The 52941-nt window shown below is 40.8% G+C and overlaps 2 protein-coding genes across 3 annotated transcripts; one reads left to right on the top strand and one right to left on the bottom strand.

The window, feature by feature from the left end:
- Positions 1-21886: 21886 nt before the first annotated feature.
- exd1 (exonuclease 3'-5' domain containing 1) lies at positions 21887-29051 on the bottom strand. Its single transcript, XM_042501489.2, has 11 exons — positions 28785-29051; positions 28248-28316; positions 28114-28147; positions 27947-28023; positions 27744-27817; positions 26667-26753; positions 26460-26564; positions 26290-26370; positions 25396-25539; positions 25115-25306; positions 21887-22945 (listed from the first exon to the last, which is right to left on the bottom strand). Exons 1-11 carry the CDS (start codon positions 28912-28914, stop codon positions 22235-22237), a joined length of 1704 nt encoding a protein of 567 aa, XP_042357423.2. The 5' UTR covers positions 28915-29051; the 3' UTR covers positions 21887-22234.
- A 5272-nt stretch (positions 29052-34323) lies between these two features.
- LOC121953242 (RAS guanyl-releasing protein 1-like) lies at positions 34324-52567 on the top strand. 2 transcript variants are annotated; one of them, XM_088087481.1, is made up of 17 exons: positions 34324-34557; positions 35047-35294; positions 40549-40656; positions 42544-42604; positions 42693-42824; positions 43489-43642; positions 43817-43990; positions 44828-44944; positions 45024-45299; positions 45683-45763; positions 46620-46724; positions 46891-47000; positions 47498-47642; positions 47761-47797; positions 48204-48335; positions 50681-51006; positions 51110-52567. In XM_088087481.1, the coding sequence occupies exons 1-17, from the start codon at positions 34421-34423 to the stop codon at positions 51242-51244; spliced, it is 2478 nt and encodes an 825-aa protein (XP_087943607.1). In that variant the 5' UTR covers positions 34324-34420; the 3' UTR covers positions 51245-52567. The 2 variants fall into 2 exon arrangements, with proteins under 2 accessions (XP_087943607.1, XP_087943608.1); XM_088087482.1 differs by having other exon boundaries at positions 34326-34557; positions 35119-35294.
- Positions 52568-52941: the final 374 nt, after the last annotated feature.

Genomic DNA, 52941 nt, shown 5'->3' with positions numbered 1-52941 from the left:
AAAGTCCATACATATTGTTTTCAGCAGTGGCTTCCAAGCTAATGTTACTCGTATGATCAGTGTTTAGTCAGTCAAATGCATGACTTACAAACAAAAACAAACATATATTCAGAAATAAATTAATTTAAGCATTATCGCTTTACAACATTTTAGCAGTATATAGCTTACATACAATTTTTTTTTTTTTGCTATAATGTAAAAGATTTTATTAACTCAAAATATTAAGCATTTATACAAAGATGAGGATTTGCTTAACTTACTGTGATAATCACACCAGTGCAAGGACTGTATAATTTTTCCACTAAATAAGTAAAAACCTACCGACTTGTATTCATGTTGATGATAAGAGCAGAAATCGGAAATAACCTGGACACAATTTAAGTATCTGAATCAATATGCGAAAAATTATTAACAATACAAGGCACAAAAAGTTGTCCAAAGCTGGAGATACACTGTACAATTTGATCCAGTGTCAGACCTTTTTTTTGAGCTGCACAACTTTGGAGTCAAATTAAATTTCTGAAATCGCCTAAATTGCCTTGCAGTGTACGAGGGGAGTGAAGACTAATCACGGACTGATCAACTAGTCTTGAAGGCTGTTAGACGTTCAGACACATATTTGACATGCCAGAAATTTTGGTCAGCTGTCTTCAGGCATCGTGCAGATAAGAGAAGTGCCACAATTCCATTCCCAGGGTCGGTTCAGTTTTTTTTCCTCATTCAATCAGTGGTGCAGTGTATACCAAGCTACTTTACTGGTGCTGCTAACTTTCTAACTTGTGTGTGCATGTGAGAGAGAGAAAGAGCGAGACCGGGAAACCAAACTTGGACTGACGTTTTTTGCAGAACTTTTCTTTTAAACTCTTTTAAGCTCTCTCTACATTATTGTGAACTGTACCTCCACTGGCAAACAAGTGTCTACCTGCCTGAGCTTTCAAACTAATCTTTATTAAAAAATTCAATTGCCAGAATGGTCTGGAGGGGATGGTTTTATTTTCTATTCTGTGCGTACAGTGTGAACACTCGGACTGTTGATGAAGATCGGACCCTAGAGTGTAAGCACATAAACCGTGAGCTTTGGCTTTACATCGCAGATGATTTACTTGTACAATGTGAGTTCAAATGGGCTCAGATAGTACATGGTGTATGTATGCCCAGCTTAACTGTCAATCAAACTGCAAGTGAGTCTTAAAGTCTGCAGCTAACGGGAATAGTATCAACAGGCCAATACCCTAACAGCTAATGATTTTATTTTGTAGGGTTGCAATAAGAAGCTAAAGCTAGAATCTGATATTGCAGTGTGGGATGGATCATAAGGAGTTTGTTTGATGAGGACTTCAGTTTTGAATGTGCAACTTTCACAGTTTACGTTCAAGGTATATTTTAAGATTTGTTTTTTCATTTGTTGACATGCCATCATTTTGGAAGTGGAACTTTGCTTTCCCTGGTTATGCTGGTGACAAGTGTCCACTGGTCACTTTGTGTTACCCGCTCCGCTAACAGCCGTTACCCTCCGCCCTCCACCTCCCGCCCTCTCACCCTCGCCCCATCCTCGGCCTTACCCCGAGCCTGGGAGCGGAATTCTGGGAACATTTTTCCATGTGAAATGCCGAGGTCCAGTCGAGGGGTGTGACGCCAGTGCATTGTTCCAGCGGCAAAAAAAGGAACCGCTTGTGATGAGGCCAATTCCTGTTGGTTCCAAAAAAACAGGCACTTTCTCACACCGACTTCCTTCCTCATTGGACAGCACAAAACAATCCCACACCAACCAGCAAAGCGAAAAAGAAAAAGAGAAGGAGAAAGATCAGCAGGAGAGGTGAGCTTGGGATTTTTTTTTTTTTTTTAGTTGGTGCAGGTTGTATGTGTTGCTGGAAACAGATCGTCTCTGCAATCTCCAGTTTTCACCTGAATGCCCCTTTAAAAAGTAGAAGTCTTTATCTGCATACACAGACCCCTGCAAAACACACTTGCACTGTATGCTAGCCTAGTGACAGCAAGCTGCTCTTATCTTTACTGCCTGTATGATCGTCATCACTTCAATGAATCTCAAAGCTTTTTATTGACCCCTGAATGTTTGCTTTCGGCTCCAGACTGAAAACAACAGGCAGTGATTGTGGGTTGATCTTAAACGTTGCTATCATGTTATGAATTATCTTTTTAGGAAACCTTTAGCGGCCAATTGAGAAAACAGAAAAAAGGATTGAGTGAGGAGGGCAGCGAAGGCTCAACTGATTGAGAGAGCAGGACTCAGGAAGCACCTGCCTGTGCGGAGGGCTGAGCATTTATCTGACCCCGCTCACATCAGGTGGTTTCCTTGTTTACGTTATCTCCCTTCAGCTCCCTGTGGCCCAGCCACTATTGGCTACTCTGGACCACTCCTTTTTTCCACCACATTCATTGATCTTAAGAGGGCCTGCCACTTCCCTGTTTCTCCTTTCCCACCAGAACGGTCCTCTACCTGATGCTTTGTCATATGATATTCGAGTTGTTCTGATCAGCCCCTGATACTGTACAGAATCTACTGTGTCTCACATGATGCTCAATATTAACTCTAGGTGCTATACACTAGATGTCTTTTTATGCTACATAAAAGTCATTGACTTAAGATGCCATTTAATGTCACAAATGTATGTTTTTTCCACAATATCAAGGTTGTTCTATTGACTGTTATGTGTGAGTGTCTCAGGGTGACATACAGATGTTTTTTTGACACTAGTGCTATTCATGTAATTTTTCAAGTCATTTTCTAGTACTGTACATTGGTGCCATGTGTATATATGTAGATATTTATATTTATCTTTATATACATTTTTGCACTTTCATCTTTTTCACTTGTCATCACATGCCCTATCTACATTTTGTTAAGTTGTTATCTATTAATATTTTTGTCTTTATGTATTTATGAATGGGAGCCTACTGAGTACCAGGTGACCTGTCAGGTGACCTGGTGTAGTAAGTATTAGTATGATGAAGAGCATGTAGCTCGAAATGTCACCATGGTTGTACTTATATTAAATATTCGTGGAAGCATAATATAGTGATGCAGACTTTGTTTTTCTTTTTCTTTTCTTTTGTATAATCTCTTGTCCAGTAACTAGCCTTCTTGTTGTCTGAATGTGTGCGCTTTTGTCAACTTTTTTTTAGCGGAGAAACCTACATGACAAAAGGAGGGATCGCTTTAATAAGCTAAAAACTCAAAGCTCTGCTCGACCTCTCACCTCTGTCCTCACAACACAAACATGGCAGCCTTGAAGACCACCTTCCTTTTCCTCCTCGTGCCTATACTTGGGCTCAGTGGAAACAAGCAGCCTCATCAATTAGCCTGACTGATAACCTTGATCCTGCTGTCCTCCCTGTCACATGTATTGCTCAACCTTAACCCAGCTGGCAAGATTTAAACACTGATCTGCCTTAGGGGGAGGTCGGGGTTTTTAAATGTTTTCATGCACCGGTTTCTGGTAGTTCATTATTCCAGGAATACTGTTGAGACAGCGCTTTTCCTCTCAACGCAGCAGCATTTTTAATAGTAAAGTTATTGAGTTGTACTGCCGCTGAATGTTTCCTTTCCCCCTGTTGATATAATTACGGTGAAATTGCTGCTTGGCATTCGGGGTAATGACTGCAGGTGGGCCAGGCACAGGTGCTGCCTGTAATTACAGTGCACATAAGATCCAGAAATGATTATCTGGGCTAAATACGTGTAATCAACCTCTGCAGATGCACATCTTAACTGTTTTATGAAATGTTTATTCTCACCAGGAGGCATGGCTGAGCATTGTGTGTGTGTGTGTGTGTGTGTGTGTGTGTGTGTGTGTGTGTGTGTGTGTGTGTGTGTGTGTGTGTGTGTCAGAGACAGACAGAGTGTGTATATGCACCAGTGTGGCAGTGCTTGGTTGCAGGGGTCGTACCCGTGGTGCTTCATCATGTTGTTGGAATCTATTTTTTCTGGCAAGACTTTAGGTGGACTTACGTCACAGACTCTGATGGGCAGCCAAGTGACTCACTGAAGCAATATCAATAATTTCATCTCTCAATCAGCTGAGTTATGACTCAAGAGGACATGCACAATTTTTGCACAAGGCTTAAGTAGTCATTCTGAAGCAAACCCGTCTTGATGGTACTTTTCCTCCGCCCTCCTTCTCTCTGCGCGGCCTTTCAGTGGCCCTGCTTTCCTTACTATCTTGTTATCTCAGCAAGTGTTTCCTAAGAGCACCTCACTCTTCTCTGGTACATGTGGTAGAGCTTGCGGCGTGTTACGTCCACAGGGTATTGTTCTCCTGCAGTTTGACCATCATAAATTAGCTGGAAACGATTTGTCAGATGTGAGAAGGGGGAAAGCCAGGAAAAGGAAAAAAACAACAACAAAATCAGGGGCCCTGACGTGGCCCCAGCACTGAACCGTACACTGAACAGATATGTTAATGGTCTCTGTAATTGCTCCAGTTCAGGCTATTTAAAAAGAAATATTATCCAGACCGCTTAACTGGCAGTTAACAGGAAGACATTTTCTAATTTTACGGTTTACTCTAACTGCTTGACTCTGTGTCAACTCCATAGCATTCCCATATTTATCACTTTATGTAACAAGGGAGAGAGATTGTTATACAGTATGTATGTATGGATGATAAACTGTATAAAACAATGGATGTAGCTACTGTGACATAACCCGTTGGTTTTGGATTCTCGAGTTCAGCATTTCAGCTGTTGCCATCTTGGTTTTTTGAAGCCAGACGTGACCATATTTGGACGGAAGGATAGAGCTGTGCAGGAGCGAGGGGTGGATCTTACTCAAATGCCCCTTTCCCACTGCACAAAAAACCCACTAAGACCCTCTCACATCTTGCTTTTGTATTTACTGCGAAATGTAACAATCAGCATTCACATTCGCGTCACATGACTCTGCAGTCGTCATGGGTGTTTGTCAGCTCTAATCAGCACTAATGCAAATACAACACCTGGGTGAAAGCTGTAATTTTGGCCCCTTTAGTGGTGAGATGCATTGACATGTCATCATAAAATAAAGTCTATCTCTACCCAAGCAACGCTTAAAAATCGTTCCAAAATGGTCTACAAAGAGTTTAAAAGAAAAAGTAGGAGACATAAAGATAAGTAACCACCGTAACATTTTCACTGGCCTCCATGCTGCTTTCTACTGTTTACTAACTTTTTTTCGGCCTGTCTGTAACGTTGAACATGACACACCAGTAAAAGAAACGCACACAGAAAGGCATACTTGTCAACTGCATAGCTCTGATCTACTGGCATTGAGAAAAAAAGTCTATAACCTTTTTTTAGCGTCTTTACTCGTGTTGAAATAATCCATGTACACGTGAAACTTTTGGTGGGAAATTGATAATAAACTGTAGCGACATCTCACAGACAGCCTGACAATCAAGCAGCCTTGCCCTTAAAAATGCAGAACATTAAGCCTTACAAAATGTCAACAGGTGAGTTATAAAAATGTAAAAAATAACCCTTTACAGTTGTCATGAATGTTGAAATTAGCTAGAGCCCAACCTGTTTTTGGCATCAAGCTGTAAACATTTTTAACATACCCATGTTAAAAATTTTCCATGGGGACTGACTCACCTCTAGAGCCAGCCTCAAGTGGCCATTAAAGGAAGGGAAGTTTTCGCTTGCACTTTCATTTTGGCTTCATTTGTCAGCCCTGGAGGTTTCCGCTTGGTTCGGACTACAGTTCATGGACTAAATTGTACATTTAATCAAAGTAAATGGACAAAATTTGCTCAATAATGCAACAGGAACTCTGCCAGTTTCAGGGCTGCTACAAAGGAAATGTAAGAAATGTACATGTGTGACAACCACTTCCATGTTGACCAAATGAAGAGTGTGTTTATTTGAAATTGCTGGGGGAAACACCCCTGTTTATTCCGCAGACGGATTCCTACTCACCATCAACATGACCCTCTTTAATGAGGGAATTCCTGAACATCAGAGGATGTCTCACGCACATCCTGGCCCTTAATCAGCTCTCATGCTCTTACCTATATCATCAAGGTCCCACAGCAGTGACCTAGGACAGCTGACACATCCTTCTATTCCCTGGGCCTCCCGGAAGGAACACATGGTCTGTCCATGCAGGGAGCAAGCTAAATCCTTACCAAATGCCCTTCCCGGGTAAACTTGAACCGCCTCAGTATGGCTGCGGCAGAGAATTTTTGAGCTACTTTAACTATGCCTTTCTGGCTTTGCCGTGATTTTATGTCAAGATCAACTCTGTACCAACCCCTCCGGGACTCCTACTGTCACAACCAATGTTCCCATGGATGGGAATGACCCCCGGGATGCAGAGATTGACAGCGAGCAGAGTGGGACCAGGAATTAAAGGTCTCTGAAGAGTCAAGAGGCTTGTCAGAGGAGTAAAAAATAAAAACATGCTGTAAAGTGGGTCCACAACATCAGCATGCCCTTAGCTGTGACATGGGAACCCCCCCACCCCAAACTATGCCTGTAGTCATTCCCCCCTGGACAGCAAGGGCAGGTCATGCATGAGGCCCTGTGTGCAGCTGGATCGCTCCCTGCTACCTCATGCCAGGCTGATGTATGCTGGGAACCAACTAAGTTAAGCACACAAGCTTGAGATCAGCCTCCGATACACACGGAACCTCACACGGCTTCTGATATAAAGCCAAATAAGAAACCCTTTTACAAATCTGCTTTGATAAGGAAATGTTGCAAGGCGAGGGGAAAAAGGGACCCTGGCAGTCATCAGGAGCGTGAAAAATGACCGCGATTCCGTACGAAAACAACTTCCCCCACTGTAAAATAACAGTAATCCTGCAAGTGTAGGGGAAATCAGAAGGAAGTTCCTCCCTTATAAGAGAGTGGATTGTTCTCCGGCTTTGATTGTTTATGCAAAGCTAAGCATGTTTGCTTTTAAATTATGTCACAATGTATCACAGGAGTGCTTCCAGTTTTGCACAGGAACAAATACTGCATGCCTAATTTTGAATGAGTGTGCATTTGTTTAGCTCTGCATCTCTTGATTTCCTTATTTGCAAAAATGAACCCTTGGGGATGTGAAAATCACTTCAAATTGAAGCTCATCACCAGAATAATTGACATACTGTATTATTGGATCCAGTACTTTTTTGGCTCTTTTCTAAACAACATTTGATATTTTCTTGGCAGTGTGTTACTTTTTTTTGTTTTGTTACAGATATACACATGGTAAATTTGCACATATTATTCTCCCACTCTACCCCTCGGCATACTTGAATTAACTTCGACCAGTTTTTACACTTGTTGATAATCTGTCATATATAGATATTCCATAGATAAAATGTTTCTCATTTTTACAGAATATGTTAAGTTTTTTTTTTCTATTTATCTATTTGTAAACTCTTATTTCCAGTAAGATCTTGATAAGAGTTTGGCTAGCAGTCTAGAGCACACACTATTTACCCTTATGTCCTCAGTTTGACACCTCATTCCAATGATACCTGTCACTCTCTATTGTCAAGAAAAAGCAAAAAATAAAAAATGCCATAAAAAATGCTCATCTTGATCTGGAAGTCCCCATATTTCTTCTCCACATTGTATTAAAAATAGTCCAGAAAAACTCAGCTCTTACCTTTAGAGCTGAAATGTCGCCTTTAAGTCGTGATAGCAGAAGATGGCCCCACTCCTGCCAGGTCTGTTTTGTCCCATCATCAATCTCCTTAAAAACTGTTACCATGGCACCCAGTATTCTGCAGAGGAAGATGAGGACAACATTATAATGTTTTCTGTGATGCTGTATTACACTACAAGGCCAAAAATTTTGTTGGGTCTCTTTTCATCTTTTGCTGCTGGTGTGGCTATTGAAGAAACAAACAGATAAGCTTAAGAGGTGCCCAGATATCAGAAGCATGCAGGTGCAAAATCTTTGCCTGATAGCAGACAAAATTTTAATGTCATCACACTTCATTTCAGGAGGATTTGAGTTGCCCTAATCAATCACTTGAGACTTAAGTATTTGCCACCTTTATGTAGAGCCATGCCAAGATTCATGCTTTAAAATTAAACATCAGTGGTTTGCAGAAATGTACAATTCCTCATGTGATTAGGTTGAGAAGCTACAGAAAAACTGCTCATACGAAATTACATCAGCGGTTCTCAATTCCTCTCTAGACTGCATGTGCCAAAATATCTAATATTTCCTTTTAAATGTTGTCAGAAATTCAGTTGTCTGTTTGTGGTGGCCACTCACATCCTCTGAACAGGTCATTATGTTTAGTCGCCAGCCACACCATCATTAGCGGCCATAAAACTCCATCCTATTGGCTATGCTCCCCAGATATTTTATGGATCTAAAAAGCAGTTACAAAATTGTCCTGGCAATGTTCTGGTGTTTTCCAGCATGTTCAGCCTATCAGCGGTATTGATTAGCTCCAGCTACTACAAATCTCTTCCCAAGTTTAGCTGACCCCTGAGCTGACCCTGACTCTTGCAATTTGACCTGACATGACAACGTTTTTACATCCAATCAGAGGATTTAATTTAATTTGCACAATTTAAACATCCTTTATCATATATTCTCTGACTGGCAGCTCTGTTGTTCAGAATAGAATTTAATAGAATAGAATAGACTGCCCATGCATCACGATCTCATCCCAAATTGTCACATATTGCCGCTTTGCAGCGGACTTCCACGTCTACATATTAAGTTATAACTATCTTTCTGCGTCTGCTATTTACGGTCTTGGATGCTTACACAGTGATGAACACAGTCACCTGGTAGGATTACGCTGCACATGGTTATGTTTAGACAACAACAGCACATGGCAGCCAACACCGGGACGCCAACAAACGCACATGCTGGCACAGATGATTAGGATTAGGCAACAAAGCCATGGATGGTTGGGATTAAGGCACGAGGTAAGGTGCAGAAAAAAATCCATCACATTCAGACAGGAAGCAAACACCAGACCCCCGCATGAAAGTCCGAAGTTTGTTGGACATATCCACTGCCCCTCCAACTTGCCCTTGTGCTCCTTTTATTATGTTGTTACCAGCAGAGTTTCAACCTGATGCCATTCTGCAGCGTATCATGTAGACGCGTCAGGTTCTCAAGTGATGCCACCCATTGGTGTACTCGGCCGCCATGGCAGGTGCCATCATCCAGTCAGCGTATAATAACATTGTGACCGTTTCTGTCTGGATGCGTGCTCTAACGTTGCTGTCCAGCAACGTATCATACTGACGCGAAAGGTGGCTTTTGCCATTGGGATTGTAGGCTGAAAGCACTGTCAAAGCGGTGGTATCTGATGTGTTTATAATGAGAATGGGTTGGCCCATGAGTTATGGTAAAATGGCCAACTATTTACAAAGTGTTTCCCCCTCAGAACCCACTATTTACAGACATGATAGTAAATTGGCTCTCTGCAAGACAAAGATAAAGCATGTTTCTTTTTTTCTTGCTTAACCGGCTCTGAGTCAAACGGTCTAAGTCAAATGATTATCAAAGTAGCATTAGTGGCTTTTAATTTCCAAAACACAGACAGTAGTTATGGGACAAACAGATAAGCATCTGGGCCACATTCAAGCTGGTTCCTGTGGGAAAGAGTGGCTCCTTATTCTATGCTGCTGGTAAACCTATCAGGGCACAAAGGAGAATAGGCCTCTCTGTAGACAACGTGGCTACTTCTCAGACAATAAGGCAGGGGACAATGTAGGAATCCTGCTGGAGGACCCACCTTGCTTGCTGGCTAAGCTGAATTGAAGATGCACGTGAAATGCTGATCACAAGCATTTCAGGGGGGCAGTGCATTTAGGCATACATTTATCTTAACTGTTTAGCACGAAAAAACCAAAAAGTAAAAGACTCAAGAAAAGGAAACCACAAATTTATGATGATATGTCACCATTAAAACCCGCTGACCGAAACTTGGGATCCCTGCTGTCGTTTTGCCTGCTACACAATGAAATTTGGACATTGTGTCATTTCCCTTCCTAATCTACACCCATTTCCGCCCCCATATGGGTGTCATCCCCTGGTGTAACTCATAGAATCGCAGGGGTTTGTCACTGTCAGACATCACAATGCTCATTGTTCTAATGGCTGCCTTAAGTTGACGTCCTGTGAATAATGCATGAAAGTCTGATGTGCGACTGTTAATCTTAGTTGAGGAATATGTTCAGTTAGTCACAATATTGTGATGAAGTGTGTGTTTGCTGTGTGAATATGTGTGTGCGTTTGTGCAGGACAAAGTATGTGTCATGTCACTATGACCCACTCATACCGTGTCCTGCTTTCCCACAGTCGTGTGTCGCCTCACAGCTGACGAAGCTACCTGCTACTAAGACCCCCACCTCCGCTCAACCCTCCCTCTTCAGATTAAAGTAAAACCTGGAAACCATTTTGCTTCTCGTTTTCCTCTGGAGCCCTCATAATGACGGGAAAGTGCCCTGAGCCCTGTTGCCACCAGGAGCAAATGCGCGGGCTTGATGGGAAACTGTAAGCTTCTGCAAAAATGTCTCCTTTTAGGGCTCTGTGGGCTCAGCTACACCCACACTCTGCAACCATAAATTTCAAAAGATGAAATAGCATGTGGCTCTTATCTTTATTTACACAATATAAAGTTTTTTTCTACATAAGGGAGAATGAAAAAAGTGACCTCTGGAGTCTAAAAAGCCCTAACTTCTCACGGAGGAAGTCAACTGGAACTAGTTCTATAAATCCATTTAAAAAAAAAATAAAAGGAGTTTCACCGTCTTGTTAAATGTTGCCCCATGCACATACTCCCAATGTCAGACAGCTGACTGAGTCACAAAACCCCTGTTTTCACAAGCAAAAACACACATTTCAGTGTAGAGGTGCACGTTTATCATGTGCAAATGAAGATACTTTAAGAGTCATTGACTTGAGTCAAATAAACGTTTAGATTTAAATGAACAGCATGTTATATTTAGGGGGATTTAGTGTCAGCTAGCAGTGAGGTTTGCAGATTTCAACCAGCTGAAACTTTTCCTAGCTGGACTTTCTTCAGTGTTCACTGATCAGTAAAAATACTGAATAAAACAGTTTCATCACATCACAGAGGGAATGCTAACTACTGTGGCTGACATGTATAATATTTAGATTTAGTATTTAATTTCAAGAAATAGATGTAGATGTGGTGTATAGATTTACAATTAGATTTAGATTTAAATGTAATATTTAGATCTAACATTGGTTTTTATTTATTTTTCAATAAACACACACAGTTCACAAATATTGCTATAAATCTGGTAAAAAAAAAAAAAAAAGAAAAGAAGTGACTTAAAAAATGACACCACTTTGTAATGCTTTAAAACCTGGGCAAATTTGCTTAATTTGCATTGGGAAAAAAGGAAGGTTGCAACAAGAAAAAAGAGGGAATAACCCAAAGATTACAGGAAATAAGTAAAAAGTACCAAAAATTACCTGGAGATTATCACAAAAAGCTAGAAAGCTTAAAATATTTATGGTAATTATGAATAGATCGTTTAAGATATTTTTCATGAACTTTAAAAAAAATAATTTTCCAAAAGACTAATTTCCTTCAAATTGCTGAACATTTCTTGCCAAGTTGCAGACTGCCTTTTTCTCCATGTTTTCGAAAGAAATCAGATCAATTTGCTCGGGGCTGAAAGACTTAAATAACTGTGAAAGGTGTCTGAACGCAGCACAAGAGAAGTGATGTTGATCCAGGTTTCAAAAATGTTGTTTGGAGCTAAATGAGTAGAAAGGTTGCTGTTAATTGTAAGGTGTGCCACTTTACAAACGGCACCCCATAGACCTAAAAAATGTGAATGTCCCCTGCTAGAGCCAGTGTTTAGTTTGTCCGTTCTAGACTACTAAACATGGCGGTGCAACAAGGCGATCTCTGTGGACGAGAACCCGCTCCCTATGTAGAAATTAACAACTCATTCTAAGGTAACGAAAACATGAAAATTCTTATTTTAAGGTGATTTTACACTAAAGAAAAATATTATATATTATATATGGAAATATATTCCATTCTATTTCTGACAATATATCCCCCCTAAATCCTCACACTGGATCTTTAAAATCTAGTAATATATTTGTGGTACAAAATCTTGCTTTATCTTTTTTTTTTGACATTTAATTTATTTTATTTTTTTAGGACAACACACATTCATCAACATTTCAGTAAATGTGCCAGTGTCCTTCTGCGAAATGTTTTGAAACCTATGTTATGATAAAATTCAAAGAACAAAGCAATAGCAAATAAAAATTCTTTTTGAGCAAAGCAACAAGAAACAGCACAACGTCAGTGCAAAACAACAACAACAACAACAAAAAAACCCCAGAACAAACAGCTTTTTAGCACAAAAAGCCCTGCATGCAACATTAAGCAACAACACAAAGTTGTCATGCAAAGTCAGTGTCTCCCGTGACTCAACACCTAAAATCTCCAACGAGCTCATCTGGATGCCCCCTGTTGTTTACACATGAACCCGTTTGTGTGTTGCACCCCCTCTGCAAGGGCAATCACCACCGTCCAGTTTGATTCTGCCTGGGTATTGTTACAGCAATCACTGCAAGCTTGTTGTTGATGAGGAGTGTATACAGCTTATTCAAGAAAATAACCCACTCTGTAATCAAGCAGTATCCAATCATGTCCTGGAGGCAAAATCCAGCTCGTTATCAAAGATCATTACGGAGCGATTATAGCGGACTGATGTAATGCATCACAGACTGAAACCAAATGACTGATGACTGGCAGAGATCAGCAGTAAAACTGTTTATTGGAAAGCATGGTTGTTTATTGAGAGCTAACAATTTCTGATGTGCTTTAAAGACTCCTGACAGATAGGGATCCAGCTGTGGGCGAGTGAGGAACACTGAGTAGGTGGGAAAGAACACCCACACACCATTTCCTCCATAAATTACCATGACACCCACCAGACAAACATTGCTGCAGCAAAGATCCTCACCAGTAAGCACCCTGTGGGTTTTACAGCTTTTGTTACTGGTATTGTGTTTTAGCCTAACTGGTTCTCAGGGTCGGCGAGGGGCCGCACAGCAGATAAGGGCTGTAAGCACACCTGCCTGAGCAAATAAACTACACACCGTGTCACCTTGTGGTTTTACCATCCTGTGATGGATTGACATACAGTACACTGCCCACTGTAGTGATAAGATACTTCTTTCTGTTTCAGTTTGCTTAAAGGGAAAGCTCACCCCCCAAATGGGATGTCTGCCTTCTCTTCAGTATAATGGAACTACATGGCACATTGTTTGTTTGCCCAGTCTGCTTATTTAACATATTTTAACAATCTAGTTTTATAAATCGCACAACAGGTAAGAGGAAAAATATGTATTTTTGATATTAGGGTGGGCTTTCCCTTTACTAAGCACACTCCTACATGTGGTCCAAATGGTGCAGTGATTTTAAGGCAGCATTATTTTAATGCACAATTTAGGTGAATTAAAAAAAAAACAAAAAAACAATAGCAACAATTGTATTTTGTTGTAAATAGAATACAGGCTCGTCTGGCTCTGATACCTTCAGATGGTTGCAATAATTAGCTGCCCCACTTCATCCTCATTATACCAGCAGCACCAAAACACTTTGCTCTCATTAGGGCCGAGCCATTGTCCGTCAGCAGTTAGCAACCATTTTGCCTTCCCCATTACAACACAAAGAGAGGGGAGGTAAAACAGTTTACCCACAAATCTCCCTCTGTGTGCCCACTGGTTCACTCCACCTATTCAGGCAGGGAAGTAAAGACCATCTGCTCATTTTATACAACTCCGGTCTCAAAACACTCACTAATACACATTCACAGATTCTATTGCCCACAGCCAGCAGATTATTTGACCAAACACCCACCTAAACTCGCTCCAAAACACATCTCAAAGAAGGCCAAGGTTGATCAAGCCAAAGCTGTGGAAGGTGGCCATAGCTTTGAATGTGAATGTGTGAGTCAGTGAGTCTTCGTCTCCTACTGGCGGGACATGAATGGCATCGACCAAAGGAGAAGCTGGATTGGGCGTGAGTTGAGGCGATACAGCCACAGGAGTGGCCACTGGTAAAAAAAAAAAAGATGAGCAGATGCTCTCCAGTCCTCCCATAGCCAAACATGAAAAGGCCAAAACATAAACATAGTAAATGTGCCAGCATGCCACAGCAGCTAAAATCAGTTTTTGAATTGTATAGATGGTTAACAACTCATTGTTTTGTTGCTGTATGGATCTAATCAACCCTGATCCTGCCCAAAATGCATCCCATCATGCCCCTCTCTCTCATAGCTGAGGTTGGATCCAGAGATTGTGGGAGGTTTCCATTCACGACATAGTAGATGTAGTGATTTTACATCTATGACTTCTTTGGGCCTGTTTGACGGCACACCATGTGGGGCCAAACAAGCACACATTAATCTGCGCTTTGTATGAATATTCAGATACAGCTGTCTGTGACACGGAGATAGCAGCTGGTGCGCTTGGGCCCCACAGATATCCCAGTGCCATGCCTGGACAGGAGCCTCTGCATTTGGGCCAAGACAGGCCCAGCCGGCCCTGGCAGGCCCTCCAGGCCCAGAGTCTCACCAAATCCCACCAGTGACACCCTCTACACAGGGGTGGTCTATGACTCAATAAACACCTTTAGCAGCTTGCAGCAGATACATGATGACACTTTCAGTATGTTACCACGATGGCAATGAAGTAGCTGGATAAATGGTTGGTAATTCAAAGATCTCAAGCATTCCACCTTTTAAACAATGCTGCTTAAGGAGGTATAGATTATGCAATAGTTCAACGATGTTTTTACAACAGGGTGTGTGCAATATGTGTTATGTGCAATGAATGTGAATTATTTTGAATGTGCAGTTTGGACTATGTGCAGTTTATTGGTGTGATTTGGTAGTGCTGTTCTGTTCATATGTGGTTTGTTTTATCATGACTGTGAATGTCAGAGTCAAAGACAAAGTATATCTATTGTATCATATTGGATTGGATCGTATCATATAAAAAAGAACAAATTTTATGTTTAAAAGATTTCAGTGATTCAAAAGGCACTGTCATATTGTGGTTGGAGTTCCACAAATTCCATAATGTTTTACCCTATTTCAAGGACTTAATATGGGTAAGCCTATGAACATGCACTTCCCAGGTGTTTGCGAATAAGCACACGGCTTGCGCTTACAACCCTTTTCTTGCAAGGTATATATTCCTTCCACCAACTAGCTGCAAATGGCAATAGACCAGACCAGCACATGCAGGTACTTCGCAAAACATCAAGGCCACACCTCATTTTGGGGGAAAGTAAAAAAAAAAAAGATCCTATCATGCAGTATAGCCCTAGATTTTATTGTATTTCACATAATTTTATACATGTTTTGAGTATTTTATGAATAGAATTAAAACAATAGTCAAAACAATGTATATTCAAAACTTTTACAAAAAATTCCATTAATTCCAAACCATTTCCAGACCTGGAAAACAGTTTTTCAGATCTCATTACTTTAACAGGAATTTCACGACCGTGAGAACTCTGGGTTTTATATTGCTGCAGCAACATGTATGCATTAAAACAGATGGCATTGCTTTGTGCATCACATTTAATTTAGGCCTTTTGTTAAGCACGCTTCACAAAGCAGTTTAAATTAAATTGAATTTCACTTAAGAGAGCCAATCATGGAGCACAGTGCAATGAATGTGACACCTGACTGTTTTGGAACGCTGCTTAGAAAAATATAATGGTCACATTTTTCATTATGGCTAAATGTCATAACCGGCTTAGTATGACATTTACATTTTCCCTTGTGACATGAATGTAATTTGCCCTTTTTAATTACACAACTTAATCTCATACTAATCCAACGATATTGCCATAACAAGTAACTCAAGTATGGTTAGAAGACAAAGACTTCAATGGTAAGAGAGTTTGTGTACGGTGGGCCTGGGGTTACCGCCTCCCCAACAGTCTGCTGGTTGGCCCTGACAACACAGCACCACAGTGCCAGCCTGTCAGCATGCCAGGCTCAGAGAGCAGCTGCCAGGCCAAACCAGCGGGCACTAATTCAGCCAGCCACAGGGAGCCCCCTCCACCCCTTCTTCTTCAGGCCCTCCCTGTGGCTACAACTACCCCCTCATCTGTGTATGCACACACACACACCTTACACAATGCAGGCTTTAATTATGACAAACTCGCCAAAAGCTAATCTCCCATCTTTTTTAATCAAAGACATTTGTAGCTGAGGGGTTTGCCAATATTATAATAACTAATTACCAAAAATTCTGGTGGAAAAACACCTTTTCTTTTGACCAACAGTGGCCTTTCTCAATCAAGCAAAGCCTGAAAATCTTTCAAAGCCACCGATGCAGAAAAGAATTTGGAGGAGAGTTTTTGCTTAATACTGTTGAAAAAGATGAATCATAACTACACGGACATCTTCTAGTTGTATCCAACATTAGCATACTAAGGACAATCTTATTAGCCTAATTTTGTCAAAATAATATATTTCTGAACATTACAAGCTTGATGGGGGGCTTGCATCATTAATTTGAATGCTTGACACTGACACATGTTCATGTTGATTGCACAAATCATTAACATCCCGCGTTTATTGTCATATTCTCCCCTGAATGAGAGTGTAGTCCCTGAGCCCCAGGGACTGTGATCAGGCCAGTTACTCTGTGGTTGGTTAAGTGAAGGCCAAAATGCTCAGAAGTGCTCAGCTGCTCTTCTGATGGGATGAAAAGTTTCTGTGGTTAAATCCTGCTGTGTCCTGAGCCTCCCCCCCTGGGATAAGCTTATGGTTCAAAGAACAAACTTCTCACCTACAAAACATGGGCGGATTAGAGTATTCTGGTAGCTGAAGAACTACCTGCAACACGAATGACTCCGACTTTAGCATTTAGCCATAACTGAATTTCAGAATGTTGATCATGCAGTTTAGGTATAAAAACTTGTTGAAGACAAAGTCAACATGAGAGTTAGAGAATTGCACACTGATATACTTTGGTTTCTTATTTTACCACAAATATTACTAATTATTTGATGTGCATAGATTAATACAAGTACAGTTAACGTTGTATCAGGATGGCCATGCTCACCCCTCTCCATCCACCCATTTGCAGCGCCATCGTGGAGCATGTCAGCACGCCAACTTCTCCCTCATTCCAAGTCTTTTCTCATCTTTTCTAAAGGGAATGGACAACCATCATACAAAGTTTGGGGTCAGAAGAGGTTTCAGTCTTTCTGCTGTCATGCTTACCCATCAGAGTTGAAGGGCATATATAGATGTAACAATGAAATGTATCCTCATACACTGTTCATATGACATATTACAAATTAACACCCTACAAATGGCATTGTCACATGACAATGTCTCCTGAAAGAAAACCCTGTGTTTGTTTGACCCATCCACCCTGAGCTACCTCCTCACACATACTTTCACTCTTTATACTACAAATTGTTGCTCTAAGCTTGCTGCTTACAACATGCTTAAGAACAGGGCTCCGCTGTCAAAGCTGTATCCATTTCTCTTTAGACATCTATGGTGGATATCAGGTCAAATACAAATTATTGGGTCAAGTGAAAAGATGACCTGATGATGGCACTCAAGGAAAAGTCACATGGTCATAAGTCCACAACAACAATGGGATCAAAACATGTATAGCTGCAGCAACACTGCATTTGAAGCCAACACAACACGCCCCCTATAAACTGAATCCACTACCAGTACGACAAATCCACTAATGCCACACTTTGTCACTCTATGAGGCCAAATGTAGCAATAAATAACTTTACCCATATTCTTTATACAGGATTTACCTTGTAAGTACCAAGATGTAACCCTTACACTTACACTTAATCTTCACCCTGGCTGCCTCTCTTTTAACCTAACACTTCATAGCTGGTTAAACGGCAATTTAGCAATTTCTTCAGGGCTTCCGCTTCCGGACCAAAGGCTGATCGTGGACTGATGGTGGGTGGGTTACGTAGCTGCTCCAGACGCAGCTATACCTACTCGGAGTGACGGGCCAAGCGGCTGACCAACATTGCCATCCACAGAGCCAAACTGCTCGCGTGCCTATCAAAGTGTTCATTTGTGTACTTCTGCACAGTGAGACCAGCTGAAGACTGACATTCCTAGGGCCCGCTCTCTCTGCATCAAACACATTCTCATCTGCACCCTCACCTGTCACTCATCCTCTATCTGAGCTCATCTGTCCCAGCTGAAGGTCACAGTATGTCTGGTTCCTTTGGAGAGGCCCTGAAGGTCCCGATGCTCCATGCTGCCTGAGTAAACACGGCGCAGCAGTTCATAAAGATGCATATTGTGTGCCTCCATCTGTGTACGCGTGTGTTTGAATGATTGTGTGCATATTGAGGGGTCTTCCTGAGTTGGGTTTCCTGACTGCGGGGATACATACATACCGTTAGTAGGGCTGGCTGAAATATTGATGCTGTGTTTTGTTCTCATTTTTGCTGTACTTGAGAGGCCATCTGGATAGGTCAGCCTTTCTCACGTTAAATATTAATTCTCCCATTGAATATGAGCAGGGGAGAGTAAAAGAGGGTCATTTTGTAATGTGAGAGAAAGAAAGAGGGAGAGGTGGTGGTCAGGGTGGGGGATTGAGCAGGATTCAACAATAGGTTTTTCCTAACAGATGGAAGATTGGCTGCAGGGATATAGTTCAGTGTGATAGTAGAACCTGATATCTGATTATATTTCTCAAAGCTCATGAACACAAAGGGATTACATGTGGTTACATGAATAATGAAATTGAGATTATTTTGTTGACACGTGTCTAATTTGTTGTGCCACAGTGTTGAACTGCTGAATACTGCCTATCAATCTGACTCTTTGTGCCGCATTACTCAGGTAAAACCGACAGATCAAGTTCTTCCAACAAGCCAATCAAAAAGGTCGCGTCTGGCCAACATTGCCACCTCTGGCAAAAGCAACTATCCGAATAAACAAGGCTAGTAATTAGCTGAGAAATGCCCATGTGGCAGGACTCAATCATGAGTGCAAATTTAAAAAGCTCACAAACAATCTGATTATTGACAGCCCAGTGGTCAAAACTGTGTTCAGATTTCCCCTGTTCTGTGCAGTAACAGAGAAATGCACCGTGATCTGAGTGTGCAGTTTGTCAGCAAACTCAACGATTAATTTTAATGACATTCGTATGGCCGCAAACCAGCTACTCCTAACAAGGTGCCATTTAAAGGGAGTGGTTATGGTAAATTATCCCTCCGTTCTTAATAATTAACAAAAGCCTATTAATTATGAACATATCTGTAGCCTAACACTCATCAAGAGGAGGCATGGTTGCCTAGGAGCATCATGTTTTGAATACCTTGTCGCTTCTGTGTTGTTGGTAACTGGAGCCCCTGCAGTATTACAGGAATATGGTGCAAAGTAAATAAGGCGGTGGGACAGGGGGACGCAGTACCTCTATTTTGGGTGCTGTCAGGAGGGCGTCGAGAGCCTCTGTGATCAATAATGCAGTCTGGCACGTGTCCAGGTGGCTTTGTTGCCTATTACTGTGTGGTTTAATAATAGAAATAACACCTCTGATTAACCTAGGGGGTCTTCCGAGTTACACTTGTGTTTCACTGACTTAATTTTATGAATTTTTAGTCATTTTATGTCACATTGTATTCATTTTCTATATCCTTATGGTTGTTTTGAGTCTCTATGTTGTAGTTTTTTGTCTCCTTGTGGTTATTTTGAAGCCCTCTTAGGTAATTGTGTGTCTTACTGACGTCATTTCATGTATTTTTTTGGCCGTTTTATGTTGCTTTGTAATAATTTTGTCCTTGTGTTTAATTTGTCTCCTTTAGGTAATGTTGTGTCTTATTGAGGTACTTTTATGTATTATTTTGGTAGATCTATGTTGCTTTTTAATTACTTTGTGTCTGTGTATTTGTTTTGTGTGTCTTTGTGGTTGCTTTGCCAGTTTTTGTAGTTATTTTGTGTCCCTTACAGTTCCTCAGCATCCTATTGTGGTTATTTTGAGTGTCTTCCTGGTCTGTACTTGTTACTTTGAGTGACATTTTGCAAGCGAAAACCATGGGGTCCCCTGACACGTTGGGCCCTTGTGCCTGTGCTCGGTAGGTCTGTTCAGTAATCCATCCACAGGCTGTTTTGTAACTTTTTTCACAAGAGACTATATCTTCCACCTCAAAAAAAATGTGACTCTGCCAATAATCATTATTTTAATAGCTTAGTACTGTAAAAGGGTATGTTTATGCTACATCAGGTAACCCTACACATTATAGGCCCAGTTTAATATGCAACTCAATTTTATTCAATATATGTAGAAGGGGGTCCCTGCTCTGTCTGTTTTTCAGCTAAGGGGTCCTTACCTAAAATCACCAGACCCCTGTTTTAAAGTGATGATCATTGTTCATGGGTGTCCTCTTTCCACTACACCTTTAGCAAACAGCAGGCCTCCAGGTTCCCACTGCTCAGTCAAAACAATAATTGGCCTTACACAGTCGAACCACCATTTTCGGATGCTAAATCAACACAGCTGGACATCCTAAAGTTTGTGTTTATGTCTGCGCGCTACCTTTCCGACTTGAGCCTAAAAATAGCGCAGCAGCATCCTGCTGTGATGCTGAAGGTGCAGTCATCTTTCCCCTCTGAAGGACACAACACTGTCTGAAGTTTGGGAGCAGGGGGAGTAGGGGGGGAAGGGAGGGAGGAAGCGGTGACTACCGTGTGACAAGCGCCCTGTTCCTTCCTCCCAGGCCTGAGAAACAGGAAGTGCTGCACATAAGGCATTATTGTGACTGAGAGGAAATGCAAGGTCCTCTAAATTAAGAGCCCCAATCTGGTTGTCAATGACAGGAGCCTGTCCTCCACAGCCCCACAGAGACCTGCCCCCCCCCCAACACACAAACCACCTCCTCCACAACTTCACTACTGAGTGACGCAGATATATAAAACAATCTCTCACTCTGAAGCCATAAAAGACTTCTACGTGTAATAAATCCTAAAAACGAATACAGAAAAAGTCAATGCAGTTAAAGGTATTAACTTCTGGAAGATTTGAGTGCAGCAGCTCTAAGATAACGTCCAGCGAATCAGCTTAAAGATCATGTGTTAAACCTTTTGTTCCCCACTGAACCCACCCACATGCAGATTGAGCAACAACAGCATTTCAGAGAGTTAAAGGAGGCATATGGGAAGGATCCACCCTGCTTGTGTTCAGCAGAAGCTAAGGAGGAGCTGGTTGCTAAGAGAGATGCAAGGCTTTGTGCCGGGCTGCCTCCCAGTTAATTAAAATCCTACTTTATCTGTTTCATGCTTTCAATTAGGAAGCTCTGGAAAGGGCCCAAGCCTCTGCATGTAGATAACCATAGCAATAAGATGTGATTAATACAGGGGGGCCACTTGCGCTGCAGCAATGTCCTGCTGTTGTGTGTAAGGTTTGTTTTGATCCTAAGCACCAACCTCTGATGATTCAGGAAAAAAATGGCTGCGGTGCCTCTCTGCAAAGTCTGCACAACACCTCAAGCAGCAAATTAGATGGATAAGATCTGCTTTTGTAGGACATGGCAGGTGTTGGCCACCTGTGATCATGTACATCTGAACTGCAGCAATCACTGAGGCTGCAGACAGTCAGTATCACTGTTCAGTCTGTGCCAAGTCTAATGGTTTTCTCTGGTCATCTGTCATCAAACGAAGTGTCAGCTAGCAATGTTTTTGCTCAATTAAGAGCAGATCCATCAATGCCCGTCTCTGCTTTTCACAATCAATTAACTGCAACACAGAAGCCAAGCTGTAGCGGCCATAAATCACACTCAGCTTAGCACATTATGGTTTAATGGGCATGTGGAGCTGTTTTTGTAGTTTGTGATACAACTGCCAAGGCTATTATTTCTTGTCATTTTCTGCATGACAAAAATACACAAACTCTTGAATTTCTGAGTATAATATAATTTATCTACGTTGTAGTTAAGAGTGCAATTAATTTGCACTCAAACCGAAACAAAATTGGGAAAGACAGAGGCAAAACACTTAAGAAATGCAACATAAATAACAAACCAGGCATGTGTTTTGTCTAAACAATATGATTATATCTAAGTAAACTGGCATGCACAACCCAAACAAAAAATCTTTTTCTCTTTTTTTCCCCTCAACAGTCCACAAACTGTTGGTATCAAACAAGCCATTACTCAAAACAGAGTATTTACTGCCATCTACTGGTAACATTAGGAAATCACAAACAATGGAACATCTGTGATAGCAGTCCTTATTTGGCTTTCTAACACTTTCTTTAATATCTGAAAGACCTGAATGACTGCGTCAGTGAAGATGTGATGGGCTCGGGGGTTGATGTCAAATGTTCTCCTGTCATGCCGAAAGCATCCTTTCGCAGGTCATGAGCACTGGGGCCAGCAGGCTGCAGCAGCACTTCATGGGCAGGTGTATGGTTTGGGCAGGAAAGAGTCATCCCCATCTTTCCAGGAGTTATCATGTCCTCCCTGCTCTTACTGGAGAGCTGATCTTGTAATATCTGAAGAAGGAAGCCTCTTCCAGCGGGTAAGGCTGGTATGGACGATTGCTTTTTCCCAGAGGGTCTTCCTCTGCCCATTATGTCCATGAGTACCTCTTTGCGCCCTCTGCCTATACCTAGAGACTGGTGACTGTAAATCGACTGCACTGAAGCCTCAGCTGCTGGGTCAGGGGAGGCATGAGCATCAACAGATAATGCATCAGTGACTCTTGGAGGGCTCAGGGGTGTCTTGTGAAGGAGCGGGTCCACTTGTGTGGAGGAAGGTGATTCTATAGGCCCAAAAGATTCCTGCTGTGTCTGGCCCTGCTCCTCCTCTGCAGGTAAGGTCTGAGATGAGGGGTGATTTTGGGGGTTGAAGCGAGCCAGCAGTCCACTCTCTGTGACTGGGTACTGGTCGGCGGCCCACTTCTGCCGCTCACAACGCATTTGCTCCAGCTGCCTGAGCTCTCTAGGCAACTCCAACACACTCTCCTGAGGATGCAAACAGGTAGACTGTTGAAGCACTTCTAAACTACAATTTTTTTCCCGACGCCAATATTTACAGGTTAGAGCAGCCACACTGCTCGCATGGGCAGCATGGCTCAGGTACAGTGCCGCTGCTGCTCAGTAGCAGAGCATCTAAAGAGTTTTGCCATTTTTTTTCACGCACATGGTTTTCAGTAAAAATTAAGTGAAAACGGTCTTCTTTGGCTGCAGTTTCAATGTCTACATCTGCCACAGACAAAAAATATTTACAGTTAACTCAACACCGTTTTAAAAATAAATGCCCTCTGATGATGTTTCTGTTTCTGCGGACAGAATCCTTTTAATTTATTCACAAAAGGCTATTTATTGTGAAATATTTGCAGGACCGTGTTTTTTAAAATATAGTGTCTTGCAGATCTCCATAAATTAGTGAAGTATCAACTTTTTATTGTGGGAATACAGTAGTTATTACACGAGGCAGCTCTGTAGGAGTAACGCTGTCTGCATGCAAGCTGCAGCAGTTCAGTGTGGTGGCCCTCAAAATGCCGGTGGCCAGGCAGTGCAGCCTGGGCGTTACAGTTTTAGTAAGAAATTCCCTACATCACAGGTCAGTGAGAAAGCACTCTCAGGGGATACAGAAATTGGCAGTTTTATACTAAAAAAGTGATTTGATAGTGATTTGATCTACCTGATTTGACTCACTAAGACTGCTAAAGTTACTATAAGTAACTTTAAATAAACTCTGAAATAGAGGTTAAATAAAGAATAAAATAAAACAAAACAAAATAAAATGGATGAAACAATTCCAGTCACAAACATGGTTTCAATGTTTATACCCGCATGTGAGTATTGTATCAAGATAAACTTGAAAAATATGTGAAATGTTTTTAAATGAGTATCAGCCAGTTTTTTTTTTTATGAAAGCAATACACAAATCAAAGCAGTTTAAAGCCAACTCAATAATCTCATAGACAAGGACACCTGCACATCTGTACAAAACTGCAGTAAGTCTATTGGGACTTGTGTTGGTTTACCTGTTTAGGGCTGAAAATAAAATGGAAAATTGTAGAATTACTGCCTTTCAGTTTTATGCTTTTGCAAACCAGTCAAGTTACAGTTTACATTCATGTCTGTCCAGACTCATGTGTAGCAGTGACAGCTGAAAATACTTAAAATATGGATGCTGTTGCAAAGAAGCTGCATATTCTAAAAGATGGATGCTTCACGCACATCTTTACCAAAGCAGCACAAGGGATCTATACAATCAGCACCGTTTCATAGTGGACACCCACGATTCATGTCAGCAATTCAGTGTCTAACTAAATGTCTTCCCTTCTGTTCCTCATTATGATTCGGATGAATGGCCAGAAAAGTGTTTCTGCAGAACATTATGATGTCACAGTGAAACTCCCTTGATGGGACAGATAGATGTACTTGCGTACTGACAGATGGACAACCCAAAACCATGCATCTGGCAATGGCTGTCACCAGCGCAGAGGAATACAAATTCTGGATAAAATGAAAAAGTAAGACATTTTTTTGGAAACTGGGTTCCTACTTGTTTAAATTCCTGTCAACATACACTGTTATAAAAAAAATCTCTGTCCAAATGTAAATGCAAAAACACAATTGAACCACTTTTGAAAGCATGCCAAACCAACAGAAGGAGATATATCCATAACTCCAAGTCACCCAATAAAGAAGATGTTGGCCAATCAGCAGCCTGAAAAAAGATTTTCCCGGAAGTCTACCTGGAACAGTGACCTCCGTAGCACACTCTGACACCTCTGTTCCCCAATGTAGTGGAAAAGTAACTGTGCATTTATGTTGGAAACATGTAAAAAGTCCTGCTTGCAAAGTTGAGAGCAAACATCTCAAGCTAAAATCTTTATTTTTCCCTGTCAACATGTCAAAACTGAAAACTGAGTTTCTGAAAATATTCACCCTGGACAGAGTTTTACAAAAGTTTTGCTTTTAGTGATCTGAAATGCAGTTTGCTTGTGGACGAAAGGCCAAAATTCTTTTTTGTTTTTTTTTTTAAATAAAGCTATTTACAAAATTCCCAGTATCAGCGTGGACGTAATGCCCTGAAAATGTGTGCATTTGTATCACGACTGTTCTTTAGTTGAAGCAAAAATTGGAAAAGGAAAAAAAGGTCATCTATGAGTTACTCACCATGCTGACATGCTCTAAATCATCAGGCTCATAGTGGCTGCTGTTGATGTATGAATCCACCAGGGCCATGTAGTCTGTCATGAGAGTATCCAGCAGCACCAGTCTGAGCGGCTGAAGGTGGATCACCGACAGAGCCATCACCTTAAGCAGGGGTAGAGGGCAGGGCCGCTTGCGCCAGATCTGCTTTTCTTCCTGTAAAGAAACACATCAGTGAATACAGCACATACAGATGCAACTATATGGTAAATAAAGCCATCTTGGATGAGAATGGTGTACTGCACCATAGTGAACTGCGACTTCATCTGAAGGGATAAGAGCTGGGAGGAGGGCACCTTCAGATGAAGATGAACCACCTCCTGCAGAGTACTGACTCTGTCAGGGAGGAGACTTCCTGTCTCAGAATAGAAGCACATGACGTCTGCCACCTAAACACATGCAGAAAGAGAAGCAGGATATAAGTGACTTCAACTAAACATACGGGAGAGAAAGTAGGCCACTATACATACTGCGCATATGGAGAGGGTGATATGGCACTCAAACATTATCACAATATTTCAGGGTATTTTTGCAATAACAATATTCATGATATGACAAAAACCTGAAAAATATTATCATAAATTTCAAGAAAAACTATTTCAACAACATAAGTGCTGGAGTTTCAAATATCTACATATACAGAACAGTTTGCCTTCAAATATTCAGTAAAAACAAAACCAAAATCATCTCTCATTTCTTAAATTTGTAACCAACAGTAACTCAGAGTGAGACTAAGATTCTGTATGAAATATAACTAATACAGTGAAATAAAATAATCCACAAATTACACATCTTAACAGTTGCCAAATACAAAATAAGTACCCTTGAATCTCAAAAGTAGTGTATACATATACAATAAATCAACGAGCACTTCCCTCTCTGTTGAAAAAATCCTAAATGACTGAGTTGATGATTCAGTTCCACACTACTGTCACTCCAGTTTTTGGAACTCAAATCCTCATCTATAGAGCAATTTTGCTTTTAGACATGCTTGTTGCAATGTCTAACTGTATGACCACATTTTGTCAACAAATTGAATTTTTGCTATTATCACGATATGAATTTTTCTTATTGTATTAAAAACTATACCAGTATTATTGTGAACGATATGATATGGGACTGGCCTACTGCACATGTACCTGCGTATCAAAGACATTGATCAGCTTTACTCCAAACTGAGCCATCAGACATCCAGCAATAGCTCTGCAGTCATGAATCACCTGTACAAAAGGAAAATCAACATAGATGTTATGGTAATAATTATCACTGTGTGACAGAACAGCATTTGTTTTCTATTTACACTGCTCACCTTCAGTATGTGCTTACTTTCCAGGATCATGGACAGACCGTTCTTAAAGGCCCGAGCTCCAAGTAACAGTATATCAAACAAGTATACCTTGTTTTTAGTAGCAATCTAGATGAATGTAGAACAGTTTCAAGTTGTATTCTTGTTTTCATTCTTTTGATGACAGAAAACTGGAAGGACTCAAGGAAGCAGGAATGCAAAACTTCTCACCTGAAGCCAACACAGTCTCCCATGTTTATATACCTCGATTCCATCAGCTCCCACGCCGATCACATGCTGCTTTTTAATGTGCATCACCTGACAGATGAAAACTCATGATATTAAGTTTTCGAGACAACAGGTCTCAGTACAGACATGATGCATCTCCACCAGTATATGCTGTCGACATACACCAATCAGTCAAAACACTGAAACCACCGGCAGGTGAAGTTATTAACATTAAATATCAATGTAATTTCCTGCTGGTAAACCTTTGATACTGGCATTCATGTGGATGCCACTTGCTGTGTTCCACCCACTTAAATACCACTTCAATCTAAGTGCACCTCATAATGGGAACCTCCATTGGCAAGGTGCCCCCCAGCAGAGTAATACACCATGCCACACTGCAATAACTGATCAGAAATGGCTTGAAGGATGTGACAAAGAACTCAAGGCACTAACCTGGCCTTAAAATTCCCAAGATCCCAAACTGAACTCAAGCAAATTTGTGGGACATGCGGGTACATCAGAGGTAACCCAGATTAATAGTGGGGCCTCCTTGGATGGGACCTGGCTATGAACTGTCGAGGCATGAACCTGTCTGAGGGATGTCCTGTGGTGTCTGGCACTGGGTGTCGGCAGCAGATCCTCCGAGTCCTGTGGGTTATTAAGTGGGGTAACAGCACATCCGGCAGATGCTCAATCACACTGGAATCGAGGGAATCTGGAAGCCAGGCAGATGACTTGAGCTCTTTGCCACATCCTTCAGGCCATCTCGGAGCAGCGTGGCAGTGTGGCATGGCTCACTGTCCTGGTGTGCGGAGTGACTGTGATTGAGGAGTGCTGTTGCCATTAGGTGGGGGGGCACTTGGTCTGCAAAAGTGTCTGGATGTATGGAGTGTGTCTGGTAGTATGCACATGAATGCCAGGAAACAAAGTTTCCTGGCATTGTAATGAGATGATCAATGTTATCCACTTCACCTGTCTGCATATTTAATGTTGTGGCTGATCGGTGTATACATGCATACTGAAAATATGTCATTAAAATGATTTATGCAACAGAAAAGGAACTTAAAGTCAACTTACAGCAGATGCAAACTTCTCATGAAACTCATCAATCACCACAAAGTTGATGTACTCCTCTTCATCTTCATCATCATCTGTGAAAAAGGATCTTCACATTAGTGATTTAACATTTTCAATTGAGAAGACAGGATTCTGAAGCTGGATGTATGCTGAATTTTGAGTGTGAATATAGCTTAAGCGACAACATTAATTATTACACTCACCCAATGTGGTTTTCTTCCTGTAAGGCTGAAACTCTTCCACATTCAAGTGTTCTTCAAGGCTGTGGTCATAAATATTCCTGTGCAACACATTGCATGTTACAGTTCATTTCTGAGTCATGGCTGGCACAGAGTGTTGTCACAAAGATGATACTTTGCTTGTTACTTACCCACTGTCAGTTTTTGCTTCATTGATGAATTCCACTGTTAATGAAATTACACAAAACGGCAAGTCAGATGTCAAAACTTTTCATTAAAAAAATCAGTCCAGTCTTCACTTTTCAGATATCACTTATCAACTCACCATCCAGAATCTCGTGCCCGAAGAACATCTTTGAGCCAGGAAACTTACAGCCATTACTGCCATTAACAACTGAAACAATACAAACACACAAAAACCCTTTGAAACCTAAGCAAATTGTCTTGATTTCTCTAAAACACATGGGAAGAGGGCAATGAGCAACTTAAAAGAAATATTGCCCCCCAAAATAAAGACAAATTAATTACAGAAAACTGACACACACACACACACACATACACAAATAAATATATATATATATATATATATATATATATATATATATACATATGCGAAACATGTCTTGCCAAGTTGCTCAATGTCTTCCCCCCATTTTTCGAGATAAAGCAAACCAATTTGCTCCATGAAAGGTGTCTGAAGACGGAAAAGAAAACAGATGTCTGTCCAGATTCAAGGGTTAACACGTTTTTTTACGATACCAACAGTGATATGCTTTTAGCCTACCGTTAGCACATTACCCAACTGAGCTAACTCCGCAACAATGTTATGCTAACTATACACAATACAAGACATTTTACTAACCGTCCACCAAAACCAACGTTTTGTTGGGATTGATACGCTGGACGACACCGAGGTAACATGAAGTCTTGAGGGTCAGTTTAATGCGTTTTCCCTTGAGGATATTCAGGAACTGAACGTCATCCAACATCATTTTCGAGTGTTGTAAGTTAGTTACGAGTTGTTATAAGCACATTAAAACCGTGAAGCTGCTAGTTTAGGGCTTTTCTGTTAGCCACAGCAACAGCTAGCTGCTTGTCAGTGCGCTAGCTCTCGGGGGGAAGTGCTGCGTTCTTCTTCTATGGTTTAAAAGGCGCGTTGCTAACGTTAATTATGAGGTCAATGTTGCGTTCAAAAGCTTCGCGTTAATTTCCAGTCGTCTTCCTGTAAACAAAAATAAATAAAACGTAACAGGTCTTAACATTAATTTGAAAGGCAATATCTGTAGTATCTACTATTATATACTTTACTACAAACTGCATTCCGCCCATTTGTTTTGTGTAAAGCTACTTTTTGAATAATTACAAAATGACTTTGATGCCCCTCAGAATATTAAAAAAAGAGACTGATGGAGGTGGCCTTGAATGCGGCATGTCAGGATGAATATAATAATACTTGATGGTAATCTAATTCATCTAATCTTTGACGAAATATGAGTTGAATTTCTTTTTTTAAAGACACAACACGACACTACACAAGACAAGACAAGACATAAAGAAAAGATAAGATGAGCAGCTAAAGGGTCAGAAGCAAGAGAAAAATGAAAAACAAAAACTGATTTGTGTGCCAAAAAGGGATGTTACAAAAATAAAAATGATATAAAGTAAAGATAAAGTAATCTAGTATATACAGTAAATATACCTTTTACTTATAGAGATACTCTATGTTCAGGATTGATAGTTGCTCAGGATAACTGAAATACACACTGTGTGTAGTACATTTACTGTAAACATTCAATAGTGTTGTGTAAAGTCCAGTTGTGTTAAGTCAGACCACTATACCAAAAGAAAAGAAGGTTTATGTAATGTGGTCTCTAACTGATATGTGCTATATGTCTGCAATTTTGTTTTACAGTGTTGCTGCCCTTCTTGGTCAGGACACTGTTGTAAAGGTGATTTTTAATCTCAACAAGGCCTTTCCTGGATAAATAAATTTTTAAATAGAAAAAAACCTAGATTCAAACATTTTTTGTTTTACATGAGGTTACTGCTGAGATCTGATATGAGACCTATTTTTCTGCTTAGAGTAACGCAAAATATCCACCAGGGGGCGATCACTTTCCAACTCTGGAGCTACTTGCAAATCTCAAGTCATTTCGTTTCTAAGCAAGTTTGTTGAAATCTGACCATTTTCAGTCTGATAAAAACAACATAAAAGCAGCCATAAATTTTCATCCCCTTTACAATGTGTGTGCATGTGACCATTTTTTATTTTTCTGCGCACAGTGTGTCAGTGCCCTGAGTTGGCCTGACAGTGTTGTTTTTTTTAAATATATATTTTATGTGTTCTTTTTTAAAGAACACTTAATAACCCACAGGACTCGGAGGATCTGCTGCCGACACCCGGTGCCAGACACCACAGGACATCCCTCAGACAGGTTCATGCCTCGACAGTTCATAGCCAGGTCCCATCCAAGGAGGCCCCACTATTAATCTGGGTTACCTCTGATGTACCCGCATGTCCCACAAATTTGCTTGAGTTCAGTTTGGGATCATCTTATCATCTTTTATAATTTAGATCCCACACTGATTTTTGGGGAACGGTATTTCATTCCCATGTATGCTTAGTGTGTATTGTGGAAGTGACAAATAAACCTGACTCTGACATCATTAGAGAGGTACACGCCAGAAAATTTGAATATATTCTAATAGGATCCTAATCATTCATCAAGAACTCCCTCACTTCCCTTTTTACCTGCACTATAAAAACATAAATCACCAAGCTGTCGGCTGCAGCAGGGACTGGCTGACTACTAATTGGCAATGCCGCATATTTTGCAGCAGCGTCTGAAAAAGGACAGATGCTTGAACTGGTACTTGATGATTTTAAATGATCTGTATCCAAGTATGCAGAGGAAACAAATATTATATTTCATTTTTTACCAAAGAAAATGAAAATATAGATAATAATTTGAAGCTAATGCATGCTGATTATTTAAAATTAATGCTAAATTTCTGAGAATAAAACCATAAGTAACATACATTAAAAACAACCACCCCAGTGGCCACTTATTCAGAGATGATAACTTCATAAGAAACATTTGCATTTCTAACTTGACATGCAGTCATTTAGAGTGCATATTCTGATTAAGATGTAGAAACAAGATCCACACAAATGTATCACGTAATCCTGCAGAGCGATTAGTTGAACAGAATTGGATCAAGTTGCAGTAGAAGTGCATGTCTTAAGGTCTGCCTTTCAGTTTTCCTTATCGGTGTGTGGCTGTTGTTGTTTTAAGGATGGGTGGAGACTAACAAGCAGGCAATGGTCACAATAACAATCCACAAACAGGAATGTATGTGGCTTCGGTTATTTCTTGAAAAATCATGTGGCAATTGTTATTTATTTTTCATTTCATTTCTATCAACAGAACTGGGCTCAGTGTCATGCCAAAATAAATGAAATCAGATTTAGATGTGCCTTAAGCCACATGGGGGCAGACTTAAGGCATCACTGACTGCTCTGATAACAGCACTGGCAAAGAAAAGGGCGCAGACAAGCTATCTTATCAGAAGTAGCCAGCTGCTAATACACAGGTTCTCATGACTTCGCTTTGCCTGTGGAAACACATGAACTCAAACTGCTGCTCATCTGTGGCCATAACACAGGGAGGCACCCCATCAAAGGGAGGACGCTCTGAGGTGCAGGAGGCACAAGAGCTGACTCAGATTTAATCACAGCACCTTAAATGATTTTTGCTACGGTGTGTGTGTGTGTATGTGTGTGTGTGTGTGTGTGTGTGTGTGTGTGTGTGTGCGTGTGTGCGTGCACGTGTGTGTGTGTGTGTGTTGGTCTTCCTGAGCTCAGTTAAAAGTCAGTAAAAAAGGCTCTATAACAATAATCACTTTTGGTTAAACTGGATGTTTTATGGTCAAAGACAAGCTGTGACTCGTTGGATTTCCAATTTATATCCTATATAAGGGTTTTCTCATTATCTAAATAAAGCATACTGCTAAATCTGGTGTGTTTGCATGACCTTCCTTATTTGAGGAGTGTGTAGTTTTATGACATCTTAAAGGAGCAGTAAGTAGGATTTAGCTGCATCTAACTACAGACTGCAACATGCTGAAACTTCTCCCATGTGGCAAATGAGAACTCCTGGTTGGAATTCCTTCAGTGTTCACTGTTCAGGAGGTTCTTTTGCCTGGAGCTGAATAATCTGCAGGATGTCTCTTCCTCTTTAAAACACTCAGACAAGATTGAACCCAGTAAAAGCATTGAATAAAGCTCTTTCACACCAAAACGGGACTGGTACTTTTTAGAGACAATATTTGGTTTGTCCATTCTGGGCCACTGTAAAAGCTTGGTGGTGCAACATGGCAGATTACATGGAAGAGGACCTGCTCCCTGTGCAGATATAAACATCTCGTTCTAAGGTAACTTAAACACGATTATTTTTTCAATTGAATGAACACTAAAGAAAACATACATTATACTACATTTCTGCCAATAGATGCACCTAGATAAGGACCTTTAATATTCCAATGTTCTTAATAATCCATAATCACATGCTAAATACATATATATTGAACTTTTTATGCAAATATGACAAAAGTTGTTTTTAAAAAACTGTCACTTTATCCTAATAGTAGCACATCAAATAATCCTCATAGTACTCCCAATGGCATTTGCAAGAATGATGAAAACAACCAATCAGAGCTAAGAAGCCTTTAACATAGCTGTCAATCATGTCATGCAATGTCAATTGAATCAAATATGAATCAGGACTCATATTTGTCACCTCAAATGTTTGAAGAAACATATTTAAGTGTACTATGTAGCTGTGAAATAAGAATGTTTGCTGTGGTCTGTGGGCAGTGCTTTGTTTCAGCAGGACTGTGTCCAAAATGGTGGCTGGGTCACAAACTTTCTCATTTTGCATCTGAACAGTGCACTAAAACACTGTCTGCTTCTGAAAACATTTGAGGTGAGAAATAGGCGATGCAGTAACAGACTCTTGATTCATATTTTATCAGCGCTGCCTAGTTTGACAGTTTGACTGCAGTTCATGAGCAGTGATTGACATGATTGACAGCTGCTCTCTCTGAAAATGCCATGTGATTAGACCAAGTGTGCAGTCACAGGCTTAGATTATCTAAAGTCTGAAAGCAGAGCCAAGCCGAGGTGCAGAAGTTAAGGGTTGTCTCAGACCACTTGATTTATGCTCATACTGTAGTTCATTATGGCACTTTTGCCCAGTGATGCCAAACTTAAACTTCCAACCCGCATGTTAAATCAATCTTTTAAGGGCCTTTGGCTATAACTGTTTTCTTGATATCAGACAGAATTTTCAGCGTGTTATACTGTTTCCATCAACTTAATTTCATTAGAGTGGAAGGATTCAAAGGTCTGGACTCAGGCAATGTCACTTTAGCAATCAAAAGTTGTTATTCATTGGGATATTGTGTACATGAATCCCTTCTGACAGAGCTTTCCACCTGGATCAGTGCAACAACAATTAGTAAGCATCTTAAAGCAACTGGAGGACTTCAGGAAACATCCTCTCTGGACCACCTACAGACTGACAGAATAACTTCAAAGCCATAATGGAACCTACAACCACTGTTATCTTTAGAGGAAAGTCCACCCTTTTCCTGTTCTGCAGTCTGAACAAACAAAAAGGTTTTAGTAAACTACAAGAGGGACCCGATTCCAGATAAGCGAAAGAAAATGGATGGATGGATGGATGGACAAGAGGGATACAGATTTTCCAAAATGGAACCCGGAGAGACATGGGCTCTGGTTTTATGTGAACCCAAGGATGTAGGTTTCATTTCAATATTTAAGGGCGAGCAAAAGTCAAAGCAAAAGTCCTGCTACTTCCATGTTTTTGCTTTTGTTTTGTTTTTTCATTAGGAAGGGGAGACAAATCAAGGATTTTTGGCCACTGTGTAAAATTGTTTTTTTTAAAGCCCAGTGCTGTTCTTGGGGGTTTAGGACAAATGCACATACTCTAAATATTGCAAGGCATGTGCCCCCCCTCCCCCATAAAAATATCTACACCTCTGTGTGAGCTGAGATTTTTTTCGCTCAATATAATTTGATGTGGGACAGCAGCAACGTGTAGCAATAAAGACTGAAATATATGATTCAAGTAGTAATCCTTATTAAAGTGTCATAAGAGTGAGATGACGGTAAAGTGTTTTAAAGTGCATCTCATTTGGTTGGCTCTCCCCCTTTAGAAGGGACTCCATTAACCAAACTAATTCTTTAATTACAGTTGTAAAACAAAAAACCTGTTCCAGCTTGACTTTTGACGCAAGTAAGTAGTAACGTCTGATGGAGTGCACAGAGCCCACTCTGTGTGAGTGACAAGCCCGGCACCACGGCCGCCCACTCACAGCCGAGCTGGGTGACTCTTAATTGTGTAACGTTCATTGACGAGTCAGCACAATGCTGCTGAGACCGCGGAGGCGCACTGAGCCGAGCAGAGCGATGAAATGCTCCCATCGAGGAGAACACAGATGGACAGCCTAGTTCAGCCGCTCGTCGCCCAGTACCTCGCCATGGGATGCCAATCAAAAGAAAACAACCAAAACGAAAGTATAACGTCGGACGAAAAGGGAAAGGACGATGCGTAAGTCAGATAATATTTTCGCGGTTTTTACTGAAGAGTTTATGGTGTGTTTTGGGGTTTTTTTGGTGACAAGTATTCAACAGGAGGTTGATTATTTCACTTATCAGAGTTTTGTTTGTCAGTGACTGTTCTTTATATATATAAACAGGCGTGTCCTTATTTGTGCCTAAAACGGTGCGTAAAACTGCACCGATACCACCCAATTATTTTACGCACAGGCTCTTTAATGTGTTACTTTCCGAGCTGCTGCACCTTAACTGCATTAAATTCCTTCTTGTTTACTGGTCACTCAACAGTTTGAAGTGGATGTCCGCAATCAGCTGGTATTTCCCTAAGTTAAAGGAAGGAAATGAGAACAATGAACATTCCGGGGGGTGGGGGTTTCTTATAATCAAACAATGGCTCCAATTTCTTGTGTCGTTTCATGGGTAATAATCTGTGCTCTCATAAGATTATGGTTCTAAACACGTGTACTATACATCCTGGCAGGCAACCAGAGAGAGGCACAAGCCCTCCTGTCCCCTCCTCCCCTTCACTTTTGTTGTGTCGGTGTTTCTTAAGGAGAGTTACTCCAGGATGCGGCTCCAGGTCTAGAGTTTCTCCTCCAGGCCGCACTCACAGATTCCACAAACCCCACCCGGCCCAAACCGCCCCCAGTAAATCCATGATGTCCCTGGGTCCCCTCACCAAGGGGGGGAGCTGGGAGGAGATCATCCAGGCCTGTCTACAGTCCTTCGGTAAGTCCATGCTGACCTGCCTTGGCACTAGTTTTGAGTTTGCCTGAATGGAATACTACAGTGACGTGTAGCACAGGTGTTTGTGGTCTATGTGGATGTAACACTGACATGTTATTGATTGGAATTTTCTTTTGTTTAAGTTTGACTCATGCTTTTCTGCAGAACTTGTCTGTGTTATTGAGAAACAATACGATGATAAGCCTGAGTTTGCGTCAGATCATATGTTATCGTAGTTTTCCAGAAGCCTTTGTTTTTTTCCCACCACTTTCCTGGCATTTTACTGCAACCTTCCGACGAGTTTGGGCAGGCCTCTGCAGAAAAGGAGAGAGACGCTTTGCATTTGAAAGTGAATGAATTTTATGAATACAGCTGAATTTATTTTTGTTTAATGTATTATTTTATGTTTTGAAGATGAGATCAGTCATATTGATGCAAGCCGGCTTGATTTTTTTAGTGTGATTTGAAAATATTGAAGTTTGTTGATTGTGTTTATGAAACATTTCTGCAATTCTAAGCTGCACTGTATTTGTAGATTAACGTATCAATCTTTTACTGTATGCAAAGGATTAAGAGGGTTTTTTAAATGAAAAATGAACAGCAGTGATTGAGTAGGCAGTAGCTGGATCAATCAAGCAATGATCATTGGCTTCATCAAGTTGTCTGGAGTGCTCTCAGAGTTATGGTGATTGCGTCTCTGAAGAGACAAGCTTTCAAATTGCCGTTGCCTGGTTACACAAATGGAGCAAGAGCAGTGGAGAGGCGTTACAATGGGCTGCACATAAAATGACATCCCATAACCACATTTATCTGTGGAGAGGTGAAAATTGGGCAGTAATGACAGCTCATTTCAGATTCACGAAAGGAAACTGAATAAACCAGAAGAAGAAGAGTTAAGGAACCCTGTAGTATCACAGAGTGCTCTGGAGACTTGCTTTGAAAGGTAACGTCAGTGTCACTATGCAAAATGTGAGATCTACATGCTCAAGATGGTATGTCACAGAGTACAGCATGTCACAAGTGGGGTTTTCCTTGAACAGCTTCTGCTGATAAAATGGAACACAGTCCGGCTCCTCTTGGCCCACATCACAGGCGGACCCCTGAGGTCCACCTTTTCAAATATGAGAGTGCACGTAAGAGCTATTTGAAGGATTACCTGATGGCGGCTTCAAGCCTGGCTGAGCCGAAAGGTCAGCTCCCCTAACAGTGGTCCTCAGATGCTGAGCAGCCTTTGAAATGCATAGCGCTATGAGGTATGGATCAATAGCTGTTGACATCATCACTGTCTCTACACCAAACTGCTCTGCACACTCCGAACATGCTCACGGTCATTCTAATTCAACCTAACCTATATTAACCTATATATATATTTTTTTTGTTTTTATTGGAGTTCCAATTACTGTCGTCAGATTTCTTTTTAATTAGATATAATTTATGAAATATGCAAGACATCAAACGAAATGATTCTTACAGTTTTCTATTGCTCTGACAGTTGTGTTTGTATCATTTGTATGTGATTTTCGTTTTAATACCCCAAATGATGTGAGAAGCAGGTGGCCCTCAGGAATTTTCACATTATCTAATACGACCCCCATTAAAAAAAAGTTTGGGCCCCCTTGATTTAGGCTATTTCAACAGTTTATCCATTACTTTAGGCCAGCAAATGTTACTACAACAGTTTATCCACGACTTCTAACTATTTTGGCTGTTTAATCCATTACTTTAGGCTTTTAATTTCAACTGTTTATTTCACAGATTTAAATAACACATAGCTGCCAAACCAAAGATGCTGCCTTTTTATTCCAGTGCAGTTGCTTGCCTGACGCATACATCCAAAAAGTTTTCTAGCTTCCCAGTTTACTTTCCACTGTATATGTGCAGTAGTGCTTTTCTCAGCAAAGATTCATAACTGGCCTTGTTTGTAGTTCGATGTTTCCCATCAACAGTCTTTAACAATGGCAGCCTATGGGAAAAATGCGTTTTGGGCTGCAGGGGATTTTTCTGCTGCAATACTGCAAGTGGCCACTGGGAAAAGTTGGCTGCAGGGCTGAGCAGCTTTTCTAGCGGCCTGGTTTGTTAAGGCTGACTATCTTCACTGTTTAGTCATTACTTTACGATAACTAATGTTAACTGTTAATCCATTACTTTTAGCTCACTGTTCCATCCCTTAATCCACGTCTTATCCATTGTCTTAACTTCCTCAGCAGTTTATCCATTACTTTTAGCTATTTAGGTTGTTTTATCCTTTACATTTAGCTATCTATTTTAATGATTTAGTTATCTGTTTAACCTTCAATCTATAACCATTAGCTGCCTATTTTTAACATTTAACAACTGCTTTTAGTTCACGTCTTTGCTTTCTTGCTAACTAGTTTTCACACACTCTTTGTCAAGTTATTTCCAGGTTTTATAGCTGACTTGATATATTTGTTTTTGTTGTTTTTTAAATCAAATCGTGAATTCCAAAATTAGTCAACCTCCACAGTCTTTCAGTGTGCCCCTGGCAACTGCAGAAGTACTTTCTTGGGTAAAAGTACCCTTGCTGCTCTAAAGTGTAAATTCAAATATAGTCCATGAAGTTACAGTGAGTCCAGATTATTACAGAGATATTTGTTCAAACAACAGAAAGATAACCATCGTCCTGCATCTGACTTGGATTGCTCTAAAACAAAGAAACCATCCAGTCTGATAGGCTCTGTCATAACAAGGAAAAGCGACATGCAGGTTTGGAGTGGCTGATGATTGTCTAAGATAACCTTAAAAGTAGGCCAGGCGCTGTGTGCCCTCGTCTGTGTTTATCACCATACATTATCATACAGTTACAGTGTAGCGGGCGGCAGCTTTCCTAATTTTCCACTCAGGAACAGACGGTCCGGAGGGGATTTCCTCTTGCGATTAACCCTGCGTAGGGAGCGTTAGTGGTTGGAAAGTTGTGAAAAAAAGGATGGAGCAATTGTTTACCTGGTGGAGAGTCATGGCTTCCTGTTGTGCATTTGCCACAGATCTGACTTTGGCTGAATCACACCTGATTGTTACAAATGTGTGAACTAAATTGTGAGTCCAAGTTGATTATAAAGAATATTGCTGTATAAACATGTCTTAAATGCAATATAGCTTTACCACTCATTGTCTCACATTGTCTTTTGCTGTGTTATTGACTTGAGTGGTGAGGTAATTGATATTCACTGGGTTTTGCTGTGTGTTACAAACAGAAACACACCCAATGCAGGATATGAGGGCTGGATTAGTCAGCTGCGGCTGGAGTGGTGAGTTGCTTACAGATAACAAAGATTAGAAAACATGTTGCCATGGCGTCCGAGGTATTTCCAAGGTGATATGGTTTAAAAGCGGGTCCACAGACGCCTGATGTCCTTGATGGTGTCAAGATACTGGCAGAGCTTAAAGGGAAGCAATTCTCAGCCGGAGAAAGCACAAATGTTTCTTGTTCTTCAAATTTTGAGCACGACATGTTCATTCTCTGCAGATTGTGGGAGGAAGATGTAAACAGCCTAAGATGTCCCGTGATATATAAATAATGTTTTCAAAGGAGCAATAAAATGCTCTTCCTCTTTATGTCAACCACTAATCCACAGCACATAGGGGGGGGGGGGGGGTTAAGTTTTTGCATAAAATAAGTGATGTGTTGCTTCACTTAAGTGAGCAGGAAAATGCTTTTCTGCAATTATAGGTCAGGCCTGATTTTGTGATCTTGTAATATTTTGTACACATGTGGGGTAATTTTTTAAAAAGTGGTTGACAAAGTTTCTCACCCTGTGGGTCTCGAGCTTTCAGCTGTAACATCAGACGACCAAGATAAGCAAAGGTGGTCTGGTCACAAAGGGAGGAAGTTAGATATATGCGAGGAAAAAGGAAGCGAAATAGGTAGTGAGACAAGCAAGCTGCAGAGGTTCACACAGTCAGAGGAAAAAGGCAAATCTTCAGAAATAGGATCTGTGTGGATAGTTTGATGAAGTGTGTTACAGTGTTTGCATCAGACGGTGCTTTCCTGGGTTAACAGAAATACTGTATCTATCTTATGGGTTTTACAGATGATACGTGGGGGTTATTTAGTGTTGAGGAGCCAGTTAAAGGAACAGTTATATCTGTCTTTACTTGTCCTCAATCAAGTGTATAATTTAATTAAATGTAATTTATTTTGTAATTAAAGAAATATAATAACCAATGAAGCACTGCACGCATGGAGATGGGTTACTTTGCAAAGATTGGTCCATTAATCACAACAATTAATCTCCAAAATCAGCAATTAAAGGATAAAGCTGTTATATTCTAGATTTTTTTTATTGTCATATCCCACAAAAGTCCCAGACAATCAATCAGCTGATTAAACTATCAAATATTGACAGATACATCCTATTCTTCTGAGCTAAAGAACTCCATATTGTCTAAAGTCTACTGCTGCTGAGAATAATCAAAAGAGCAGCGAATGGGAATTGTTTAGTCTTTTCTAAAATGAAAGTATATATTTATGAATATTTTTTGAAAGATCGATAGATCAATAGATAGATACTGTAGATGGATGGATGGATGGATAATTTGTCCTCAAAGGTGCATACCAAGCACATACAGGTAAGACATACAAAGTGCAAAAATGGATACAGCACACCACATGAGTGCAATTCCATAACAAAAAGGGGGGTTACTTATCAAGAGCTCATATGGCGGATAATAGTTAAGTCAAAAAGTATTGAAAGATGACATACTCATGCTTGTTTGTTTGGGGTTTTTTTTAATGGTAGTTGTTGACAATGATTATGATTTTAGGGCTGTACCTGACTCAGAATTATGTCAGTCAGATCAGATTTGTTTTTTGCTGTTTGTGAGTTTGAACGGGGTTCATCAGGACTTTCAGTGTGACAGTAACATTCACGTAATATAGTTAAGAAGCTAACTGCGCTATCAGAAATGTGCAGCATTTTTGCTTAAACTACTCAGAGTTTTGGTATAAATTGAGTCCACTGTAAGATGGAGACTTCTTTAGTTCATTATCAGCAGCTCTTGAATTCCATTTAAACGAGCTGGCTCCGAAAGCAGAGCATTAAGAGCTGCAAAGTACAGTTAAACAAACATGTTATGTGTCAGACGCAGCGGATTGTAGTTTGATCAACATTAGTCGAGTCCACGTAAACAACGGAAACCTTGTGTCATCTCTGATGCAACTTTTTTTTTAAGGGGATGACATCTTGTCTGTATTTTCCTCCACAAGATTAAATTTAAATGTGTGCATTTTGTCTTGCAGACTCGGATGGTTGTGTGTGTGGGAGCAGCCACCTGTTGAACATCACCCTGACCATGCACTGTCTCCACATCTCCTCCAGTGATCTGCTGGACAAACTCACCACCCTATATCCTTAAACAGTCCAGCATAAGAAGACATGAGATGATTCAAACGATGCACTGGACAAATTTTGAGCAGCAACAAGGGATCAGATCAGTGACTCTGTTGCTGCTGCTACTGCTTCACTTTGGTTGTCAACAGCAACGGGCAATCAAGCTCATACTTGGCTTACGGTGCAGCCTGTAGCTGTCAGTGTAAAATGTGATCGGCAAGTGGCAGCTCATGTTTACTCCTGCTGTCAGCCACTGTAGACCTTTTACATCTATATCTGTCAATAACAGGGACTCAATTACCATTGTGTTTTTGCTCTCTTTCAAAATGTTTGATTCCGCCCCTTTCATTTTCTCCACTTCACACCTGAAAAAAGCATGTTTTTTTTTTTGTTTTTTCTCGTGACTTAAGTGAAGGGCCTGTAATCTCGGTTCCTATTCAGGAAACAGCAGTGGCGTCACAAAGCCTCTCAGAGGAGCCCCCTGGCCACGGTGAACAGCCTTGGGGGCTTCAGGTGTTAATTACCTCTGCCTTTCACATACAGGTCCTCTTCAACTATATATAAACACAGACCGTCTGTTGCTTAAAGAGGCCCCTGCTCACACGAACCCACGTCAGAGCATGTGACGCCGAATGCCCCTCTGCTATTTTTAACCCTCTCGTTCTGAGCCGAAGACCCGAAAGGATACATCAAATGAATTCAGTGAGTGGGTTAGGATCAGGGAAGAGACACAGGGGCCATTAACAGCCCTCATCACAGTCTGGCCTTGGGATTGCGTAGGCCGTTCTTCTGCTCCCATGACGCAATTAGCCTTTTCATGTGCATCACTTCAAGCTGATTTCTGCCAATTGAGAGCTAAAGTGTCACTCTATTTAAGAGCGTATAATAAGGAAAATGCTTTTGTGTGCCCTGTTTGTAAATAGATAGTTGTGTTTTTGTGGTCAGCGTGCAAAATTGAAGGCAAAGTGACCATATTAGTGATATATTTACGGGCTGATTTAAACATCTTTAGAGCCCAGGGACTAAACAATGCATCAACAGTTGGTCTAGAGCAGGGACCCTCAACTTGCTTTGCTTGGGGGCCAATTTTGAAAAATGTCAGGAGGCCAGGGGCCAGTTGCAGCAGCCACATACATGTTTCTTGGATTTTAGGACATTTCTTTGATTTTAGGACGTTTCTAGGATTGTAGGACATTTCTTGGATTTTTCTGCAATTTTAGAATGTTTCTAGGATTTTAGCACAATTCTTAAATTTTAAGACATTTCTAGGATTTTGAGATGTTTGTATGCTTCGGGACATTTCAAGGACTTTTGGACATTAAGAGCATAGGACCTCTGTCGGGAGAGTGAAGGGAGTCCTCCACTGGCAATTTTTTGATAAACAAGCTCTATTTTGATGCTATTTCATGCATTCTGGTTTTATGCACTTATTGTTAATTACAACAATAATCCCCCATATCTGGGTCTAGATTTTGCCCACAGGCCGTAAGTTGAGTATCATTTGTCTACAGTATATGAGGCAAGGATTGTGTGTTTCTCTTTGTACATTTTGTTATTCACTTACTTCTGTGTGCCAGAATGATTCACTCAGTGATGCTCATCAGAGTTTTGCTTCATGCAGTCGCCTCCTCCCACATTACCAAATGCCACTTCTGTTCGCCTTTTAGTTTAGTTGCTGTAGTTTTTATTAATGAGTTGTTTGTGCAAAAGAAACCTCGCAGCCGAATAACACATATGTTCATTATTTACTCTAAACATACCTGTCCTGACCATCAGCAGATTTACCAACATAGCTATTTTCACTCAAACAAGAGTGGTGTTAAGCCTTAACCTTCAGGCAATAAAACCACACTCAGGTTAATAATACCAAGTCAACATCAGCTCCTTAACCAATTCCCTTACATTTAAAACAGCGCTGGACAATGAGCAGCCAGCAGAGTGCCAGAGGATATGCTACCTCATCAGGTCAGTATAACACACTGACGCACTTTAAGAGTCTAACTTTAATCGTACCTTTCTGAGTCAGTCACGTTGTATCGTCTCTGACTTCCAGGCATTGGATCCAGGAATTCTGGATGATGTTCCGGTTGCACCACAGCTTGTCAGACAGCCTGGACTCGTTCCGGGAGCTGATCAGAGAGCACGGACAGGAGCATCTTTGCTCTCTCCTAGAGACCAAATGGATGTAAGTGTTAATCTCTGACCAGCTGGCAACTGAGACATTGGGCCTTCACGACACTCAGTTGTTTATTCAGTCATGGAAAATACTGAAATCAGTCACGATCCAGAAAATAGACTTTGAAATGTGCTTCCAAAGCTTCAAAGTTAAATACATTTTTTACCTTTCACACTGTTTAAAATCACATTACGGATTGGGAAGATCTATGATATTTAACAGTGATAAAAAAAACAATCACATTTTTGGCAAGACAGTCACAGAATTTTTGTTTAAATTTAATCAGCGCTACCTCGTTTTACCTTCTGACAGGGCCTCCAAGGTGCCTTTTGTCTGGGGCCCCCAGAGTGTCTAGAAACGCCCTTATATGTGCCACACTTGTCAACTTGGCTACTTGAGCTGCAGCAAATAATTATTTCCATTAGCGGTTAATCTGCTCCATTTTTGTTATTTTCTCAATTAATCAATTGATCTTTTGGTCTACAAAATGTCAGAAAATATCTTAAAATGTCTTGTTTCATCCAATCAACAGCCCAAACCCAAAATTGCTGATTGATTTTCTGTCAATCGACCAGGCATATAAGCCCCTTTCAGATCCAACCTGAACAATTCATGTCACATGAAAAAGTCGTGAAGCCCCTTAATCGTGAACAATGTCTGATGTGCGTTTTAGAAATGAACGGGACTGGTCATGGAAGGCCAGCCAGAAGATAAAAGCTAACAGCAGTAAAAAGAGGAAGGTCTCTCTTCTTTTTGATCACCTGGAGCCCATTGAGCTGGCTGAGCATCTCACCTTCCTAGAGTTCAAGTCCTTCTGCAGGATATCAGTAAGTACACATGCTAAAAGACTTTTCGTGGGTATAAAGGTTATCTTTAGCACACTGATGATTTGTTGATTTTACATGCATCTCTGTGAAGTGAAAACCATTAGGTATTTCCTCCCCACAGCGCCCTGTAGTTTCCTTGCAGCGGTTTATGCTCGTCTCTCTGCTCTCTGCCAGTTTGTAGACTACCAGAATTACATTAGAAGCTGCTGCATGAAGGACATCCCCGCCATGGAGCGTTCCATCGCCCTGTGTAATGGTATCTCCCAGTGGGTTCAGCTGATGGTGCTGAGCAGGCCGACTGCTCAGCTGAGAGCTGAGGTTTTCACCAAGTTTATCCATGTGGCTCAGGTAGTGGTTTAATCAACCTCTCTCTACTACTCTTACACTTTCTGTTTATGGTTCAGAAAACAGAAAAATGGAACTCCATTTGATGCGTTTCCCTTTTGCTTTGATCCATGTCCTATTGTTCACACACCTTATCAAACTAATGACAGTCTATTGTCACAATCTGAACAGCACTATGGATGCTACATAATTGGCAGTTGCATAATGCATATTCACAGAGAGCTGGTAATGATTCTCAAGAGCTCTGCCGCAAGCTTTTAGTGTAACTAAAGATTTTACCAATAGAAAAATGTTAACTGAATGCAAGCTAATGGAGTCACCAAGTGGAACACACTCAGACAGCGAGGAGTTTGTGGAAGTGGAAAAAAGAGAAATGACTCGTGAGTGTGGTTGTTGATCAGACCTCCCTTGTTAAAACCACTCCAACGTGAAGCTGCACGCAGCCTGCTGAGAAGCGATGTGCTGGCTTCAGGGAGCCGTTAGGCAGGCTTGTACTCTGGAGGACCTCTTGCACTGTTACACTAATGCACCAGTCTGCTGCTGCTCACTGCTGTCAACCTCAAAACCCACGGGTGTGGAAACGAATTTCACACCATAATGCTCCAGTGACAGCACGAATTACAGAACTGAAAAGAGAGGGAAAAGCACTTCCAAAAAAGAGTGAGATATCAGAGCGCAGTAAGAAAAAGCCAACAATATAAGTGGCTTATGTAACTGCAGTGTTGTGGATTATATAACCAGGGCTACCTGGAACAAGTTTAATTGTGCGTGTTTATGTGTGCGCAAGGATGGACTGATATGTGTGTTTTTTTTGTGTGTGTGTGTGTGTGTGTCCACCAGAGTCTACATCTTATGCACAATTACAACACACTAATGGCGGTGGTGGGAGGGCTTTGTCACAGCTCCATATCCAGACTGAAGGACACCACCTCACATGTACCCAGCGAGGTCACCAAGGTAAATGACACCTACCACATGAGATCCAGCTCATACTAGAGCCAAAACAGCCTCAAAAATAATTCTTTTCACTTCGCAGGTACTGAACGAGATGACAGACCTGCTGTCCTCTTGCAGAAACTATGACAACTATAGACAAGCTTACCACAAGTGTACAGGTTTTAAAATCCCTATCCTGGGCGTCCACCTCAAAGATCTGATTTCGGTAAACGAGGCCATGTCAGACTACGTGGAGGACAACAAGGTGAATGTCCAGAAGCTCCAGGCGCTCTACAGCCACATTAATGAGCTGATCCAGCTCCAACAAATCCCTCCCAGGCTGGATGCTAACAAGGACCTGGTCCATCTGTTGACGGTAGTGCAACTTTGCATTTTCTCAATTGTTACGTAGCTTTATGTGATTCACCAGATTGTGTTGAACGCTAGCACAGATGCAAATGAGCGTGTTACAGCCTGTGGATTGTCCGCGCTTGTGTGGGTGTGATGAGAGTCTATGATCTCTGAGTGTGTGGGTGACGAACCGAGTGTGAATAAGAGTGAGTTCAGATTGTTGTATTGTTGTGCTATCTGTGTGTGGTGCTTTAATTGTACTTGAACGACAGAACGCCCATGAAGAGATAATAGTTACACTGTGACCTAATAAAACATGTTTTCAAGGAGAAAAATTTTGATATGCAGTGTGTTCTTACTCGTTCCGTTTACCTCGCATGTGCTGACGTGTTCTCTCCTTCCCGACAGCTGTCCTTGGACCTTTACTACACGGAGGATGAGATTTATGAACTGTCTTATGCAAGGGAACCCAAGAACTGCAAAGCACCTGTGAGTGATAGAAGCAGAAACATTTAAAGTTAACTGTTAAAGCTAACTGTTTGCAAGCCAAGAGTTAGATGAAAAGATTGGTGCCCCTTCCATGTTTGTATGTTAAGGGACTTTTCTTTATTTATGTGTAACTTTTTTATTTCAATTTATTTTTTAAAATTGTATCTTGACCCTCTACAATGCTACAAATATTTACTAGAGCCTCCCTGAGTTACTGGGCTTAAATGCATGGCACCACCATAAATAGGCCCTAACCGTATGTTTGTTTGTTTGTTTTTATCTTCCCACCAAATGTAGGTATGGGAGCCAATGCAGCAAACAAACAGTATACAATTAGGCCTGTAACTAAAACATGCAGCAAAAATAATTTCAGTTTTTACAGTTTCTCACGATGATAAATTTCAATTTCAGGGCTGTTTTAGGTTAAACAAAAATGATCAGACTTATAATGTTGTTAGACATTTAGAATAACAATTTGAGCCCGTCAGTGGCAAAAAATGAGAGGCCAGCAGGGATTACAATGCAGCCACTACTGGCTGCATCAGTCTTGCACAATACTGGACTAATTTATGCTTCTTTTTTTTTTTTTATCTGATTACTCAGATGCAAAATCATGGCAATATAGAGTCCAGGTTGAAGAATAACACAGTTAGCCTTAAAATCTGCATGAAAGGGATGTTGAAATACATAAATGTCCTTCCAAGCATTACTCAGCTTTTTAAAACAGAATAATTTGCCAGTTCTACTTCTGAAGGCTGTTCATAAATTTGGTGTCACCAAATTGCTCAGATAAAATTTCACAAGCCTATCTTATCTTCTCAGCCTTGTTTTTAATGACTAATAAATTTTCTATCAGCCAGCCACCCCCTCTAGACCTCCAGTGGTTGTGGACTGGGCATCAGGAGTGGCTCCCAAACCCGACCCCCGAACCATCAGCAAACATGTGCAGAGGATGGTGGATGTAAGCGCTTCCTTTTTCGAGTGTAGCGTCTCCGTCATGCTGTTATATAACCATAATCACTTGCTGCAACTATTCTTCTGGATGCTGCCATTTTGACAGCCTGTTCTTGCAGCTATTGTGCACAAATAGTCAAGCAACAATGGTGTTTGCCTCTTGTCTTTCACAGTCCGTGTTTAAGAACTACGATCACGACGAGAACGGCTTCATTTCTCAAGAGGAATTTGAGAAAATTGCTGCTAGCTTTCCGTTTTCCTTCTGTGTCATGGACAAAGAGAAGTGAGTTTGTTTGACAGGTCACACATACATACATACATACATACACACACACACACACACACTCTGAGCTCATGTGTGACTTTAGAGGAGAGGAAGAAAAGGTGATATTTGTAGTTATGAGCGTAGCAACAGGAAACATAAAATAGGTGCAGAACTAACCATAAACCCTGCTCCTTAATATTCACTGTTTTATTTCTCTTGCAAGTGCATTGGTTGCTCTATCATGCTCACAAACCACAGAGGAGCATGTGATTCCTTATTTAGACCTAAACTTGAAAACCACCATAGCTGATAGTACTGCTTTGACATTACACAATGCCAAAGTGGTATAGTGTTAACCCACGTGGCAGATGAGGGTGCAGACAAATAAATCAGGTCAGACATTAAAGTTAAGATCTAAAAAAGTCTGTAAAAGTGTTATTTTCCATATACACTGCTCATTAACAGCTCTATTTCCTTTTTTAAAGTTTTACTGTATGTGTGTTGTGGTGATCCAGGGAAGGCCTCATCAGCAGAGAGGAGATCACAGCCTATTTTATGCGGGCCAGTGTCATCTGCTCCAAACTGGGTCTTGGTTTTGTCCATAACTTCCAGGAGACTACTTACATGAAACCCACCTTCTGTGACAACTGCTCAGGATTCGTAAGTCCTCACATGAGCTCAGTGTATGATAAGATGTCATTTTATTGCTCATTCTCCAACAATATGTTTTCAGTTTCAGCAGTGTGAAAACAGTTTTTCTCCACATTCTACTTCACAGCTGTGGGGTGTCATCAAGCAAGGCTACAGGTGCAAAGGTGATTATTGCACTCTTTTTTGTGCACTTTTAGCACATCGTTCTTTGGCCACAAGTCAGTCAGTATCATGGTTAAAAATGAGGAGAGGTACACACGCACACAGTGTCTTGTGTGGAGCAGGTAAAGTGAAGCTATGTTAAGACGGCGTTGTGTGGTTTTCTGTGTTGCACACAGTTAGCTGAAACTTGCAGCACATGAAAAAAAAGAGACTCTGCAGCCAGAACCACAGTTTTCCCCCCTCCCCCATGCCTCAAAGATCTGAGAACTATTTGTTTGCCTGACGATAGGCATGCAAAGGTATAAGAGTTGCATTTGCAGAAGATTGTGTTCAAAGAGAAGTCAGTTTGTGGATGTCTGACTAGTTCCTGTTGTGACATGTTGCTGTGCATTCTTTCGGTTTGCTTAGACTGCGGGATGAACTGCCACAAGCTGTGCAAGGACCAGGTGGCGTTTGAGTGCAAGAAGAACACCAAAGTGACCAACGCCATTGACAGTCCGACACCGAGCTCTACGCCCGTCACCATGGGCACCTCAGAGGGTGGGTTCGGGTGATGGGGTTTCCATACCAGCGTAAATATTCTCACTGATGCCAACACAGTATAATTCGTCACACAGTCAAAACAAACACATAACATGCATGTGACGAGGCAGCAATCAGTGAGTCCCCATAACATGTGCCATCTGGTGGCACACATTTTAAGGCACATGTTCTTCATCTAATGCTGGCCTCACACAAAATGATTCATTTCACTCTTGCAGACATCTTGACATGCAGACAAAATCAAACATGTTCAATGTTATCACAAAACCCTAGCTCATGCAAATACTGCAGTTCAATGACATGAACATGGTCAACAACCAATAGCTGTGCTCTCTGCTGCACCAAACAGGAAGCAGCAAACTGGGTAGACAGTAAACATGGAGAGGATGCCAGGGAGTCACAGAAAATGAACAAGTCTTGTTTATCTTGTACTGTGGAAAAGGAGGAGAAATTTCAGAGTTGTGGAGTGAACAGGAGTCGCTGTTTAACTCTTGAAACCTGAGCAAACTGGCTTGATTATTTCAAAAACATGGGAAGAAAGCAATGAGCCACTTAACAAGAAGTGGCCCAAAAATTAGCAAGAAATTAGACAAAAAGTTACAAGAAAATTGACTGAAAATCAGCAAAAAAAACAACTAAAAAGCAAATGACCTTAAAAAAGTGCTCAACGTAAAATAAAATAATTTTTCAAATATATATTATAATATATAAGAGTTATAAATAGTTTCCTGGACATTTCCATTTTTTGTTCAGTTATTAATAATAATCTCCTAAATCTCCCCATTTTTTGAGACAATTTCTCCCTTTTACAGATTTTTTTGCAGTTTGCTGGACATTTTTTGTTAAGTTGCTCATTGACCTATTCCCATGTTTTGAAAAGAGATGAAACCAATTATCCCAGCATCTATAGGTTTAAATGCTTGTGGAAGGCACACAGCACAACAAAACTGATATCAATACAGGTTCTAAAGGGTTAACCCGGTGTGTGTCTGATCCATCAACAGGAACATATTTAAGTGAGAAATCTTAAGTTTTGAAAAAGTTCGTCTGTTATTCCTGTGGTCTCCTCCCATTAAAATAGCACAGCTAACCAAAGAAGGCTGGTAGCAAGTTGAGGCGACAAAATCCAGTTTGCACGCCAATACTGTTTATTTTCATGGGTTATATTAATGCCAAATTTACAAGAATGCTGTTGACATAGGGCTGCTTTTATCTTGTGTTTCTAGAATTGCGTGTTTTTGCAGACACATATGGAAGTCCTAATATGTCATATTTCTTAAAGGGAGTTTGGTGTAATATTTTTCACCAGGAGCAGGATGGGAAATAATCTCAAAAAGAATCTAGATGTGATCTTGCAAATGTCGACCCTGCAAGATCCACACGCTTTGCAAATTGTTTTATTGAGCATCTAAGAACTCACATTGTCTTAAGATGTGTGAGCATGTCAGACTTTGCAGTCTTTTGGAGATGTTCAGGTGTATAAGCAGCATTATTTCCTGTAAGCGCTGCCTGCAGCACTATACAGAGAACAAAGTCAAAATGCACTCTAGTTTGGAGCAGCTTAAAGAGAAGTCTAGAGCAAAGGGTCTGATGTCAGGGTGATTTCCCTCCAGCTGTCATTAGGAACCGTTTCACTTACAGTAAAACTTAAACTACCCACCTGTCATGAGAAAGAGGCTATATTCAGCACAGACAAACTTTCGATTTTACTTAGTATGAATAGACACAGCGAGAAACATGTTAAAAACACGGGGGCTATATTAACACATCCCCTCTTCAAATGAGTCTGCGTGACGTGCTGTTTTATCACATGGTTTATTTGGCTTGTTTTTCAGTACATACTGATTTGAGTCATTTTTTTTATCTTACTTTCCTTTAACACTTTCAAACTTGAGCAAGATGGCTTGATTTCTTTCAAAAACATGCAGGGTGATGAGCAGCTTAACAAGAAATGGTTAGAAATGACCAAAAAAAGTGCTAAAAACAAATAAATAAATAATTTAATACATGTTCCCAATTTTTCTGTAACATAGTTGCAATAAATAGATGATTACCTCATCACCTTTTACTATTTTTTTGCAGTCTGCAGGACATATTATGTTTTTTCCCAGTGTTTTTGAAGTAATCAGACCACTTTTCGCAAGTTTCAGAGGTTTGAATGCTAATAAAAGGCATCTGAATGCAGCACAAGAAAACTGACATTGATTCAGGTGTCAAAGGGTTAAGACACATTTGTGATAAAAATTTGAAATTGTGGAGAAGGTTAAGTACATCATGATTAAGAATCTGCATTTTTCATTCGTCTCATTTGAAATAATCACTAACAATGCACCACTCTCCAGGTTCAGAAGAATGTCCTTTCCCCTACCCGCCCAATGACAGCAAAGACTGGAGCCCAGAATCCCCGGTCACCTCCTATTTGAGGCCTCGGACGGTCCACAGTGGCACCCAGACGGAGGGACCTCAACATTCCCCTGCTACCCCTGAAGCCATTGGCCCCCAGCCCTCTCTGCTGGTCCCAGCAGCACCCACGCTCACCTCGTGCCCCAGCCCGGTGCCCCAGAGGAAACAGCGACACTGCGCCAAGTGGGAAAACAGAGCGTCTATTGCACAAAAACCTAAAGAGCCAGAGGAGGAGAGCAAACCCACCTATGACTCTCTGGAATCAGTAAGTGTCGGGACCAAGTGTAATTTTTCTTCCTGATAAATGCACAGTACTTGAATGCACCACAGTAACTGTACTTCATACAAATGTCCTCTCTCCTTCCCAGGACAACCAGAGGCTCCAGAAATCCAATGAGACACTACGCAGGAAGCTGAAGGAGACAGAGCGGGAGGTGGAGATACTAAAGACACTCCTCAAGAGGCACGCTCTCCACCCTGTGGAGGAGGACTCCTCCTCATAGACACATACTTACACTGGATCTCCTCTAGGGAGGCTGGTGCTGCCACCCTATGGCAGCATGTTTAAATATGGATCCAGTGTTTCAGTTATTGGTTGTAACAGTGCGAGTATTCCCCCAGTTTAACAGGGCCCAGGTATTCGGCATCACATTGTATAAAGTGGACGGTGCACATAGCCAGTCAAGGTTAAAGGGAAACTTGTATATTTTTCAATCTGGAGCCTATTTTCTCACTTTTTTCTAAGTGACTGACAGAGACAACATTTTTAGTAAGTGAGAGAGAAAGCTGCAGTTACAGCGGGAAAGCAACTGTGCACTTTCAATATGTGACCAAAAAAGTGCTATTATTATTTTGGGTGTCATGGATAGGATGCTACAGAGAAGTGAAACCGTTTGCTTGCCTTTTGCTGAACTGTTTGTTATAGTGACCGAGTCTTACAGAAGAAGAATTCTCATTCTGAAATCTTGCAAGAGGTAACTTATGCAGGAAAACAATGATGGAAAAGTTAGTGAGAGTTAGAGAGAGGAGCTCGAGAGAGAAGAATTTGTACAGAAAATACACCTTTGCGTTATCTTTTTATTTTCAGTGTTATGGTTGAATATTTAGCTGATTTTGACAATGTAGAAAAGTCTGCAGGATGTCAGAATGAGACTTGGTGGCACACGATAACAAACACACCTGATTAGCGAAAGGTAAGGAAAGACTTTTCATTTCTCATAGCATCTTCCTGAGAATGGATAACATCCATCCTGTCAAAATCAAGCACTTTTAGCAGCTGTAAATTGACGGTGCACAGTTGTCCATAGGGATTATGTTGCAGCCTGTTTCATCAATGCCACCAGTGGTCTTTCACAATTAGTTTCAAACACTGTTGTCTCCAGACAGAAAACACAGGAAAATAGGTTCGAGGGTCAAAATTACCGAACTTAAAGGAAATGTGTGAATTTTGTTGAAACCAGCTACAACCAGTTACATAGTAAAGACAATACAGTGGAAACACTGTAGTGTTGTATTTAAAGAAGTCTGAAGTGAGCAGAAGGAGCCTCTTTACTGTACTGTACATTTAACAGAAGGATGAAAATCAAGCTTTACTTGCTTTTTAGTGAACCACTGAGAGTGGTTGGAGTTTCCTGTCTTAAAGAGGTATATACACATAAAAGCATACTGAATGAAGGCGTGCAGTATTTTAAATCGATCATTGATCATTTCTTGATCAATAATGATAAAAGATATTTATGTTAAACATAAAATAGAAATCAGAGGAAACAAAAAGTGTATTCACAGGTGAATCATTATTATTATTATTATTATTATTATTATTATTATTATTAAAAAAAGAGGGCCAAGTGATTATAGCAGCAGAAGGAAAGTTGGAGGCCTCAGATGTACAGTACTGTCATTGCTCTGCATCATTGTCCCTGTTTATATGAGTGCACACAATGTTGTCAGTGCTTCTGTTAATATTTATTGTCTCAAACACTAAACAGTTCATAAAGAGAGGGACAGAAATGGACATTTTGTACAGCGTACTGGTACTTTCAGTGAATTATTTATGCCGGTTTGTGTTGGAATCATATTGATACTTTTTATTTTCATTGTGCAGTCATGTCATGTTGTGTCGTTGTTGTGTTGTAGCAGTGTTGTACTGTGGGTCAAGATACATGTGTTTGTAACGTGTGTAATGTACTGTAAATACAAA

This window comes from Plectropomus leopardus, chromosome 14 (genome assembly GCF_026936395.1).
Source record: "Plectropomus leopardus strain MGB_pleo_1.0 chromosome 14, ASM2693639v1, whole genome shotgun sequence".
In the NCBI taxonomy this organism is placed as follows: Eukaryota; Metazoa; Chordata; class Actinopteri; order Perciformes; family Serranidae; genus Plectropomus; species Plectropomus leopardus.
The sequence above is the reverse complement of the archived record's forward strand: the minus strand, read 5'-3'. Positions and strand labels throughout refer to the sequence as shown.

Excerpts from the sequence above, each read along its gene's own strand:
- exd1 (XM_042501489.2), bottom strand. The coding sequence starts at position 28,914 with ATGATGTTGGATGACGTTCAGTTCCTGAATATCCTCAAGGGAAAACGC. Across the intron at positions 26,565-26,666 it reads GGAGACTGTGTTGGCTTCAG|ATTGCTACTAAAAACAAGGT; the intron begins GTGAGAAGTTTT and ends ACATTCATCTAG. Across the intron at positions 26,371-26,459 it reads AAAGTAAGCACATACTGAAG|GTGATTCATGACTGCAGAGC; the intron begins GTGAGCAGTGTA and ends CCTTTTGTACAG.
- LOC121953242 (XM_088087481.1), top strand. The coding sequence starts at position 34,421 with ATGCTCCCATCGAGGAGAACACAGATGGACAGCCTAGTTCAGCCGCTC. Across the intron at positions 34,558-35,046 it reads GAAAAGGGAAAGGACGATGC|GCAACCAGAGAGAGGCACAA; the intron begins GTAAGTCAGATA and ends ACATCCTGGCAG. Across the intron at positions 40,657-42,543 it reads GGACAAACTCACCACCCTAT|TTAAAACAGCGCTGGACAAT; the intron begins ATCCTTAAACAG and ends ATTCCCTTACAT.